We start from the raw sequence: 69,873 nt of genomic DNA on the forward strand, positions 1-69,873 counted from the left end.
GGGGGGAGGTGGTGGTTGTTTGTGTGTGTGCTGGGCGGTGGGAGGTGGTGGTTGTTTGTGTGTGTGCTGGGTGGGGGGAGGTGGTGGGTTGTTGTGTGTGTGTGTGCTGGGCGGGGGGAGGTGGTGGTGGTTGTGGGTGTGTGTGTGCTGGGCGAGGGGAGGTGGTGGTTGTTTGTGTGTGTGCTGGGCGGGGGGAGGTGGTTGTTGTGGGTGTGTGTGTGTGCTGGGTGGGGGGAGGTGGTGGTTGTTTGTGTGTGTGTGCTGGGTAGGGGGAGGTGGTGGTTGTGTGTGTGTGTGCTGGGTAGGGGGAGGTGGTGGTTGTTGTGTGTGTGTGTGTGCTGGGCGGGGGGAGGTGGTGGTTGTTTGTGTGTGTCTGCTGGGTGGGTGGAGGTGGCGGTTGTTTGTGTGTGTGCTGGGCGGGGGGAGGTGGTGGGTTGTTGTGTGTGTGTGTGCTGGGCGGGGGGAGGTGTTGGTTGTTTGTGTGTGTGTGCTGGGCGAGGGGAGGTGTTGGTTGTTGTGTGTGTGTGAGTGCTGGGTGGGGGGAGGTGGTTGTTGTGGGTGTGTGTGTGCTGGGCGGGGGGAGGTGGTGGTTGTTTGTGTGTGTGTGCTGGGCGGGGGGAGGTGGTGGTTGTTTGTGTGTGTGTGCTGGGCGGAGGGAGGTGTTGGTTGTTGTGTGTGTGTGTGTGCTGGGTGGGGGGAGGTGGTTGTTGTGGGTGTGTGTGTGTGCTGGGCGGGGGGAGGTGGTGGTTTGTGTGTCTGCTGGGTGGGTGGAGGTGGCGGTTGTTTGTGTGTGTGCTGGGCGGGGGGAGGTGGTGGTTGTTTGTGTGTGTGTGCTGGGCGGGGGGAGGTGGTGGTTGTGTGTATGTGTGCTGGGCGGGGGGAGGTGTTGGTTGTTGTGGGTGTGTGTGTGCTGGGTGGGGGGAGGTGGTTGTTGTGGGTGTGTGTGTGCTGGGCGGGGGGAGGTGGTGGTTGTTGTGTGTGTGTGTGCTGGGCGGGGGGAGGTGGTGGTTGTTTGTGTGTGTGTGCTGGGCAGGGGGAGGTGGTGGTTGTGGTGTGTGTGCTGGGCGGGGAGAGGTGGTGGGTTGTTGTGTGTGTGTGTGTGTGCTGGGCGGGGGGAGGTGGTGGTTGTGCGTGTGTGTCTGCTGGGCGAGGGGAGGTGGTGGGTAGTTGTGAGTGTGTGTGTGTGTGCTGGGCTGGGGGAGGTGGTGGTTGTTGTGTGTGTGTGTGTGTGTGTGCTGGGCGGGGGAAGGTGGTGGTTGTTTGTGTGTGTGTGCTGGGCGGGGGGAGGTGGTGGTTGTTTGTGTGTGTGTGCTGGGCGGGGGAAGGTGGTGGTTGTTTGTGTGTGTGTGCTGGGCGGGGGGAGGTGGTGGTTGTTTGTGTGTGAGTGTGTGCTGGGCGGGGGGAGGTGGTGGTTGTTGTGGGTGTGTGTGTGCTGGGTGGGGGGAGGTGGTGGGTTGTTGTGTGTGTGTGTGTGCTGGGCGGGGGGAGGTGGTGGTTGTTTGTGTGTGTGTGTGTGCTGGGCGGGGGGAGGTGGTGGTTGTTGTGTGTGTGCGCGCTGGGTGGGGGGAGGTGGTGGGTTGTTGTGTGTGTGCGCGCTGGGTGGGGGGAGGTGGTGGGTTGTTGTGTGTGTGCTGGGCGGGGGGAGGTGGTGGTTGTTGTGTGTGTGCTGGGCGGGGGGAGGTGGTGGTTGTTTGTGTGTGTGCTGGGCGGGGGGAGGTGGTGGTTGTGTGTGTGTGTGCTGGGCGGGGGGAGGTGGTGGTTGTTTGTGTGTGTGCTGGGCGGGGGGAGGTGGTGGTTGTTTGTGTGTGTGCTGGGCGGGGGGGAGGTGGTGGTTGTTGTGTGTGTGTGTGTGCTGGGCGGGGGGAGGTGGTGGTTGTTTGTGTGTGTGCTGGGCGGGGGGAGGTGGTGGTTGTTGTGTGTGTGTGTGTGCTGGGCGGGGGGAGGTGGTGGTTGTTTGTGTGTGTGCTGGGCGGGGGGGAGGTGGTGGTTGTTGTGTGTGTGTGTGTGCTGGGCAGGGGGAGGTGGTGGTTGTTTGTGTGTGTGTGTGCGCTGGGCGGGGGGAGGTGGTGGTTGTTTGTGTGTGTGTGTGCTGGGCAGGGGGAGGTGGTGGGTTGTTGTGTGTGTGTCTGCTGGGCGGGGGGAGGTGGTGGTTATTGTGTGTGTGTCTGCTGGGCGGGGGGAGGTGGTGGTTGTGTGTGTGTGTGCTGGGCAGGGGGAGGTGGTGGTTGTTGTGTGTGTGTGTGCTCCGCGAGGGGAGGTGGTGGTTGTTTGTGTGTGTGCTGGGCGGGGGGAGGTGGTGGTTGTTTGTGTGTGTGTGTGCTGGGCAGGGGGAGGTGGTGGGTTGTTGTGTGTGTGTGTGTGCTGGGCAGGGGGAGGTGGTGGTTGTTGTGTGTGTGTGTGCTGGGCAGGGGGAGGTGGTGGGTTGTTGTGTGTGTGTGCGCTGGGCAGGGGGAGGTGGTGGTTGTTTGTGTGTGTGCTGGGCGAGGGGAGGTGGTGGTTGTTGTGTGTGTGTGTGTGCTGGGCGGGGGGAGGTGGTGGTTGTTTGTGTGTGTGCTGGGCGAGGGGAGGTGGTGGTTGTTTGTGTGTGTGCTGGGCGAGGGGAGGTGGTGGTTGTTTGTGTGTGTGCTGGGCGGAGGGAGGTGGTGGTTGTTGTGTGTGTGTGTGCTGGTTGGGGCGAGGTGGTGGTTGTGTGTGTGTGTGCTGGGCAGGGGGAGGTGGTGGTTGTTTGTCTGTGTGTGTGCGCTGGGCGGGGGGAGGTGGTGGTTGTGTGTGTGTGTGTGTATGCTGGGCGGGGGGAGGTGGTGGTTGTGTGTGTGTGTGCTGGGCGGGGGGAGGTGGTGGTTGTTTGTGTGTGTGCTGGGCAGGGGGAGGTGGTGGTTGTGTGTGTGTGTGCTGGGCAGGGGGAGGTGGTGGGTTGTTGTGTGTGTGTGTGCTGGGCAGGGGGAGGTGGTGGGTGTTGTGTGTGTGTGTGTTGGGCGGGGGGAGGTGGTGGTTGTTGTGTGTGTGTGTGCTGGGCGGTGGGAGGTGGTGGTTGTTGTGTGTGTGTGTGCTGGGCGGGGGGAGGTGGTGGGTTGTTGTGTGTGTCTGCTGGGCGAGGGGAGGTGGTGGGTAGTTGTGTGTGTGTGTGTGTGTGTGTGTGCTGGGCGAGGGGAGGTGGTGGTTGTTGTATGTGTGTGTGCTGGGCAGGGGGAGGTGGTGGTTGTTTGTGTGTGTGTGTGCTGGGCAGGGGGAGGTGGTGGTTGTGTGTGTGTGTGTGCTGGGCAGGGGGAGGTGGTGGTTGTGTGTGTGTGTGTGCTGGGCAGGGGGAGGTGGTGGTTGTTGTGTGTGTGTGTGTGCTGGGCGGGGGGAGGTGGTGTTTGTGTGTGTGTGTGTGCTGGGCGGGGGGAGGTGGTGGTTGTTTGTGTGTGTGTGTGCTGGGCAGGGGGAGGTGGTGATTGTTTCTGTGTGTGTGCTGGGCGGGGGGAGGTGGTGGTTTGTGTTTGTGCTGGGTGGGGCGAGGTGATGGTTTGTTGTGTGTGTGTTTGTGCTGGGCGGGGGGAGGTGGTGTTTGTTGTGAGTGTGTGTGTGCTGGGCGAGGGGAGGTGGTGGTTGTTGTGTGTGTGTGTGTGCTGGGCGGGGGGAGGTGGTGGGTAGTTGTGAGTGTGTGTGTGTGTGCTGGGCGGGGGGAGGTGGTGGTTGTTTCTGTGTGTGTGCTGGGCGGGGGGAGGTGGTGGTTTGTGTTTGTGCTGGGTGGGGCGAGGTGATGGTTTGTTGTGAGTGTGTGTGTGCTGGGCGGGGGGAGGTGGTGGTTGTTGTGAGTGTGTGTGTGCTGGGGGAGGTGGTGGTTGTTGTGTGTGTGTGCTGGGCGGGGGGAGGTGGTGGGTTGTTGGTGTGTGTGTGCTGGGCGGGGGGAGGTGGTGGTTGTGGGTGTGTGTGTGCTGGGTGGGGGGAGGTGGTGGTTGTGGGTGTGTGTGTGCTGGGCGAGGGGAGGTGGTGGTTGTTTGTGTGTGTCTGCTGGGCGGGGGGAGGTGGTGGTTGTTTGTGTGTGTGCTGGGCGGGGGGAGGTGGTGGTTGTTTGTGTGTGTGTGCTGGGCGGGGGGAGGTGGGTTGTTGTGTGTGTGTGTGTGCTGGGCGGGGGGAGGTGGTGGGTTGTTGGTGTGTGTGTGCTGGGCGGGGGGAGGTGGTGGTTGTTTGTGTGTGTGCTGGGCGGGGGGAGGTGGTGGTTGTGGGTGTGTGTGCTGGGCAGGGGGAGGTGGTTGTTTGTGTGTGTGCTGGGCGGGGGGAGGTGGTGGTTGTTTGTGTGTGTGTGCTGGGCGGGGGGAGGTGGTGGTTGTTTGTGTGTGTGCTGGGCGGGGGGAGGTGGTGGTTGTTTGTGTGTGTGCTGGGTAGGGGGAGGTGGTGGTTGTGGGTGTGTGTGTGCTGGGCGAGGGGAGGTGGTGGTTGTTTGTGTGTGTGCTGGGCGGGGGGAGGTGGTGGTTGTGGGTGTGTGTGTGCTGGGTAGGGGGAGGTGGTGGTTGTGTGTGTGTGTGCTGGGCGGGGGGAGGTGGTGGTTGTGTGTGTGTGTGCTGGGCGGGGGGAGGTGGTGGTTGTTTGTGTGTGTGCTGGGCGGGGGGAGGTGGTGGTTGTGGGTGTGTGTGTGCTGGGCGAGGGGAGGTGGTGGTTGTTTGTGTGTGTGCTGGGCGGGGGGAGGTGGTGGTTGTGGGTGTGTGTGTGCTGGGTGGGGGGAGGTGGTGGTTGTTTGTGTGTGTGCTGGGCGGGGGGAGGTGGTGGTTGTTTGTGTGTGTGCTGGGCGGGGGGAGGTGGTGGTAGTTTGTGTGTGTGCTGGGCGGGGGGAGGTGGTGGTTGTTTGTGTGTGTGCTGGGCGGGGGGAGGTGGTGGTAGTTTGTGTTTGTGCTGGGCGAGGGGAGGTGGTGGTTGTGTGTGTGTGTGCTGGGCGGGGGGAGGTGGTGGTTGTTTGTGTGTGCCTGCTGGGCGGGGGGAGGTGGTGGTTGTTTGTGTGTGTGCTGGGCGGTGGGAGGTGGTGGTTGTTTGTGTGTGTGCTGGGTGGGGGGAGGTGGTGGGTTGTTGTGTGTGTGTGTGCTGGGCGGGGGGAGGTGGTGGTGGTTGTGGGTGTGTGTGTGCTGGGCGAGGGGAGGTGGTGGTTGTTTGTGTGTGTGCTGGGCGGGGGGAGGTGGTTGTTGTGGGTGTGTGTGTGTGCTGGGTGGGGGGAGGTGGTGGTTGTTTGTGTGTGTGTGCTGGGTAGGGGGAGGTGGTGGTTGTGTGTGTGTGTGCTGGGTAGGGGGAGGTGGTGGTTGTTTGTGTGTGTGTGCTGGGCGGGGGGAGGTGGTGGTTGTTTGTGTGTGTCTGCTGGGTGGGTGGAGGTGGCGGTTGTTTGTGTGTGTGCTGGGCGGGGGGAGGTGGTGGGTTGTTGTGTGTGTGTGTGCTGGGCGGGGGGAGGTGTTGGTTGTTTGTGTGTGTGTGCTGGGCGGGGGGAAGTGTTGGTTGATGTGTGTGTGTGTGTGCTGGGCGAGGGGAGGTGTTGGTTGTTGTGTGTGTGTGAGTGCTGGGTGGGGGGAGGTGGTTGTTGTGGGTGTGTGTGTGCTGGGCGGGGGGAGGTGGTGGTTGTTTGTGTGTGTGTGCTGGGCGGGGGGAGGTGGTGGTTGTTTCTGTGTGTGTGCTGGGCGGAGGGAGGTGTTGGTTGTTGTGTGTGTGTGTGTGCTGGGTGGGGGGAGGTGGTTGTTGTGGGTGTGTGTGTGTGCTGGGCGGGGGGAGGTGGTGGTTTGTGTGTCTGCTGGGTGGGTGGAGGTGGCGGTTGTTTGTGTGTGTGCTGGGCGGGGGGAGGTGGTGGTTGTTTGTGTGTGTGTGCTGGGCGGGGGGAGGTGGTGGTTGTGTGTATGTGTGCTGGGCGGGGGGAGGTGTTGGTTGTTGTGGGTGTGTGTGTGCTGGGTGGGGGGAGGTGGTTGTTGTGGGTGTGTGTGTGCTGGGCGGGGGGAGGTGGTGGTTGTTTGTGTGTGTGTGCTGGGCAGGGGGAGGTGGTGGTTGTGGTGTGTGTGCTGGGCGGGGAGAGGTGGTGGGTTGTTGTGTGTGTGTGTGTGTGTGTGTGTGCTGGGCGGGGGGAGGTGGTGGTTGTGCGTGTGTGTCTGCTGGGCGAGGGGAGGTGGTGGGTAGTTGTGAGTGTGTGTGTGTGTGCTGGGCTGGGGGAGGTGGTGGTTGTTGTGTGTGTGTGTGTGTGTGCTGGGCGGGGGAAGGTGGTGGTTGTTTGTGTGTGTGTGCTGGGCGGGGGGAGGTGGTGGTTGTTTGTGTGTGTGTGCTGGGCGGGGGAAGGTGGTGGTTGTTTGTGTGTGTGTGCTGGGCGGGGGGAGGTGGTGGTTGTTTGTGTGTGAGTGTGTGCTGGGCGGGGGGAGGTGGTGGTTGTGGGTGTGTGTGTGCTGGGTGGGGGGAGGTGGTGGGTTGTTGTGTGTGTGTGTGTGTGTGCTGGGAGGGGGGAGGTGGTGGTTGTTTGTGTGTGTGTGCGCGCTGGGTGGGGGGAGGTGGTGGGTTGTTGTGTGTGTGCGCGCTGGGTGGGGGGAGGTGGTGGGTTGTTGTGTGTGTGCTGGGCGGGGGGAGGTGGTGGTTGTTGTGTGTGTGCTGGGCGGGGGGAGGTGGTGGTTGTTTGTGTGTGTGCTGGGCGGGGGGAGGTGGTGGTTGTGTGTGTGTGTGCTGGGCGGGGGGAGGTGGTGGTTGTTTGTGTGTGTGCTGGGCGGGGGGAGGTGGTGGTTGTTTGTGTGTGTGCTGGGCGGGGGGGAGGTGGTGGTTGTTGTGTGTGTGTGTGTGCTGGGCGGGGGGAGGTGGTGGTTGTTTGTGTGTGTGCTGGGCGGGGGGAGGTGGTGGTTGTTGTGTGTGTGTGTGTGTGCTGGGCGGGGGGAGGTGGTGGTTGTTTGTGTGTGTGCTGGTTGGGGGGAGGTGGTTGTTGTGGGTGTGTGTGTGCTGGGTGGGGGGAGGTGGTTGTTGTGTGTGTGTGTGCTGGGTGGGGGGAGGTGGTTGTTGTGTGTGAGTGTGTGCTGGGTGGGGGGAGGTGGTGGTAGTTTGTGTGTGTGTGCTGGGCGGGGGGAGGTGGTGGTTGTTTGTGTGTGTGCTGGGTGAGGCGAGGTGGTGGTTGTTGTGTGTGTGTGTGCTCGGTGGGGGGAGGTGGTGTTTGTTGTGTGTGTCGGTGCTGGGTGGGGGGAGGTGGTGGTTGTTGTGTGTGTGGGCGCTGGGTGGGGGGAGGTGGTGTTTGTTGTGTGTGTGGGTGCTGGGTCGGGGGAGGTGGTGGTTGTTTGTGTGTGTGTGCTGGGCGGGGGGAGGTGGTGGTTGTTGTGTGTGTGTGCTGGGCGGGGGGAGGTGGTGGTAGTTTGTGTGTGTGTGCTGGGCGGGGGGAGGTGGTAGTTGTTGTGTGTGTGTGTGCTGGGCGGGGGGAGGTGGTTGTTGTGTGTGTGTGTGTGCTGGGCGGGGGGAGGTGGTGGTAGTTTGTGTGTGTGTGTGCGCTGGGCGGGGGGAGGTGGTGGTTGTTGTGTGTGTGCTGGGCGGGGGGAGGTGGTGGTTGTGTGTGTGTGTGTGCTGGGTGGGGGGAGGTGGTGGTTGTTGTGTGTGTGTGCTGGGTGGGGGGAGGTGGTGGTTGTTGTGTGTGTGTGTGCTGAGCGGGGGGAGGTGGTGGTTGTTGTGTGTGTGTGCTGGGCGGGGGGAGGTTGTGGTTGTTTGTGTGTGTGCTGGGCGGGGGGAGGTGGTGGTTGTTGTGTGTGTGTGCTGGGTGGGGGGAGGTGGTGGTTGTGTGTGTGTGTGCTGGGTGGACGGAGGTGGTGGTTGTTGTGTGTGTGTGTGCTGGGTGGGGGGAGGTGGTGGTTGTTTGTGTGTGTGTGCTGGGTGGGGGGAGGTGGTGGTTGTTTGTGTGTGTGTGCTGGGCGGGGGGAGGTGGTTGTTGTGTGTGTGTGTGTGTGAGCTGGGCGGGGGGAGGTGGTGGGTTGTGTGTGTGTGTGCGTGTGTGCTGGGCGGGGGGAGGTGGTGGTTGTTTGTCTGTGTGTGTCTGCTGGGCGAGGGGAGGTGGTGGTTGTTCTGTGTGTGCTGGGCGAGGGGAGGTGGTGGTTGTTGTGTGTGTGTGTCTGCTGGGCGAGGGGAGGTGGTGGTTGTGTGTGTGTGTGCTGGGCGGAGGGAGGTGGTGGTTGTGTGTATGTTGTGGGCAGGGGGAGGTGGTGGTTGTTTAGTGTGTGTGTGTGTGTGCTGGGCGGGGGAGGTGGTGGTGGTTGTGTGTGTGCGTGTGCTGGGCGGGGGGAGGTGGTGGTTGTTTGTGTGTGTGTGCTGGGCGGGGGGAGGTGGTGGTTGTTTGTGTGTGTGTGCTGGGCAGGGGGAGGTGGTGGTTGTTTTGTGTGTGTGTGCTGGGCAGGGGGAGGTGGTGGTTGTTTTGTGAGTGTGTGCTGGGCGGGGGGAGGTGGTGGTTGTTGTGTGTGTGTGTGCTGGGCGGGGGGAGGTGGTTGTTGTGTGTGTGTGTGTGTGCGCTGGGTGGGTGGAGGTGGTGGTTGTGTCTGTGTGTCTGCTGGGTGGGGGGAGGTGGTGGTTGTTTGTGTGTGCGTGTGTGTGTGCTGGGTGGGGGGAGGTGGTGGGTTGTGTGTGTGTGTGCTGGGTGGGGGGAGGTGGTGGTTGTTTGTGTGTGTGTGCTGGGTGGGGGGAGGTGGTGGGTTGTGTGTGTGTGTGCTGGGCGAGGGGACGTGGTGGGTTGTGTGTGTGTGTGCTGGGCGGGGGGAGGTGATGGGTTGTGTGTGTGCTGGGCGGGGGGAGGTGGTGGGTTGTTGTGTGTGTGTGCTGTGCGAGGGAAGGTGGTGGGTTGTGTGTGTGTGTGCTGGGCGAGGGGAGGTGGTGGTTGTTTGTGTGTGTGCTGGGCGAGGGGAGGTGGTGGTTGTGTGTGTGCTGGGCGGGGGGAGGTGGTGGTTGTTTGTGTGTGTGCTGGGCGGGGGGAGGTGGTTGTTGTTTGTGTGTGTGTGCTGGGCGGGGTGAGGTGGTTGTTTGTGCTGGGCGGGGGGAGGTGGTGGTTGTTTGTGTGTGCTGGGCGGGGGGAGGTGGTTGTTTGTGTTTGTGCTGGGTGGAGCGAGTTGATGGTTTGTTGTGTGTGTGTGTGTGTGCTGGGCGGGGGGATGTGGTTGTTTGTGTTTGTGCTGGGCGGGGGTAGGTGGTGGTTGTGTGTGTGTGTGTTTTGGGCGGGGGGAGGTGGTAGTTTGTTGTGGGTGTGTGTTTGCTGGGCGAGGGGAGGTGGTGGCTGTTGTGGGTGTGTGTGTGCTGGGTGGGGGGAGGTGGTGGTGGATGTGGGTGCGTGTGCTGGGCGGGGGGAGGTGGTGGGTTGTTGTGGGTGTGCCTGCTGGCTGGGGGAGGTGGTGGTTGTTGTTGTGTGTGTGTGTGTGTGTGTGTGTGTGTGTGTGTGTGTGTGTGTGTGTGTGTGTGTGTGTGTGTCGGTCGGGGGGAGGTGGTGGGTTGTGTGTGTGTGTGTGTGTGTGTGTGTGTGTCGGTCGGGGGGAGGTGGTGGGTTGTGTGTGTGTGTGTGTGTGTGTGTGTGTGTGTGTGTCGGTCGGGGGGAGGTGGTGGGTTGTGTGTGTGTGTGTGTGTGTGTGTGTGTGTGTGTGTCGGTCGGGGGGAGGTGGTGGGTTGTTGTGTGTGTGTGTGTGTGTGTGTGTGTGTGTCGGTCGGGGGGAGGTGGTGGGTTGTTGTGTGTGTGTGTGTGTGTGTGTGTGTGTGTCGGTCGGGGGGAGGTGGTGGGTTGTTGTGTGTGTGTGTGTGTGTGTGTGTGTGTGTGTGTCGGTCGGGGGGAGGTGGTGGGTTGTTGTGTGTGTGTGTGTGTGTGTGTGTGTGTGTGTCGGTCGGGGGGAGGTGGTGGGTTGTTGTGTGTGTGTGTGTGTGTGTGTGTGTGTGTGTCGGTCGGGGGGAGGTGGTGGGTTGTTGTGTGTGTGTGTGTGTGTGTGTGTGTGTGTCGGTCGGGGGGAGGTGGTGGGTTGTTGTGTGTGTGTGTGTGTGTGTGTGTGTGTGTCGGTCGGGGGGAGGTGGTGGGTTGTTGTGTGTGTGTGTGTGTGTGTGTGTGTGTGTCGGTCGGGGGGAGGTGGTGGGTTGTTGTGTGTGTGTGTGTGTGTGTGTGTGTGTGTCGGTCGGGGGGAGGTGGTGGGTTGTTGTGTGTGTGTGTGTGTGTGTGTGTGTGTGTCGGTCGGGGGGAGGTGGTGGGTTGTTGTGTGTGTGTGTGTGTGTGTGTGTGTGTGTCGGTCGGGGGGAGGTGGTGGGTTGTTGTGTGTGTGTGTGTGTGTGTGTGTGTGTCGGTCGGGGGGAGGTGGTGGGTTGTTGTGTGTGTGTGTGTGTGTGTGTGTGTCGGTCGGGGGGAGGTGGTGGGTTGTTGTGTGTGTGTGTGTGTGTGTGTGTGTGTGTCGGTCGGGGGGAGGTGGTGGGTTGTTGTGTGTGTGTGTGTGTGTGTGTGTGTGTGTCGGTCGGGGGGAGGTGGTGGGTTGTTGTGTGTGTGTGTGTGTGTGTGTGTGTGTGTCGGTCGGGGGGAGGTGGTGGGTTGTTGTGTGTGTGTGTGTGTGTGTGTGTGTGTGTCGGTCGGGGGGAGGTGGTGGGTTGTTGTGTGTGTGTGTGTGTGTGTGTGTGTGTGTGTCGGTCGGGGGGAGGTGGTGGGTTGTTGTGTGTGTGTGTGTGTGTGTGTGTGTGTGTCGGTCGGGGGGAGGTGGTGGGTTGTTGTGTGTGTGTGTGTGTGTGTGTGTGTGTCGGTCGGGGGGAGGTGGTGGGTTGTTGTGTGTGTGTGTGTGTGTGTGTGTGTGTGTCGGTCGGGGGGAGGTGGTGGGTTGTTGTGTGTGTGTGTGTGTGTGTGTGTGTGTCGGTCGGGGGGAGGTGGTGGGTTGTTGTGTGTGTGTGTGTGTGTGTGTGTGTGTGTCGGTCGGGGGGAGGTGGTGGGTTGTTGTGTGTGTGTGTGTGTGTGTGTGTGTGTGTCGGTCGGGGGGAGGTGGTGGGTTGTTGTGTGTGTGTGTGTGTGTGTGTGTGTGTGTCGGTCGGGGGGAGGTGGTGGGTTGTTGTGTGTGTGTGTGTGTGTGTGTGTGTGTGTGTCGGTCGGGGGGAGGTGGTGGGTTGTTGTGTGTGTGTGTGTGTGTGTGTGTGTGTGTCGGTCGGGGGGAGGTGGTGGGTTGTTGTGTGTGTGTGTGTGTGTGTGTGTGTGTGTCGGTCGGGGGGAGGTGGTGGGTTGTTGTGTGTGTGTGTGTGTGTGTGTGTGTGTGTCGGTCGGGGGGAGGTGGTGGGTTGTGTGTGTGTGTGTGTGTGTGTGTGTGTGTGTGTCGGTCGGGGGGAGGTGGTGGGTTGTTGTGTGTGTGTGTGTGTGTGTGTGTGTGTGTGTCGGTCGGGGGGAGGTGGTGGGTTGTTGTGTGTGTGTGTGTGTGTGTGTGTGTGTGTGTGTCGGTCGGGGGGAGGTGGTGGGTTGTTGTGTGTGTGTGTGTGTGTGTGTGTGTGTGTGTCGGTCGGGGGGAGGTGGTGGGTTGTTGTGTGTGTGTGTGTGTGTGTGTGTGTGTGTGTCGGTCGGGGGGAGGTGGTGGGTTGTTGTGTGTGTGTGTGTGTGTGTGTGTGTGTGTGTCGGTCGGGGGGAGGTGGTGGGTTGTTTGTGTGTGTGTGTGTGTGTGTGTGTGTGTCGGTCGGGGGGAGGTGGTGGGTTGTTGTGTGTGTGTGTGTGTGTGTGTGTGTGTGTGTCGGTCGGGGGGAGGTGGTGGGTTGTTGTGTGTGTGTGTGTGTGTGTGTGTGTGTGTGTCGGTCGGGGGGAGGTGGTGGGTTGTTGTGTGTGTGTGTGTGTGTGTGTGTGTGTGTGTGTCGGTCGGGGGGAGGTGGTGGGTTGTTGTGTGTGTGTGTGTGTGTGTGTGTGTGTGTGTGTCGGTCGGGGGGAGGTGGTGGGTTGTTGTGTGTGTGTGTGTGTGTGTGTGTGTGTGTGTCGGTCGGGGGGAGGTGGTGGGTTGTTGTGTGTGTGTGTGTGTGTGTGTGTGTGTGTGTCGGTCGGGGGGAGGTGGTGGGTTGTTGTGTGTGTGTGTGTGTGTGTGTGTGTGTCGGTCGGGGGGAGGTGGTGGGTTGTTGTGTGTGTGTGTGTGTGTCGGTCGGGGGGAGGTGGTGGGTTGTTGTGTGTGTGTGTGTGTGTGTGTGTGTGTCGGTCGGGGGGAGGTGGTGGGTTGTTGTGTGTGTGTGTGTGTGTGTGTGTGTGTCGGTCGGGGGGAGGTGGTGGGTTGTTGTGTGTGTGTGTGTGTGTGTGTGCCGGGGGGAGGTGGTGGTTGTTGTGTGTGTGTGTGCTCGGTGGGGGGAGGTGGTGTTTGTTGTGTGTGTCGGTGCTGGGTGGGGGGAGGTGGTGGTTGTTGTGTGTGTGGGCGCTGGGTGGGGGGAGGTGGTGTTTGTTGTGTGTGTGGGTGCTGGGTCGGGGGAGGTGGTGGTTGTTTGTGTGTGTGTGCTGGGCGGGGGGAGGTGGTGGTTGTTGTGTGTGTGTGCTGGGCGGGGGGAGGTGGTGGTAGTTTGTGTGTGTGTGCTGGGCGGGGGGAGGTGGTGGTTGTTGTGTGTGTGTGTGCTCGGTGGGGGGAGGTGGTGTTTGTTGTGTGTGTCGGTGCTGGGTGGGGGGAGGTGGTGGTTGTTGTGTGTGTGGGCGCTGGGTGGGGGGAGGTGGTGTTTGTTGTGTGTGTGGGTGCTGGGTCGGGGGAGGTGGTGGTTGTTTGTGTGTGTGTGCTGGGCGGGGGGAGGTGGTGGTTGTTGTGTGTGTGTGCTGGGCGGGGGGAGGTGGTGGTAGTTTGTGTGTGTGTGCTGGGCGGGGGGAGGTGGTAGTTGTTGTGTGTGTGTGTGCTGGGCGGGGGGAGGTGGTTGTTGTGTGTGTGTGTGTGCTGGGCGGGGGGAGGTGGTGGTAGTTTGTGTGTGTGTGTGCGCTGGGCGGGGGGAGGTGGTGGTTGTTGTGTGTGTGCTGGGCGGGGGGAGGTGGTGGTTGTGTGTGTGTGTGTGCTGGGTGGGGGGAGGTGGTGGTTGTTGTGTGTGTGTGCTGGGTGGGGGGAGGTGGTGGTTGTTGTGTGTGTGTGTGCTGAGCGGGGGGAGGTGGTGGTTGTTGTGTGTGTGTGCTGGGCGGGGGGAGGTTGTGGTTGTTTGTGTGTGTGCTGGGCGGGGGGAGGTGGTGGGTTGTTGTGTGTGTGTGTGTGTGTGTGTGTGTGTGTCGGTCGGGGGGAGGTGGTGGGTTGTTGTGTGTGTGTGTGTGTGTGTGTGCCGGGGGGAGGTGGTGGTTGTTGTGTGTGTGTGTGCTCGGTGGGGGGAGGTGGTGTTTGTTGTGTGTGTCGGTGCTGGGTGGGGGGAGGTGGTGGTTGTTGTGTGTGTGGGCGCTGGGTGGGGGGAGGTGGTGTTTGTTGTGTGTGTGGGTGCTGGGTCGGGGGAGGTGGTGGTTGTTTGTGTGTGTGTGCTGGGCGGGGGGAGGTGGTGGTTGTTGTGTGTGTGTGCTGGGCGGGGGGAGGTGGTGGTAGTTTGTGTGTGTGTGCTGGGCGGGGGGAGGTGGTGGTTGTTGTGTGTGTGTGTGCTCGGTGGGGGGAGGTGGTGTTTGTTGTGTGTGTCGGTGCTGGGTGGGGGGAGGTGGTGGTTGTTGTGTGTGTGGGCGCTGGGTGGGGGGAGGTGGTGTTTGTTGTGTGTGTGGGTGCTGGGTCGGGGGAGGTGGTGGTTGTTTGTGTGTGTGTGCTGGGCGGGGGGAGGTGGTGGTTGTTGTGTGTGTGTGCTGGGCGGGGGGAGGTGGTGGTAGTTTGTGTGTGTGTGCTGGGCGGGGGGAGGTGGTAGTTGTTGTGTGTGTGTGTGCTGGGCGGGGGGAGGTGGTTGTTGTGTGTGTGTGTGTGCTGGGCGGGGGGAGGTGGTGGTAGTTTGTGTGTGTGTGTGCGCTGGGCGGGGGGAGGTGGTGGTTGTTGTGTGTGTGCTGGGCGGGGGGAGGTGGTGGTTGTGTGTGTGTGTGTGCTGGGTGGGGGGAGGTGGTGGTTGTTGTGTGTGTGTGCTGGGTGGGGGGAGGTGGTGGTTGTTGTGTGTGTGTGTGCTGAGCGGGGGGAGGTGGTGGTTGTTGTGTGTGTGTGCTGGGCGGGGGGAGGTTGTGGTTGTTTGTGTGTGTGCTGGGCGGGGGGAGGTGGTGGTTGTTGTGTGTGTGTGCTGGGTGGGGGGAGGTGGTGGTTGTTGTGTGTGTGTGTGCTGGGTGGACGGAGGTGGTGGTTGTTGTGTGTGTGTGTGCTGGGTGGGGGGAGGTGGTGGTTGTTTGTGTGTGTGTGCTGGGTGGGGGGAGGTGGTGGTTGTTTGTGTGTGTGTGCTGGGCGGGGGGAGGTGGTTGTTGTGTGTGTGTGTGTGTGAGCTGGGCGGGGGGAGGTGGTGGGTTGTGTGTGTGTGTGCGTGTGTGCTGGGCGGGGGGAGGTGGTGGTTGTTTGTCTGTGTGTGTCTGCTGGGCGAGGGGAGGTGGTGGTTGTTCTGTGTGTGCTGGGCGAGGGGAGGTGGTGGTTGTTGTGTGTGTGTGTCTGCTGGGCGAGGGGAGGTGGTGGTTGTGTGTGTGTGTGCTGGGCGGAGGGAGGTGGTGGTTGTGTGTATGTTGTGGGCAGGGGGAGGTGGTGGTTGTTTAGTGTGTGTGTGTGTGTGCTGGGCGGGGGAGGTGGTGGTGGTTGTGTGTGTGCGTGTGCTGGGCGGGGGGAGGTGGTGGTTGTTTGTGTGTGTGTGCTGGGCAGGGGGAGGTGGTGGTTGTTTTGTGTGTGTGTGCTGGGCAGGGGGAGGTGGTGGTTGTTTTGTGAGTGTGTGCTGGGCGGGGGGAGGTGGTGGTTGTTGTGTGTGTGTGTGCTGGGCGGGGGGAGGTGGTTGTTGTGTGTGTGTGTGTGTGCGCTGGGTGGGTGGAGGTGGTGGTTGTGTCTGTGTGTCTGCTGGGTGGGGGGAGGTGGTGGTTGTTTGTGTGTGCGTGTGTGTGTGCTGGGTGGGGGGAGGTGGTGGGTTGTGTGTGTGTGTGCTGGGTGGGGGGAGGTGGTGGTTGTTTGTGTGTGTGTGCTGGGTGGGGGGAGGTGGTGGGTTGTGTGTGTGTGTGCTGGGCGAGGGGACGTGGTGGGTTGTGTGTGTGTGTGCTGGGCGGGGGGAGGTGATGGGTTGTGTGTGTGCTGGGCGGGGGGAGGTGGTGGGTTGTTGTGTGTGTGTGCTGTGCGAGGGAAGGTGGTGGGTTGTGTGTGTGTGTGCTGGGCGAGGGGAGGTGGTGGTTGTTTGTGTGTGTGCTGGGCGAGGGGAGGTGGTGGTTGTGTGTGTGCTGGGCGGGGGGAGGTGGTGGTTGTTTGTGTGTGTGCTGGGCGGGGGGAGGTGGTTGTTGTTTGTGTGTGTGTGCTGGGCGGGGTGAGGTGGTTGTTTGTGCTGGGCGGGGGGAGGTGGTGGTTGTTTGTGTGTGCTGGGCGGGGGGAGGTGGTTGTTTGTGTTTGTGCTGGGTGGAGCGAGTTGATGGTTTGTTGTGTGTGTGTGTGTGTGCTGGGCGGGGGGATGTGGTTGTTTGTGTTTGTGCTGGGCGGGGGTAGGTGGTGGTTGTGTGTGTGTGTGTTTTGGGCGGGGGGAGGTGGTAGTTTGTTGTGGGTGTGTGTTTGCTGGGCGAGGGGAGGTGGTGGCTGTTGTGGGTGTGTGTGTGCTGGGTGGGGGGAGGTGGTGGTGGATGTGGGTGCGTGTGCTGGGCGGGGGGAGGTGGTGGGTTGTTGTGGGTGTGCCTGCTGGCTGGGGGAGGTGGTGGGTTGTTTTGTGTGTGTGTGTGTGTGTGTGTGTGTGTGTGTGTGTGTGTGTGTGTGTGTGTGTGTGTGTGTGTGTGTGTGTGTGTGTGTGTGTGTGTGTGTGTGTGTGTGTGTGTGTGTGTGTGTGTGTGTGTGTGTGTGTGTGTGTGTGTGTGTGTGTGTGTGTGTGTGTGTGTCGGGGGGAGGTGGTGGGTTGTTGTGTGTGTGTGTGTGTCGGGGGGAGGTGGTGGGTTGTTGTGTGTGTGTGTGTGTCGGGGGGAGGTGGTGGGTTGTTGTGTGTGTGTGTGTGTGTGCCGGGGGGAGGTGGTGGGTTGTTGTGTGTGTGTGTGTGTGTGCCGGGGGGAGGTGGTGGGTTGTTGTGTGTGTGTGTGTGTGTGCCGGGGGGAGGTGGTGGGTTGTTGTGTGTGTGTGCCGGGGGGAGGTGGTGGGTTGTTGTGTGTGTGTGCGCTGGCCGGGGGGAGGTTGTGGGTGTTGTTTGTGTGTGTGCAGGGCGAGGGGAGGTGGTTGTTTGTGTGTGTGTGTGCTGGGCGGGGGGAGGTGGTGGTTGTTTGTGTGTGTGTGTGCTGGGCGGGGGGAGGTGGTGGTTGTTTGTGTGTGTGTGTGCTGGGCGGGGGGAGGTGGTGGTTGTTTGTGTGTGTGTGTGCTGGGCGGGGGGAGGTGGTTGTTTGTGTGTGTGTGTGCTGGGCGGGGGAGGTGGTGGTTGTTTGTGTGTGTGTGTGCTGGGCGGGGGGAGGTGGTGGTTGTTTGTGTGTGTGTGTGCTGGGCGGGGGGAGGTGGTGGTTGTTGTGTGTGTGTGCTGGATGGGGGGAGGTGGTGGTTGTTGTGGGTGTGTGTGTGCTGGGCGGGGGGATGTGGTTGTTTGTGTGTGTGTGTGAGCTGGGCGGGGGGAGGTGGTGGGTTGTGTGTGTGTGTGCGTGTGTGCTGGGCGGGAGGAGGTGGTGGTTGTTTGTCTGTGTGTGTCTGCTGGGCGAGGGGAGGTGGTGGTTGTTGTGTGTGTGCTGGGCGAGGGGAGGTGGTGGTTGTTGTGTGTGTGTGTGTCTGCTGGGCGAGGGGAGGTGGTGGGTTGTGTGTGTGTGTGCTGGGCGGGGGGAGGTGGTGGTTGTTCGTGTGTGTGTGCTGGGCGAGGGGAGGTGGTGGGTTGTGTGTGTGTGTGTGCTGGGCGAGGGGACGTGGTGGGTTGTTTGTGTGTGTCTGCTGGGCGAGGGGAGGTGGTGGTTGTGTGTGTGTGTGCTGGGCGGGGGGAGGTGGTGGTTGTGTGTATGTTGTGGGCAGGGGGAGGTGGTGGTTGTTTAGTGTGTGTGTGTGTGTGCTGGGCGGGGGAGGTGGTGGTGGTTGTGTGTGTGTGTGTGCTGGGCGGGGGGAGGTGGTGGTTGTTTGTGTGTGTGTGCTGGGCAGGGGGAGGTGGTGGTTGTTTTGTGAGTGTGTGCTGGGCGGGGGGAGGTGGTGGTTGTTGTGTGTGTGTGTGCTGGGCGGGGGGAGGTGGTGGTTGTGTGTGTGTGTGCTGGGCGGTGGGAGGTGGTTGTTGTGTGTGTGTGTGCGCTGGGTGGGTGGAGGTGGTGGTTGTGTGTGTGTGTCTGCTGGGTGGGGGGAGGTGGTGGTTGTTTGTGTGTGTGTGTGTGCTGGGCGGGGGGAGGTGGTTGTTTGTGTGTGTGTGCTGGGCGGGGGGAGGTGGTGGGTTGTGTGTGTGTGTGCTGGGCGAGGGGAGGTGGTGGGTTGTGTGTGTGCTGGGCGGGGGGAGGTGGTGGGTTGTGTGTGTGTGTGCTGGGCGGGGGGAGGTGGTGGTTGTTTGTGTGTGTGTGCTGGGCGAGGGGAGGTGGTGGGTTGTGTGTGTGTGTGTGCTGGGCGAGGGGACGTGGTGGGTTGTTTGTGTGTGTGTGCTGGGCGAGGGGAAGTGGTGGGTTGTGTGTGTGTGTGTGCTGGGCGGGGGGAGGTGGTGGGTTTTTGTGGTTGTGTGTGTGCCGGCCGGGGGGAGGTGGTGGGTTGTTGTGTGTGTGTGTGTGTGCGCTGGCAGGGGGGAGGTGGTGGGTTGTTGTGGATTTGTGTGCTGGGTGAGGGGAGGTGGTGGCTGTTGTGGGTGTGTGTGCTGGGCGGGGGGAGGTGGTGGTTGTTGTGGGTGTGTGTGTGCTGGGCGGGGGGAGGTGGTGGTTGTTGTGGGTGTGTGTGTGCTGGGCGGGGTGAGGTGGTGGTTTGTTGTGTGTGGGTGTCTGCTGGGCGAGGGGAGGTGGTGGGTTGTTGTGTGTGTGTGTGCTGGGCGGGGTGAGGTGGTGGTTTGTTGTGTGTGGGTGTCTGCTGGGCGGGGTGAGGTGGTGGTTTGTTGTGTGTGGGTGTCTGCTGGGCGAGGGGAGGAGGTGGGTTGTTGTGTGTGTGTGTGCTGGGCGGGGTGAGGTGGTGGTTTGTTGTGTGTGGGTGTCTGCTGGGCGAGGGGAGGTGGTGGGTTGTTGTGTGTGTGTGTGCTGGGCGGGGGGAGGTGGTGGTTGTTGTGGGTGTGTGTGTGTGCTGGGCGGGGGGTGGTGGTGGTTGTGTGTGTGTGTGCTGGGCGGGGGGAGGTGGTGGTTGTTTGTGTGTGTGTGTGCTGGGCGGGGGGTGGTGGTGGTTGTGTGTGTGTGTGCTGGGCGGGGGGTGGTGGTGGTTGTGTGTGTGTGTGTGCTGGGGGAGGTGGTGGGTTGTGTGTGTGTGTGTCTGCTGGCCGAGGTGAGGTGGTGGGTTGTTGTGGGTGTGTGTCTGCTGGCCGGGGTGAGGTGGTGGGTTGTTGTGGGTGTGTGTCTGCTGGCCGGGGGGAGGTGGTGGTTGTGTGTGTGTGTGTGCTGGCCGGGGGGAGGTGGTGGTTGTTGTGGGTGTGTGTGCTGGGCGGAGGGATGTGGTGGGTTGTTGTGTGTGTGTGTGCTGGGCAGGGGGAGGTGGTGGGTTGTTGTGGGTGTGTGTGCTGGGCGGGGGGATGTGGTGGGTTGTTGTGTGTGTGTGTGCTGGGCGGGGGGATGTGGTGGGTTGTTGTGTGTGTGTGTGCTGGGCGGGGGGAGGTGGTGGTTGTGTGTGTGTGTGCTGGGCGGGGGGTGGTGGTGGTTGTGTGTGTGTGTGCTGGGCGGGGGGAGGTGGTGGGTTTTTGTGGTTGTGTGTGTGCTGGCCGGGGGGAGGTGGTGTGTTGTTGTGTGTGTGTGCTGGGCGGGGGGAGGTGGTGGGTTGTTGTGGGTGTGTCTGCTGGCCGGGGGGAGGTGGTGGTTGTTGTGGGTGTGTATGTGCTGGGCGGGGGGAGGTGGTGGGTTTTTGTGGTTGTGTGTGTGCTGGCCGGGGGGAGGTGGTGGGTTGTTGTGTCTGTGTGTCTGCTGGTTGGGGGGAGGTGGTGGTTGTGTGTGTGTTGGGCGGGTGGAGGTGGAGGTTGTCTGTGTGTGTGCTGGGCGGGGGGAGGTGGTGGGTTGTTGTGTCTGTGTGTCTGCTGGGTGGGGGGAGGTGGTGGTTGTGTGTCTGCTGGGCGAGGGGAGGTGGTGGTTGTTGTGTGTGTGTGTGTGTGTGTGTGCAGGCCGGGGGGAGGTGGTGGGTTGTTGTGGGTGTGTGTGTGCTGGCCGGGGGGAGGTGGTGGGTTGTTGTGTGTGTGTGTGTGTGCTGGGCAGGGGGAGGTGGTGGGTTGTTGTGGGTGGGTGTGTGTGTGCTGGGCGGGGGGAGGTGGTGGTTGTTTGTGTGTGTGTGCTCGGCGGGGGGAGGTGGTGGTTGTTTGTGTGTGTGTGTGCGCTCGGCGGGGGGAGGTGGTGGTTGTTGTGTGTGTGTGTGCGCTGGGCGGGGGGAGGTGGTGGTTGTTGTCTGTGTGTGTGTGCTGGGCGGGGGGAGGTGGTGGTTGTTGTCTGTGTGTGTGTGCTGGGCGGGGGGAGGTGGTGGTTGTTTGTGTGTGTGTGTGTGCTGGGTGGGGGGAGGTGGTGGTTGTTTGTGTGTGTGTGCGCTGGGCGGGGGGAGGTGGTGGTTGTGTGTGTGTGTGTGCGCTGGGCGGGGGGAGGTGGTGGTTGTTGTGTGTGTGTGCGCGCTGGGCGGGGGGAGGTGGTGGTTGTTGTCTGTGTGTGTGCGCTGGGCGGGGGGAGGTGGTGGTTGTGGGTGTGTGTGTGCTGGGCGGGGGGAGGTGGTGGTTGTTTGTGTGTGTGTGCTGGGCGGGGGGAGGTGGTGGTTGTTTGTGTGTGTGTGCTGGGCGGGGGGAGGTGGTGGTTGTTTGTGTGTGTGTGCTGGGCGGGGGGAGGTGGTGGTTGTTTGTGTGTGTGTGTGCTGGGCGGGGGGAGGTGGTGGTTGTTTGTGTGTGTGTGCTGGGCGGGGGGAGGTGGTGGTTGTGTGTGTGTGCTGGGCGGGGGGAGGTGGTGGTTGTGTGTGTGTGTGTGTGCTGGGCGGGGGGAGGTGGGGGTTGTTTTGTGTGTGTGTGTGCTGGGCGGGGGGAGGTGGTGGTTGTTGTGGGTGTGTGTGTGTGCTGGGTGGGTTGTTTGTGTGTGTGTGCTGGGCGGGGGGAGGTGGTGGTTGTGTGTGTGTGTGCTGGGCGGGGGGAGGTGGTGCTTGTTGTGTGTGTGTGTGCTGGGCAGGGGGAGGTGGTGGTTTGTTGTGTGTGTGTGCTGGGCGGGGGGAGGTGGTGCTTGTGTGTGTGTGTGCTGGGCAGGGGGAGGTGGTGGTTGTTGTGTGTGCGTGTGCTGGGTGGGGGGAGGTGGTGGTTGTTGTGTGTGTGCGTGTGTTGGGTGGGGGGAGGTGGTGGTTGTTTGTGTGAGTGTGTGCTGGGTGGGGGGAGGTGGTTGTTTGTGTGTGTGTGTGCTGGGCGGTGGGAGGTGGTGGTTGTTTGTGTGTGTGTGTGTGTGCTGGGCGGGGGGAGGTGGTGGTTGTTTGTGTGTGTGTGTGCTTGGTGGGGGGAGGTGGTGGTTGTTTGTCTGTGTGTGTGTGTGCTGGGCGGGGGGAGGTGGTGGTTGTTGTGTGTGTGTGCTGGGTGGGGGAGGTGGTTGTTTGTGTGTGTGTGCTGGGTGGGGGGAGGTGGTGGTTGTTTGTGTGTGTGTGCTGGGTGGGGGGAGGTGGTGGTTGTTGTGTGTGTGTGTGCTGGGCGAGGGGAAATGGTGGTTGTTTGTGTGTGTGCTGGGTGGGGGGAGGTGGTGGTTATTGTGTGTGTGTGTGTGCTGGGCGGGGGGAGGTGGTGTTGTTTGTGTGTGTGTGTGTGTGTGTGTGTGTGCGCTGGGCGGGGGGAGGTGGTGGTTGTTTGTGTGTGTGTGTGCTGGGTGGGGGGAGGTGGTGGTTGTTTGTGTGTGTGTGTGCTTGGTGGGGGGAGGTGGTGGTTGTTTGTCTGTGTGTGTGTGTGCTGGGCGGGGGGAGGTGGTGGTTGTTGTGTGTGTGTGCTGGGTGGGGCAGGTGGTGGTTGTGTGTGTGTGTGCTGGGCGAGGGGAGATGGTGGTTGTTTGTGTGTCTGCTGGGTGGGGGGAGGTGGTGGTTATTGTGTGTGTGTGTGTGCTGGCCGGGGGGAGGTGGTTGTTGTTTGTGTGTGTCTGCTGGGCGGGGGAGGTGGTTGTTGTGTGTGTGTGTGCTGGGCGGGGGGAGGTGGTGGTTGTTGTGTGTGTGTGTGCTGGGCGAGGGGAGGTGGTGGGTTGTGTGTGTGTGTGTTGGGCGAGGGGAGGTGGTGGGTTGTGTGTGTGTGTGTGCTGGGCGGGGGGAGATGGTGGTTGTTTGTGTGTGTGTGCTGGGCGAGGGGAGGTGGTGGGTTGTGTGTGTGGGTGCTGGGTGGGGGGAGGTGGTGGTTGTTTGTGTGTGTGCTGGGCGAGGGGAGGTGGTGGTTGTTGTGTGTGTGTGTGTGCTGGGCGGGGGGAGGTGGTGGTTGTTGTGTGTGTGTGTGCTGGGCGAGGGGAGGTGGTGGGTTGTGTGTGTGTGTGTTGGGCGAGGGGAGGTGGTGGTTGTTTGTGTGTGTGTGCTGGGCGAGGGGAGGTGGTGGGTTGTGTGTGTGGGTGCTGGGTGGGGGGAGGTGGTGGTTGTTTGTGTGTGTGCTGGGCGGGGGGAGGTGGTGGTTGTTGTGTGTGTCTGATGGGCGGGGGGAGGTGGTTGTGTTTGTGCTGGGTGGAGCGAGGTGATGGTTTGTTGTGTGTGTGTGTGTGTGTGTGTGTGCTGGGCGGGGGGATGTGGTTGTTTGTGTTTGTGCTGGGCGGGGGGAGGTGGTGGTTGTTGTGTTTGTGTGTGTTTTGGGCGGGGGGAGGTGGTGGTTTCTTGTGGGGGTGTGTGTGTGCTGGGTGGGGGGAGGTGGTGGCGGATGTGGGTGCGTGTGCTGGGCGGGGGGAGGTGGTGGGTTGTTGTGGGTGTGCCTGCTGGCTGGGGGAGGTGGTGGTTGTTGTGGGTGTGTGTGTGCTGGGTGAGGGGAGGTGGTGGTTGTTGTGGGTGTGTGTGTGCTGGGTGAGGGGAGGTGGTGGCTGTTGTGGGTGTGTGTGCTGGGCGGGGGGAGGTGGTGGTTGTTGTGGGTGTGTGTGCGCTGGGCCGGGGGAGGTGGTCGTTGTCGTGGGTGTGTGTGTGCTGGGCGGGGGGAGGTGGTGGTTTGTTGTGGGTGTGTGGGCTGGGCGGGGTGAGGTGGTGGTTTGTTGTGTGTGGGTGTCTGCTGGGCGAGGGGAGGTGGTGGGTTGTTGTGGGTGTGTGTGTGCTGGGCGGGGGGAGGTGGTGGTTGTTTGTGTGTGCTGGGCGGGGGGAGGTGGTGGGTTTTTGTGGTTGTGTGTGTGCTGGGTGGGGGGAGGTGGTGGTTGTTGTGTGTGTGCCTGCTGGCCGGGGGGAGGTGGTGGGTTGTTGTGGGTGTGTGTGTGCTGGCCGGGGGGAGGTGGTGGGTTGTTGTGGGTGTGTGTGCTGGCTGGGGGTAGGTGGTGGGTTGTTGTGGGTGTGTGTGTGCTGGCCGGGGGGAGGTGGTGTGTTGTTGTGTGTGTGTGCTGGGCGGAGGGAGGTGTTGGGTTGTTGTGTCTGTGTGTGTGCTGGGCGGGGGGAGGTGGTGGGTTGTTGTGGGTGTGTGTCTGCTGGGCGAGGGGAGGTGGTGGTTGTTGTGTGTGTGTGTGTGTGTGCAGGCCGGGGGGAGGTGGTGGGTTGTTGTGGGTGTGTGTGTGCTGGCCGGGGGGAGGTGGTGGTTGTTGTGTGTGGGTGTGTGTGTGCTGGGCAGGGGGAGGTGGTGGGTTGTTGTGTGTGTGTGTGTGCTGGGCGGGGGGAGGTGGTGGGTTGTTTGTGTGTGTGTGTGCTGGGCGGGGGGAGGTGGAGGTTGTCTGTGTGTGTGCTGGGCGGGGGTAGGTGGTGGGTTGTTGTGGGTGTGTGTCTGCTGGGCGAGGGGAGGTGGTGGTTGTTGTGTGTGTGTGTGTGTGTGTGCTGTGCCGGGGGGGAGGTGGTGGGTTGTTGTGGGTGTGTGTGTGCTGGCCGGGGGCAGGTGGTGGGTTGTTGTGGGTGTGTGTCGGCTGGCCGGCGGGACGTGGTGGGTTGTTGTGGGTGTGTGTGTGCGGGGCCGGGGGGGAGGTGGTGGGTTGTTGTGTGTCTGCTGGGACGTGGGAGGTGGTGGTTGTTGTGTGTGTGTGTCTGCTGGGACGTGGGAGGTGGTGGGTTGTTGTGTCTGTGTGTCTGCTGGCCGGGGGGAGGTGGTGAGTTGTTGTGTGTGTGTGTCTGCTGGGACGTGGGAGGTGGTGGGTTGTTGTGGGTGTGTGTGTGCTGGGCGGGGGGAGGTGGTGGTTGTTGTGTGTGTGTGTCTGCTGGGACGTGGGAGGTGGTGGTTGTTGTGTGTGTGTGTGTCTGCTGGGACGTGGGAGGTGGTGGGTTGTTGTGGGTGTGTGTCTGCTGTGCGGGGGGAGGTGGTGAGTTGTTTGTGTGTGTGTGTGTGTGCTGGGCGAGGGGAGGTGGTGGTTGCTGTGTGTGTGTGTGCTGGGCGGGGGGAGGTGGTGGTTGTTGTGTGTGCGCTGGGCGAGGGGAGGTGGTGGTTGTTGTGTGTGTATCTGTTGGGCGGGGGGAGGTGGTGGTTTTTGTGTGTGTATGTGCTGGCCGGGGGGAGGTGGTGGTTGTTGTGTGTGTGTGTGTCTGCTGGCCGGGGGGAGGTGGTGGTTGTTGTGTGTGTGTGTCTGCTGGCCGGGGGGAGGTGGTGGGTTGTTGTGGGTGTGTGTGTGCTGGGCGGGGGGAGGTGGTGGATTGTTGTGTGTGTGTGTGTGCTGGGCGGGGGCAGGTGGTTGTTGTGTGTGTGTGTGCTGGGCGGAGGGAGGTGGTGGTTGTTGTGTGTGTGTGCTGGGTGGGGGGAGGTGGTGGCTGTTGTGTGTGTGTGTGTGCTGGGCGGGGGGAAGTGGTGGCTGTTGTGTGTGTTTGTGCTGGGTGGGGGGAGGTGGTGGCTGTTGTGTGTGTGTGTGTGTGCTGGGCGGGGGGAGGTGGTGGCTGTTGTGTGTGTGTGTGTGCTGGCCGGGGTGAGGTGGTGGGTTGTTGTGGGTGTGTGTGTGCTTGCCGGGGGGAGGTGGTGGGTTGTTGTGTGTGTGTGTGCTGGGCGGGGGCAGGTGGTTGTTGTGTGTGTGTGTGCTGGGCGGAGGGAGGTGGTGGCTGTTGTGTGTGTGTGTGTGTGCTGGGTGGGGGGAGGTGGTGGCTGTTGTGTGTGTGTGTGTGTGTGTGTTGGGCGGAGGGAGGTGGTGGGTTGTTGTGGGTGTGTCTGCTGGCCGGGGGGAGGTGGTGGGTTGTTGTGGGTGTGTGTGTGCTGGGCGGGGGGAGGTGGTGGGTTGTTTGTGTGTGTGTGCTTGGCGGGGGGAGGTGGCGGGTTGTTGTGGGTGTGTGTGTGCTGGGCGGGGGGTGGTGGTGGGTTGTTGTGTGTGTGTGTGTGTGTGCTGGGCGGGGGGAGGTGGTGGTTGTTGTGTGTGTGTGTCTGCTGGGCGGGGGGAGGTGGTGGTTGTTGTGTGTGTGTGTCTGCTGGGCGGGGGGAGGTGGTGGTTGTTGTGTGTGTGTGTCTGCTGGGCGGGGGGAGGTGGTGGTTGTTGTGTGTGTGTGTCTGCTGGGCGGGGGGAGGTGGTTGTTTTTGTGTGTGTGTGTGCTGGGCGGGGGGAGGTGGTGGCTGTGTGTGTGTGTGTGCTGGGCGGGGGGAGGTGGTGGTTGTGTGTGTGTGTGCTGGGCGGGGGGAGGTGGTGGTTGTTTTGGGTGTGTGTGCTGGTCGGAGGGAGGTGGTGGCGGATGTGGGTGCGTGTGCTGGTCGGAGGGAGGTGGTGGGTTGTTGTGGGTGCGTGTGCTGGGCGGGGGGAGGTGGTGGGTTGTTGTGGGTGTGTGTGTGCTGGGCGGGGGGAGGTGGTGGTTGTGTGTGTGTGTGCTGGGCGGGGGGAGGTGGTGGCGGATGTGGGTGTGTGTGCTGGGCGGGGGGAGGTGGTGGTTGTGTGTGTGTGTGTGCTGGGCGGGTGGAGGTGGAGGTTGTCTGTGTGTGTGTGTGTGTGTGTGTGTGTGTGTGTGTGTGTGTGTGTGTGCAGGCCGCGGGGAGGTGGTGGGTTGTTGTGGGTGTGTGTGTGCTGGCCGGGGGGAGGTGGTGGTTGTTGTGTGTGGGTGTGTGTGTGCTGGGCAGGGGGAGGTGGTGGGTTGTTTGTGTGTGTGTGTGCTGGGCGGGGGCAGGTGGTGGTTGTTGTGTCTGTGTCTCTGCTCGGTGGGGGGAGGTGGTGGTTGTGTGTGTGTGTGTGCTGGGCGGGGGGAGGTGGAGGGTGTGTGTCTGTGTGTCTGTGTGTCTGTGTGTCTGTGTGTCTGTGTGTCTGTGTGTGTGTGTGTGTGTGTGTGTGTCTGTGTGTGTCTGTGTGTGTCTGTGTGTGTCTGTGTGTGTCTGTGTGTGTCTGTGTGTGTCTGTGTGTGTGTCTGTGTGTGTGTCTGTGTGTGTGTCTGTGTGTGTGTCTGTGTGTGTGTCTGTGTGTGTCTGTGTGTGTGTCTGTGTGTGTGTCTGTGTGTGTGTCTGTGTGTGTGTCTGTGTGTGTCGGTGTGTGTGTCGGGGTGTCGGGGTGTCGGCTGGGAGGTGGTGGGTTGTTGTGCGTGTGTGTCTGCTGGGACGTGGGAGGTGGTGGGTTGTTGTGGGTGTGTGTCGGCTGGGACGTGGGAGGTGGTGGGTTGTGTGTGTGTGTCTGCTGGCTGGGGGGAGGTGGTGAGTTGTTGTGTGTGTGTGTCTGCTGGGACGTGGGAGGTGGTGGGTTGTTGTGGGTGTGTGTGTGCTGGGCGGGGGGAGGTGGTGGTTGTTGTGTGTGTGTGTCTGCTGGGACGTGGGAGGTGGTGGTTGTTGTGTGTGTGTGTGTCTGCTGGGACGTGGGAGGTGGTGGGTTGTTGTGTGGGTGTGTGTCTGCTGGGCGAGGGGAGGTGGTGGGTTGTTGTGTGTCTGTGTCTGCTGTGCGGGGGGAGGTGGTGGTTGTTGTGTGTGTGTGTGCTGGGCGGGGGGAGGTGGTGGTTGTTGTGTGTGCGCTGGGCGGGGGGAGGTGGTGGGTTGTTGTGGGTGTGTGTCTGCTGTGCGGGGAGAGGTTGTGGTTGTTGTGTGTGTGTGTCTGCTGGGTGGGGGGAGGTGGTGGTTTTTGTGTGTGTGTGTGCTGGCCGGGGGGAGGTGGTGGTTGTTGTGTGTGTGTGTCTGCTGGCCGGGGGGAGGTGGTGGTTGTTGTGTGTGTGTGTCTGCTGTGCGGGGGGAGGTGGTGGGTTGTTGTGGGTGTGTGTGTGCTCGGCGGGGGGAGGTGGTGGGTTGTTGTGTGTGTGTTTGTGCTGGGCGGGGGCAGGTGGTTGTTGTGTGTGTGTGCTGGGTGGGGGGAGGTGGTGGCTGTTGTGTGTGTGTGTGCTGGGTGGGGGGAGGTGGTGGCTGTTGTGTGTGTGTGTGTGCTGGGCGGAGGGAGGTGGTGGGTTGTTGTGGGTGTGTCTGCTGGCCGGGGGGAGGTGGTGGGTTGTTGTGTGTGTGTGTGTGTGTGCTGGGTGGGGGGAGGTGGTGGTTGTTGTGTGTGTGTGTGCTGGGCGGGGGGAGGTGGTTGTGTGTGTGCTGGGCTGGGGGAGGTGGTGGGTTGTTGTGTGTGTGTGTGTGCTGGGCTGGGGGAGGTGGTTGTTTGTGTTTGTGCTGGGTGGTGGGAGGTGGTGGGTTGTTTGTGTGTGTGTGTGCATGGCGGGGGGAGGTGGTGGGTTGTTGTTGGTGTGTGTCTGCTGGGCCGGGGGAGGTGGTGGGTTGTTGTGGGTGTGTGTGTGCTGGGCCGGGGGGAGGTGGTGGGTTACTATGTGTGTGTGTGTCTGCTGGCCGGGGGGAGGTGGTGAGTTGTTGTGTGTGTGTGTGTGTCTGCTGGGACGTGGGAGGTGGTGGGTTGTTGTGGGTGTGTGTCGGCTGGACGGGAGGTGGTTTTGGGTTGTTGTGGGTGTGTGTGTCTGCTGGCCGGGGGGAGGTGGTGAGTTGTTGTGTGTGTGTGTGTGCTGGGCGAGGGGAGGTGGTGGGTTGTTGTGTGTGTGTGTGTGTGCTGGGCGGGGGGAGGTGGTGGTTGTTGTGGGTGTGTGTGTGCTGGCCGGGGGGAGGTGGTGGTTGTTGTGTGTGTGTGCTGGTCGGGGGGAGGTGGTGGGATGTTGTGGGTGTGTGTGTGCTGGCCGGGGGGAGGTGGTGGTTGTTGTGGGTGTGTGTGTGCTGGCCGGGGGGAGGTGGTGGGTTGTTGTGGGTGTGTGTCTGCTGGGCTGGGGGGAGGTGGTGGGTTGTTGTGGGTGTGTGTGTGCTGGCTGGCGGGAGGTGGTGGGTTGTTGTGGGTGTGTGTGTGCTGGGCCGGGGGAGGTGGTGGGTTTTTGTGGGTGTGTGTCGGCTGGGCCGGGGGAATGTGGTGGGTTGTTGTGGGTGTGTGTCTGCTGGGCGGGGGGAGGTGGTGGTTGTTGTGGGTGTGTGTCTGCTGGGCGGGGGGAGGTGGTGGTTGTTGTGTGTGTGTGTCTGCTGGGCGGAGGGAGGTGGTGGGTTGTTTGTGTGTGTGTGTGTGCTGGGCGGGGGCAGGTGGTGGTTGTGTCTGTGTGTGTGCTGGGCGGGGGGAGGTGAAGGTTGTTTGTGTGTGTGCTGGGCGGGGGGAGGTGGTGGTTTGTTGTGGGTGTGTGTCTGCTGGGCCGGGGGAGGTGGTGGGTTGTTGTGGGTGTGTGTCGGCTGGCCGGGAGGTGGTGGTGGGTTGTTGTGGGTGTGTGTGTCTGCTGGGAGGTGGGAGGTGGTGGTTGTTGTGTGTGTGTGTCTGCTGGCCGGGGGGAGGTGGTGGTTGTTGTGTGTGTGTGTCTGCTGGCCGGGGGGAGGTGGTGGTGGTTGTGTGTCTGTGTGTGCTGGGCGGGGGCAGGTGTTTGTTGTCTGTGTGTGTTTGCTGGGTGGGGGGAGGTGGTGGGTTGTTGTTGGTGTGTGTGTGCTGGGCGGGGGCAGGTGGTGGTTGTTGTGTGTGTGTGTGTGCTGGGCGGGGGCAGGTGTTTGTTGTCTGTGTGTGTTTGCTGGGTGGGGGGAGGTGGTGGGTTGTTGTGGGTGTGTGTGTGTGTGTGTGCTGGGCGGGGGTGGGTGGTGGTTGTTGGTGTGTGGCTGCAGGGCGGGGGGTGGTGGTGGGTTGTTATGGGTGTGTGTGTGCTGGGCAGGGGGAGGTGGGTTGTTGTGTGTGTGTGTGTGCTGGGCGGGGGGTGGTGGTGGGTTGTTTGTGTGTGTGTGTGCTGGGCGGGGGGAGGTGGTGGGTTGTTGTGTGTGTGTGGCTGTTGGGCGGGGGGTGGTGGTGGGTTGTTGTGGGTGTGTGTGTGTGTGCTGGGCGGGGGGAGGTGGTGGTTGTGTGTGTGTGTGCTGGGCGGAGGGAGGTGGTGGGTTGTTGTGGGTGTGTGTGTGTGTGCTGGGCGGGGGGAGGTGGTGGTTGTGTGTGTGTGTGCTGGGCGGGGGGAGGTGGTGGTTGTGTGTGTGTGTGCTGGGCGGAGGGAGGTGGTGGGTTGTTTGTGTGTTGTGTGTGTGTGTGCTGGGCGGAGGGAGGTGGTGGGTTGTTTGTGTGTGTGTGTGTGTGGCTGTTGGGCGGGGGGTGGTGGTGGGTTGTTGTGGGTGTGTGTGTGTGTGCTGGGAGGGGGCAGGTGGTGGGTTGTTGTGTGTGTGTTGCTTCTGGGCGGGGGGTGGTGGTGGGTTGTTTTGGGTGTGTGTGCGCTGGTCGGGGGGAGGTGGTGGTTGTTTGTGTGTGTGCTGGGCGGGGGGAGTTGGTGGGTTGTTGTGGGTGTGTGTCTGCTGGGCCGGTGGGGGAGGTGGTGGGTTGTTGTTGGTGTGTATCTGTTGTGCCGGTGGGGGAGGTGGTGGGTTGTTGTGGGTGTGTGTGTGCTGGCCGGGGGGAGGTGGTGGGTTGTTGTGGGTGTGTGTGCTGGGACGGGGGAGGTGGTGGGTTGTTGTGGGTGTGTGTCTGCTGGCCGGGGGGAGGTGGTGGTTATTGTGGGTGTGTGTCTGCTGGCCGGGGGGAGTTGGTGGTTGTTGTGGGTGTGTGTCTGCTGGCCGGGGGGAGGTGGTGGGTTGTTGTGGGTGTGTGTCTGCTGGCCGGCGGGATGTGGTGGGTTGTTGTGGGTGTGTGTGTGCTGGGACGGGGGAGGTGGTGTGTTGTTGTGGGTGTGTGTCTGCTGGGACGGGGGAGGTGGTGTGTTGTTGTGGGTGTGTGTCTGCTGGGACGGGGGAGGTGGTGTGTTGTTGTGGGTGTGTGTCTGCTGGGCGGGGGGAGGTGGTGGTTGTTGTGAGTGTGTGACTGCTGGGACGGGGGAGGTGGTTGTTGGTGTGTGTGTGTCTGCTGGCCGGGGGGAGGTGGTGGTTGGTGTGTGTGTGTCTGCTGGCCGGGGGGAGATGGTGGTGGTTGTTGGTGTGTGTGTGTGCTGGGAGGGGGCAGGTGGTTGTTGTTGTGTGTGTGTGTCTGCTGGGTGGGGGATGGTGGTGGTTGTTGTGTGTGTGTGTGCTGGGTGGGGGGAGGTGGTGGGTTGTTGTGTGTGTGTGTCTGCTGGGTGGGGGATGGTGGTTGTTGTAGTGTGTGCGCTGGGCGGGTGGAGGTGGTGGCTGTTGTGGGTCTGGGTGCGCTGGGCGGGGGGAGGTGGTGTTTGTTGTGTGTGTGTGTCTGCTGGTCGGGGGGAGGTGGTGGCTTGTTGTGTGTTGCTGGAGCAGTTACAATTGATGCAGAAATATGGTTGAAATGTTCCAACAAAAAAGTTGAAGTAACCCGAAAACAGAGACAAGAGATAGGGCGAGCTTTCCAGTTTCCCCGAGAGGTGGAGATGGGCCATTTTCTTGAACCATTGCTGTCCCCCTGGTGAAGCACTCTTACAAACCAGTTAGGTGGGGTGTTTCAGAATTTTAAACTAGTGAGATGCAACAAATGTGAAAGTTTAATATTTCTGAATGTTACAAACATTTTTAGTTTGGTCACTAACTTACCTATCTAAAATATTCAGAAATACCCATTGCTAAAATCATGTCACAATATTCATTATTCATCAAAAATTAATTGATAAACAATTGGATCAGCGTTTCAAGGATTTATTAATGATGGTCTCTGTCTTACTTAAAGAGAATCACAGTGAAAGAAGTGGTGACACTTAATGAACAATTTAACTCAGGTTTGTCCAATTTTTTAGCGATGGGGCCTCATGCTCATTTCATCTCATCTTGCATAGGCAGCCGGTGAGAGATAATTTCAGAAAGATAAAGGCATGAAATATTTATTAGAATTAGAATTAGAACATTACAGCGCAGTACAGGCCCTTCGGCCCTCGATGTTGCGCCGACCTGTGAAACCATCTGACCTACACGATTCCATTTTCATCCACATGTCTATCCAATGACCACTTAAATGCCCTTAAAGTTGGCGAGTCTACTTCTGCTGCAGGCAGGGCGTTCCACGCCCTTACTACTCTCTGAGTAAAGAAACTACCTCTGACATCTGTCCTATATCTATCACCCCTCAACTTGAAGCTATGTCCCCACGTGTTTGCCATCACCATCCGAGGAAAAAGACTCTCACTATCCACCCTATCTAACCCTCAGATTATCTTATATGTCTCTATTAAGTCACCTCTCCTCCTCCTTCTCTCCAACGAAAACAACCTCAAGTCCCTCAGCCTTTCCTCGTAAGACCTTCCCTCCGTACCAGGCAACATCCTAGTAAATCTCGTCTGCACCCTTTCCATAGCTTCCACATCCTTCCAATAATGCGGTGACCAGAACTGCACGCAATACTCCAGGTGCGGTCTCACCAGAGTTTTGTACAGCTGCAGCATGACCTCGTGGCTCCGAAACTCGATCCCCCTACTAATAAAAGCTAACACACCATATGCCTTCTTAACAGCCCTATTAACCTGGGTAGCAACCTTCAGGGATTTATGCACCTGGACACCAAGATCTCTCTGTTCATCTACACTACCAAAAATCTTCCCATTAGCCCAGTACTCTGCATTCCTGTTACTCCTTCCAAAGTGAATCACCTCACACTTTTCCGCATTAAACTCCATTTGCCATCTCTCAGCCCAGCTCTGCAGCCTATCTATGTCACTCTGTACCCTACAACATCCTTCGGCACTATCCACAACTCCACCGACCTTAGTGTCATCTGCAAATTTACTAACCCACCCTTCTACACCCTCTTCCAGGTCATTTATAAAAATGACAAACAGCAGTGGCCCCAAAACAGATCCTTGCGGTACACCACTAGTAACTAAACTCCAGGATGAACATTTGCCATCAACCACCACCCTCTGTCTTCTTTCAGCGAGCCAATTTCTGATCCAAAGCTCTAAATCACCTTCAACCCCATACTTCCGTATTTTCTGCAATAGCCTACCGTGGGGAACCTTATCAAACGCCTTACTGAAATCCATATACACCACATCCACTGCTTTAACCTCATCTACCTGTTTGGTCACCTTCTCGAAAAACTCAATAAGGTTTGTGAGGCACGACCTACCCGTCACAAAACCGTGCTGACTATCTCTAATGAACTTATTCTTTTCAAGATGATTATAAATCCTGTCTCATAACCTTTTCCAACATTTTACCCACAACCGAAGTAAGGCTCACAGGTCTATAATTACCAGGGCTGTCTCTACTCCCCTTCTTGAACAAGGGGACAACATTTGCTATCCTCCAGTCTTCCGGCACTATTCCTGTCGACAATGACGACATAAAGATCAAGGACAAAGGCTCTGCAATCTCCTCCCTAGCTTCCCAGAGAATCCTAGGATAAATCCCATCTGGCCCAGGGGACTTATCTATTTTCACACTTTCCAAAATTGATAACACCTCCTCCTTGTGAACCTCAATCCCATCTAGCCTAGTAGCCTGAATCTTAGTATTCTCCTCAACAACATTTTCTTTCTCTACTGTAAATACTGACGCAAAATATTCATTTAACACTTCCCCTATCTCCTCTGATTCCACACACAACTTCCCACTACTATCCTTGATTGGCCCTAATCTAACTCTAGTCATTCTTTTATTCCTGATATACCTATAGAAAGCCTTAGGGTTTTCCTTGATCCTATCCGCCAATGACTTCTCGTGTCCTCTCCTTGCTCTTCTTAGCTCTCCCTTTAGATCCTTCCTGGCTAGCTTGTAGCTCTCAAGCGCCCAAACTGAGCCTTCCCGTCTCATCCTAACATAAGCCGCCTTCTTCCTCTTGACAAGCGCTTCAACTTCTTTAGTAAACCACGGCTCCCTCGCTCGACAACTTCCTCCCTGCCTCACAGGTACATACTTATCAAGGACACACAGTAGCTGCTCCTTGAATAAGCTCCACATTTCGATTGTTCCCATCCCCTGCAGTTTCCTTCCCCATCCTACGCATCCTAAATCTTGCCTAATTGCATCATAATTTCCTTTCCCCCAGCTATAATTTTTGCCCTGCGGTATATACCTGTCCCTGCCCATCGCTAAGGTAAACCTAACCGAATTGTGATCACTATCACCAAAGTGCTCACCTACATCTAAATCTAACACCTGGCTGGGTTCATTTTCCAGTACCAAATCCAATGTGGCATCGCCCCTGGTTGGCCTGTCTACATACTGTGTCAGAAAACCCTCCTGCACACACTGGACAAAAACTGACCCATCTAAAGTACTCGAACTATAGTATTTCCAGTCGATATTTGGAAAGTTAAAGTCCCCCATAACAACTACCCTGTTACTCTCGCCCCTGTCGAGAATCATCTTCGCTATCCTTTCCTCTACATCTCTGGAACTATTCGATATGAATCCCTCATCTCTGAAATACATCCGCAGGCCGGATCCTGGCCCGCGGGCCGATGTTGGATAACACCTATTTATCTACTTATAAAACAATTACAGTCCTTTCTGCTGGCAGCTGTTTGCAAGTGTCAGGGCCCAAAGCAAAGCAAAGAATGTCCATCGTTCACAGAATACAACCACCAATGTCGCCAGTTAAGTATAAAAATCTAATTGCAACTGTGTGTTAATGCCTATCTGTTCACAGCTCTGGATTCCTTCAGCCTCAGGGTTTACAGCCCATACAATGTACAGGATATAAACATCTCAATGTGTTTTACAACTGACTGTAGAATTATCATACACTTTTGTGACGATAGATCTGAACTTGAATTAGTGCAGTATAGAAGCATTGAATATGATGCATTTCCAGTGTGGTTTCAGGATACCATTGACAATGCAACAATGTTACCAGCGACATCAACACAGGGATCCTTTAATTTTCCAGAAATTCCATGGAAAATAACACTGGTAAATTTCACTCACACTGTGTTAATTAGGGCCTTCACCTTCTATCCGCAGATAGTTACTTTGGCTTCCCAGCACACCTTGTAAAACAATTAAATGTGAATTTGCACACAACAAGGTCCCACAATATAATAATCCATTGTCATGATGTCGGTTTGGAACACTTTGATCAAAACAGTTCCATCGGAAAGACATCACATTCAGCAGTGCAATTGACTGGTCAACACATAAATGCTGGCCAAGCCAGCGACGCCCACATCCCATGAACGAACATAATAAAATATATACTGATTTGGAAGCTACAGAGTTTGTGAATTTGAGGATTGCAAAGATTTTCTGTAATCCAGTTGTGCAGCATAGCACCAGTACTTCACTGAACAATCAACCTACACTTCCAAAGGCTGCTGAAACCATATCCTCCTGACTCAGAGGGGAGAGTGGAACCACTGAACCATGGCTGCTGCAGTGAAGGGTGAGGAAGATAAAGTGACCAGAGAATGTTCACAGGAGAACATTCACCAAAGGCCCCTGTCGCTGCTGCAGATTAACTGGAACTACTACATAATCTGAGAATATCCCATTGTGTGAATGGTGTTCACATTGTTCAATAAAACCGCAACAGTCTATCAATGTAAAAAAACCATTGGAGGTTTAGTTGGAATTCGAAAGAACATTATCCTATCAACAAACATCCCACAAAAGGAAGAGGGAGGAAAGGTAATGCATGATATTCTCGCAATTTCTGTTTTAGACCTGAAATCAGCGAAATAATGACTTTAGGACGAAGAGAGCAAATGAACAGAGGCACAGGGAGAGCAGTCATAGAGAGACACACAGATTTATACCATCAGTAACAAGTTACAAAGACTGACGGGAACTCAAAGGGTCCAAGAATAACGTCAGAAACCAGTTGTCCCAATAGTTACACTGAACCTGGACATGTGATTAATGCAAGTCTCATTTCCGAAGAGATGATGATCTCCTGGTCATTGATGCAGAGGAATATAGGAACACAGGAGGAAGTCGATCAGCACAATAAGTCTTTTCCATCATTCAATTAGAGTCATAGGGTCATTGAGTTGTAGAGTTATACAGCACAAAAACAGGCCCTTCGGCCCATCCTGTCTGTGCGGGCCATCAAGCACCTATCTATTCTAATCCCATTTTCCAGCACTCGGCCTGTAGCCTTGTCTGCTTTGACGTTTCAAGTGCTCATCTAAATACTGATTAAATATTGTGAGGGTCCTGTCTCTACCACCACTTCAGGCAGTGTGTTCCAGATTCCAACCATCCTCTGGGTGAATATTTTTTTACACTCAAATCCCCTCTAAACATCCTGCCCCTTTCCTTAAATCTATGCCCCTGGGTTATTCACCCCTCAGATAAAGGAAAAAGTTTCTTCCTATCTATCCTATCTAAGCCCCTCATAATTTTGTATACATCAGTCAGGTCCCACCTCATCCTTCTCTGCTCTTAGGAAAACTTGAGAAAACTTAAGAAGACTTGCAGGTTGATAGGTAAATTGGCCATTATAAATTGTCACTTGTATAGGTAGGTGGGAGGGAAATATATGGACAGGTGGGGATGTTTGTTGGGAATATGGGATTAGTGTAGGATTAGTATAAAATGGGTGGTTGATGTTCGGCAGAGACTCGGTGGGCCGAAGGGCCTGTTTCAGTGCTGTATGTCTAATCTAATCTAATCTAAACTAAACTAAAACAACACCAGCCTATCCAATCTCGCTTCATAGCTAAAATGCTCCAGCTCAGGCAACATCCTGGTGAATCTCCTCTGCACCCTCTCCAGTGCAATCACATCCTTCCTAAAGTGTGGCAACCTGAACTATACACAGTACTCCAGCTGTGGCTTAACTAGCATTTTATACACCTTATCTACCTGCGCTGCTGCCTTCCCTCTGACCCTCTGTACTTCCTAGGGTCCTACCATCCATTGCATATTCCCTTCCCTTGTTAGTCTGCTCAAAATGCATCACCTCACACTTCTCAGGATTAACTTCCATTTGCCACTGCTCCGCCCATTTTACCAGCCTATCGATATCGTCCTCTAATTTAAGCCTTTCCTCCTCACTGTTTACGACACCACCAATTTTCATGTCATCTGTAAACTTACTGATCATACCTCCTATATTCACGTCAAATTCATTAATGTACACTACAAACAGCACAAACAGCACGATCCATGTGGTACACCACTGGTCACAGGCTGCCACTCGCAAAATCAACCCTCGACCATTACCGTCTGCCTCCTGCCACGAAGCCAATTTCAGATCCAATTTGCCAAATTGCCCTGGATCCCATGGGCTCTGACCTTCTTAACCAATCTCCTATGCAGGACCTTATCAACAGCAATTAGGTCCTGGTAAATCTGCTCTTTATCTCCACTCGGCCGTCTTCGTTCCATATGTTTTGACATTCTTACTTTAAAAGTTCTATTGTTTTCAGTCCTGAAAACATTAATTGAGCAAGCAGTACTAGACTTCAAAGAGAAGGTGTTCTGGATTTCCGCTAACCCCTGTATGAAAAATTGCTTCCTGCTTTTTCTGCTAAATGGCATAACTCGAATTTTAATAGCATTTCCCCTTGTTTTCGATTGCACGGCGCCAAGAAACAGTTTCCTTCCTGTACCATTCTTTTATCAATTTAAATACTTCAGTCATATCACACATAACTTTCTAAAAGCGAGGGAACATAAGCCAAATTTATGAAACAGGCTTCTGGATTTGACCGTTTGAGTCCTGACATCATTCTATTGAATCTACACAGACCCTGGATCCCCTCCCCCCCCTGTCCCACCACCTGTGACCCCCGGTCCACTCCCCACCCTCCCCAAATCCAATACATAGTCCCAGTAGTGCAGTGCTTAAAACTGAAAGCATGAATGCAGCAGGGGTCTGACCAAGGCTCTGTACAACTGAAATAAAAACAAGAAATGCTGGAACCACTCAACAGGTCTGGCAGCATCTGTGGAAAGAGAAGCAGAGTTAACGTTTCAGGTCAGTGACCCTTCTTCATAGCTATGTGGCCTTGTCCAATCTACACTTTCTCCTTTGTTATCTCTTGCCCCACCCCCGCCTCACTTGCTTATAACCTTTGACATTTGTAATATTTGTCAGTTCCCAAGAAGGGTCACTGACCTGAAACGTTAACTCTGCTTCTCTTTCCACAGATGCTGCCAGACCTGCTGAGTGGTTCCAGCATTTCTTGTTTTTATTTCAGATTTCCAGCATCCGCAGTATTTTGCTTTTATTTTATCTGTCCAACTGAAGCAGCTCTTGCTCACTTTGTCATTCAAACACCAGTGAGATAAAGAAAAACACTACATTATCATGGTTCCCCCAAACTCTGTATCATAGCTTGCAAACAATTACCTCCAATTCTGTATCTTTTCATTGTTGGTAATAATCTCTGTGTGAACGCTTAACAAGATACTGGACAGAAACGCTTTTGGAATACGATTTGAGAATATAGGAACGGAAAACCATTGAATCATGAACTGAAGATAGTTGAAATTAAATTTACACCAGATGATAGGACATTGCATGAAGCTAACAATTGGGAGCTTTCAGCAACAAGAACTATTTATATCGCGTCTTCGAGGTAATTAAACGTCCGAAGGTGCTTCACAGGAGTACTATAAAGCAACGATGATACAGAAACACAGACAGAGATAGTAAGTCAGATGACAAAAAGGCTTGGGAAAAGCTGTAGGCTTTAAAGAGTTTCTGAAAGGAGAACAGCGGGGGAGAGAGGCAGAAAGTGTATTTTAACTACACTATGATCTCAATGAACATATCACAGGTAAAGTGGCGGAATGGGATAATGTAATACGCAATTAAACTCTGACCTTGAATGAGAAACAGCAAAATAAACACGTCAGAAGAAACAAAACTACATTAGAACACGGACCAAGAGCGCTAAGACAATTAAATCATTAAATAGGCTCAGCAGAATGTCAAGAATAAAACCTCGAACTGTATCGTTGATATTTTCATTTGCTGTCAATGTGAAACTGTAATTGACATGACAATTGTGAAACGGAAGGGTTGTGAAGAAACTCATGACAGTATTGAAGGAAACTGATCTCCCTTGCAATGTTTGTATTTTTTGCTGTTTGAAACTGTTTGACAATGTAATTTTTGCAGATTTTTATGAATAAAGTATATTTTGGAAATTAAAAAAAAAATTCAAGAATAAAAGCCGGAGCATTGGAGTTTAATGTCGGTCGTATTTCTTCAAAAATAAATCTGGAAGGGTTCAGTGTCCTCTGGAGGTGGGGACTCGTTCCACTGATTGTGAGATTTTACTTTCACAACTCAAGTGGGGAATTTGAGTCCGTGGTACAGTAAGGGTTAAACTGCATCATTTTCACACACTGGGATCTGTCACATTAAACTGTAAATGTGAGGGAGAAGAAAGTAACAGCGACATAGATTACAGGGCGATATAATGGAAGTGTTTAAAGTTATGGAAGAGTGGGAGAAGGTGGATGGAAGAACATTGTTTCGAAAACAATGAGACGGTGAAGAAGGAGGCAGCAGAGTTGAAAGATTAAATGGAAGATATTTGGAACAGAAAACAGGAGAAATGTCTTCACAAAGAGAGTTGGGAAACGGTGCAGTTCAGTTCCAGGAGAGTTGAGGCAGAAACTATATCCAGATACAGAGTAGATTGAACAGGTGGATGGAGGAAGAGGTGGTGAAGGTTTAGGGGGACAGGGTGTGTAAATCTGATTAGGATATCTTCGATGTACAAGAATCTGGAGTTAAATTACATGGTATTTGAGAGGACCAGTGATTTGACTGGGTGGACGGACATGCTCAGAGTGCAGCGTTTTTGTATCAACCTGAAGCGTGAGATTGGTAAAATCCGGATGGTGAAAGCTGAAACGAGTTTCTCAACTGGGGCAACGCAGGACAGTTTCACAGAGTCCCGCTGCAGTGTTTAAATCACTCTTTCACTGCATTGAATTCCCTGCCCCACCTGCAGGAAGGTCTGGGACAGAAACCACTGCCTCCCACCGGCTGAAGGGATCAGAATACCCGCTCGGTGGGAGAAGAGGTAACTGAGAACAGGCTGGTAACCGGCCAGGAGAGAAGATCAGAGGGAGAGTCTGTGTTCCTTCACGGAGCACAAATCCACACTTGGAGTGGATTGTGATCATCAGGAATAAGATCCAACACATTGTGGAAACAGACCGAGAACAGTGAGAATATCTGAATAATGGGACTGAACAAATCCCGGTGCTGACTGTCCGTACTCACATGTATATATCTGTCAGCAGATCTGTCCTCAGCAGAAATCAGAGGGGGAGAAACTGGGGCATTTTATAAAACAGTGAAGGAAGAGTAAAAGTTATTGCTTGTCAGATATTACTGATTGTTACTGGAATGAAGGAGAGGAGAGTGAGTCTGTTGGGCAATGGAAAAATTAAACTGAAATAGTCCGTTTTATCACACACTGCACTGATTCTCAGTTCAGACGGAACCAGTTTGAAGATGTTAAATGAAGAAAATAAGCTGCAGGCTTTGATAGAGATTTAAAAGAACATTTTAACGTCAACAAATAATCTGTCAATGAGTAGAGGGAGTGGAAAATACAAAGAATGTGGTTCTGCTTTTGGATTGGCGTGAGAGAAAAAAAGTGAAAAGGAACAGTTCCCGAGATAAGAGCAGGAATACAGTTAACCTCTACTTTATACATTTAGTGACTGAATATAATCACTTACCTGGGATTCCAACTGCTGCTATAATCGGATAGTAAATCATTACTGTCTGTAACATTGGTGGTAACATTTTAAATGGATAAAAGCTCAATGGAACTCTCATTCTGTCTGAGAAGTGATGGTGACTCTTGCGGCTGGACACGGAACTCCAACTAACTGTGGGATGAGAGATTGAGAGAAATCCCATATTTATTATTGAGAGACACCTCCCGTGAGATCCTGAAGCAGCGGGAGCATTGACATTATTTCCAGTCATTTGAACAAGCAGCCAACACCCTTCAATGTAATAAAAGCAAAATACTGCGGATTTGGGCTGCTCTCGTTATACTGGCAAATAGACATTGTAATTGTTTTTGTTTAAAGAAACAGGCCAGAATCGGAATTACATTTTCTTCACATTTCTATCTAACAACATACTGAATGCCTGGCCCTGACTGCATCACTTCTGCGCGTTAAACAAAAGCAGCTTTGGTTTCTGTTGTTATGTGAATCGGTTCATCTTTGTCGATGCACCCACCATGTGAATTCTCAAACTGATTTTAAGGTTTTACACCAGCTCGGCGATGGAAACTTATCCGGTTTTTCAAGCGGGTAGAGGAGCCGTAACTGAATTAGAAAGTTATGTGTTCTGACTGTGAACAGTTCTGGCTTTGCACTAACTCATGAAATACAATAAATCTAAAATATCAGATAGAAATAGATCATCATGAACACTGGCTTGGGAAATCCAGTTTCACTGATATTTACATTCTGTGAAGGTTGCAGCTGATGTTAAAAGAGATCCCGTTCCGTTCGAAGAAGCTATAGGGAGTTGTACAATACTGAAATAGGGTCTGACACATTTGAAGGAAAATCTCTTTGAAAATCTACATCCCCCCGGATTCTCTTTCCGGTGGTGGGGATTCGACTTTCTGCTCAGTTTATTAGTTTCTATTGTTGTCCAATCCAGTTAGTTTTACTTTGAACTTTCTGGTGAAGTAATAGAAGATGAAGACTTGTAACATGAGCACATTAAGACCATTAGCAGGCCATTCAGCCTCTCAGTCCTGCTCCGCCATTCAGCCTCTCAGTCCTGCTCCGCCATTCTATTAGATCATTGTGATCTGCAGTTCAGCTCCATTCCCCTCTGCCCCCTCCCCGCCCCCACCTTTGCTCCATATCGTTTGCTACCAACAGCTTAAAAAATCACTGCCCTGAAAAGCTACAAATGAACCCGCAGCATTCACAGCTTTTTGACAAGAGGGTTTTAAATTTTAGCTCCCTTCGTGTCAAAAAGTGCTTCCTGATATCACTTTTGAAGGACGTCACTCGCATTGAACATTCATTGTACAGAATTATATAGAATTTCCAGCACAGAAGCAGACCACTCGGCCCATCTGGTCTCTGTTTATCCTCAACAGGAGCTTCCTCTCACCTCTCTTTATCTAACACTATCACTATGACCTTCGATTACTATTACACGCATTTCATCTGAAAAAATGAGCTTTCTTTTAAATACATCGATGATATTTGCCTCAACTGCTCCTTGTGATGTGAAATCCACAATATGTTCCATTGTGCTTTATTCTTCCAGCAGAGGAAAGAGTTCTCTGTATCTACCCTATAGAAACATTTAACATTTGTATTCACTTCTCAATGAGCAGCCCTCAATCTCTTCCACTGAAGGAAATATAAACCATATGTTTTCCACCTGTTCTCATAATCTAACCCGTTTTAACCCGGTATCATTCTGTTGAATCTGTGCTTCATCCACGACAAGGTTATTATATCCTTCCTGAACATTGATTCCCAGAACTGTAAGCAGTGTTCCTGATTGGTTCTGAACAAGTCTGTCCATAAATGAAGAACTGAATAATTGCATTTGTATTCCAGCCAGCATTCTGTTGGCCATTTTGATAACCTTTTTATACTTGTTTTTAATGATTTTTGCATTTGGACACCCAAATCTTTCTGTTGTCTGCAGCCTGAGGCTGACCCAGATTTTTATTTCTTTGTGCATGGGGTGTAGGCGTTACAGACAAGGACAGCATTTGTTCCCATCCCTAATTGCCCTGAACAATCTGAAGTCCATCCATTTTAGCTATAGGACTGTTAGGAAGGCATTTGACCCAACGGTAGTGAAGGAACAGCGATATATTTCTAAGTCTGGATGGTGTGTGACTTGAAAGGGGAAAGCAGGTGGTGTTCCCATGTATTGGGGTGAACGCTGTGGGTTTGGAATGTGCTGTTGAAGGAACCTTCATGAGTTTCTACAGTGTATCCGGTAGATAGTATACACTGCAGCCACTGTGCACCAGTGGTGGAAGGAGTGAATGATAAAGTTTGTGGATGGAGTGTTGATCAAGCGGGCTGCTTTGTATTGGATGGTGTTGTAGGTAGATTTGGGGAGTCAGATTTGAGCTTAACTTGACCATTTTTATATTGTATCCATTGTAATGAATAACAAGGTCAAGGAAGCCGTTTTAATACTAACAAGTGACCAAAGTGACGAAATACAGAGCGAGTATGTACCAATGAGAGAAAGAAGCTCCACTTCACAGAAAAAACGGCCATGGACAACTAAAGAGATTTGGGATAGCATAAAGCAAAAAGAAATGGCTTACAGAAATGCAAAACGCAGCACAGATCCGGCCGAATAGGATCGACACAAAGACCAGTAAAGGGTCACAAAGCAGCTTATAAGAGCTACTAAAAGAAATTATGAAAGGAAACTTACAAGGAACATCAAAATCAATAAGAAGAAATGTTATAGTTACATAAAGGGAAAACGGGTGGGCAAGAGCAATGTAGACCCACTAAAAGCTGAAACTGGACATATTGTCATTAATAATGGGGAAATGGCAGACATGGTGAACAACTACTTTGCCTCAGTATTTACAGTTGAAAAGGAGGATAACTTGCTGGAAGTCCCGAAAAAATTAATAGCCGCTAGGGGACAGGGACTTAATACAATTAATGTAAGTTAATCATCAGTAACAAGGAAATTAATGGAACTAAAGAGTGAGAAATCCTCAGGACCTGATGGTTTCCATCCGAGGGTGTTAAAGTAAGTAGGCGTGCACATTGTAGATGCCCTAACTATAGTCTTTCAGAGTTCCCTAGATTCAGGAGTGGGCCCTCTGGATTGGAAAGTTGCACATGTCACTCCACTTTTAAAGAAGGGTGAAAGGGGGATCCAAGGAAATTACAGACCAGTTAGCCTGACATCTGTGGTGGGCAAGTTTCTGGAGTCTATAATCAAGGTTAGGGTGACTGAACACCTCGAAAAATGTCTGTTAATTAGGGACAGCCAGCATGGATTCATGACGGGAAGGTCATGCCTGACAAATGTCATTGTATTTTTTTGAAGAGGTGACAGGGGAGTGTCCATGGATGTTATTTATATGGACTTCCAGAAGACATTTGATAAAGTCTCACATAAGAGACTGTTAACTAAGGTAGAAGCCAATGGAGTTGAGGGCAAATTATTGACATGGTTAGAAAGTTGGTTGAGTGGTAGGCAACAGAGAGTGGGGATAATGGGTAAGTACTCCGATTGGCAGGATGTAACTAGTGGTGTCCCACAGGGATCTGTGTTGGGGCCTCAATTATTCACATTATTTATTAACGACTTGGATAATGGCATAGCAAGTCATATATCCAAATTTGCTGATGATACAAAGTTAGGCGGCATTGTAGACAGTCGAGATGATAGCATAAAATTGCAGAGAGATATTGACAGACTAGGTGAGTGGGCAAAACTGTGGCAGATGGATTTCAATGCGGGCAAGTGTGAGGTTATCCATTTTGGACCAAAATAGGATAGAGCAGGGTACTTTCTAAATGGGAAGAGGTTAAGTACAGTGGATATCCAAAGAGACTTGGGGGTTCAGGTGCATAGATCTTTAAAATGCCACGAACAAGTGCAGAAAATAATCAAAAAGGCTAATGGAATGCTAGCCTTTATATCCAGAAGATTGGAGTATAAAGACACAGAGGTTATGCTGCAGCTGTACAAAACCCTGCTTAGACCCCACTTGGAGTACTGAGAGCAGTTCTGGGCACCACACCTTAGGAAGGATATATTGGCCTTGGAGGGAGTGCAACGTAGGTTTAGAACATAGAACATAGAAAATAGAACAGTACAGCACAGTACAGGCCCTTCGGCCCACGATGTTGTGCCAAACCTTTAACCTATTCTAAGATCAAACTAACTACCTACCCTTCATTCTTCTATCATCCATGTACCTATCCAAGAGTCGCTTAAATGCCCCTAATGTATCTGCTTCTACTACCACCGCTGGCAGCGCATTCCACGCACCCACCACTCTCTGTGTAAAGAACCTACCTCTGACATCTCCACGGAAACTTCCTCCAATCACCTTAAAATTATGCCCCCTGGTGATAGCCCTTTCCACCCTGGGAAAAAGTCTCTGACTATCTACTCTATCTATGCCTCTCATCATCTTGTACCTCTCTATCAAGTCACCTCTCATCCTTCTTCGCTCCAATGAGAAAAGCCCTAGCTCCCTCAATCTTTCTTCGTAGGACATGCCCTCCAGTCCAGGCAGAATCCTGGTAAATCTCTTCTGCACCCTCTCTAAAGCTTTCACATCCTTCCTATAATGAGGAGACCAGAACTGAACACAATATTCCAAGTCTGGTCGAACCAGGGCCTTATAGAGCTGCAGCATAACCTCACAGCTCTTAAAATCAATCCCCCTGTTAATGAAAGCCAACACACCATACGCCTTCTTAACAACACTATCAACTTGGGTGGCAACTTTGAGTGATCTATGGACATGGACCCCAAGATCTCTCTGTTCCTCCACACTACCAAGAATCCTGTCTTTAAGCCTGTATTCCGCATTCAATTTCGACCTTCCAAAATGAATCACTTCACACCTTTCCAGGTTAAACTCCATCTGCCACTTCTCAGCCCAGCTCTGCATCCTGTCAATGTCCCGTTGCAACCTACAACAGCCTTCCACACTATCCACAACTCCAGCAACCTTCGTGTCATCGGCAAACTTGCTAACCCAGCCTTCCACTTCCTCATCCAAGTCATTTATAAAAATCACAAAGAGCAGAGGTCCCAGAACAGATCCTTGTGGAACACCACTAGTCACCGAGCTCCATGCTGAATACTTTCCATCTACTACCACCCTCTGACTTCTATGGGCCAGCCAATGTTGTATCCAGACAGCCAAATTTCCCTGAATCCCATGCCTCCTCACTTTCTGAATGAGCCTACCATGGGGAACCTTATCAAATGCCTTGCTAAAATCCATATACACCACATCCACTGCTCTTCCTTCATCAATGTGTTTTGTCACATCTTCAAAGAATTCAATAAGGCTTGTGAGGCATGACCTGCCCCTCACAAAGCCATGCTGACTGTCTCTAATCAAACCATGCTTTTCCAAATAATCATAAATCCTGTCTCTCAGAATCCTCTCCAATAATTTTCCCACTACCAACGTAAGACTGACTGGTCTATAATTCCCAGGGTTATCCCTATTCCCTTTCTTGAACAAGGGAACAACATTTGCCACCCTCCAATCATCCGATACTATTCCAGTGGACAGTGAAGATGCAAAGATCATCGCCAAAGGTGCAGCAATCTCTTCCCTCGCTTCCCGTAATATCCTTGGGTATATCCCATCTGGCCCCGGGGACCTATCTGTCCTCATATCATTCAAAATTTCCAGCACATCCTCCCTCATAACCTCAACCTATTCGAGCATATCAGCCTGTTCCACACTGTCCTCACAAACGACCAGGTCCCTCTCACGAGTGAATACTAAAGCAAAGTATTCATTTCGGACCTCCACTACCTTCTCCGACTCCAGGCACAAGATCTCTCCACTATCCCTGATCGGCCCTACCCTCACTCTGGCCATCCTCTTCTTCCTCACATAAGTGTAGAACGCCTTGGGATTTTCCTTAATCCTACCCGCCAAGACTTTTTCATGTCCCCTTCTAGCTGATACCTGGACTACAGGGGTTAAGTTACAAGGCGAAATTACACATATTACACCTGTTTTTGCTAGAATTTAGAAGGTTAAGGGGTGATCTGATTAAAGTCTTCAAGATATTAACAGGAAAAGACAGGCTCGATAAAGATAAACTATTTTCACTGGTTCGAGATTCGAAAACTAGGGGGCATAGTCTAAAAATTAGGACCAGACCATTCAGCAGAGATATTAGGAAGCACTTCTTCATGCAAAGGGTGGTAGAGGTTTGGAACTCACTCCCACAAACAGCAGTTGAAGCGAGAACAGTTGTTAATTTTAAATCTGAGATAGATAGATTTTTGTTAAGAAAAAATATTAAGGGATATGGGCCAAAGGCAGTTATATGGAGTTAGGCCATGGATCAGCCAAGATCTCATTGAATGGCGGGACAGGATCGAGGGGCTGAATGGCCTACTCCTATTCCTATCTTCCTATGTTCCGATGTTGCTAAGAAGCTATTTTGTATTGTGTGTTAACTGATGACGAGTTACCCATCAGGAAAAAAGATGATTGTAAAAGTAATGAACTTCGATTTAGTTATAATTAATGAATCAATAATCATTTTAGATAGAATGGGTTTTCATTTAAAGCTTATTAAATTTACTTACTGTAATTTTCTATTTCTGTGTCAGTGCAGTTTCAGCCAAAAGTGATTAAACATTGGACTTTTCTAGGATCCTGATCAAGCCCAAGAGATGGTACATCGTGACTTTCAAAAGTCTGGCTTTAATGAATAAGATCAGATTTGGAGACAGTTTGAAACCAGTCCATTGTACTCGAACGAACACAGGATGCCGTTAGTGGAAGACATCATGAAAAAACAATTAAGTTTACCCAGCAACAACTAGAACCAAATATTGTTTTACAAGAGCCTGACTGAGATGGTGTGATGGTCATTCAGGGGTTAAAAACAGGGGTCTACAAGGGACACTGGAAGAGCTCGGAGGTAAAGGCACAGACCATCAGCCACGTTCTCCACCTGAGGAGAGATCTGGATCAAAGAAAGAGAACCTCCTCACTCTGTAACCAAGTTCACCTGCTTGAGCTGGAAAGTTATATTCCCAAGTCTGTTAAATATAATTTTACTTTCAATTGTTAAATATTGTTTTACTCTCAATATAAACATTCTGGATTTATTAATCAAATATCCACTTGTCTGAATTGGTTAATTTCGTGCCTGAAGTGATTGTCCGCAACAGAGATTTCAGACTTTCAGGGGCGACCATGGCAGGACTAGAATAAACAGGAGAACTCTATTAATAAAGAATAATGCTGTCTCATCAAGGAGAGTACTACAGAAGGAAGGAAGAGGGTGTCTTTTAGGGAAGTGATCACCTTTATTGAAGGACGATTGGAAAATAAGAAGTTGAGGGCAGGAAGACTCCGGGCCTTCAGGCATTTGGAACGTACTTTGGTGCCGCGGAAGATGACAAGATTATCAGGAGAAAGAATCGAAAGATCCAGGAGTTACAGCAGCTGCTGGAAAAACAGAGAGAGCAAAATGGTCAGGTGTTAGAGGCCTGAAGTATCCAAATGGATCAGCAGATGTTAAGTCTGTAGACCCGTGTTCTCAACCGAGAAAGAGATCCCGACAGAACGGCTGATATGCTACAACAGCAGAGCTATTCAATTGTGACTGCTGGGGCAGTGGATGTTGAAGCACAACATCTAAGACAGGGACTTGCCGAGTGCAAGGCAGACAATGAAAAGCTTCAGTTAGACCCAGGGGACGCTGGAGGTGTCCTTAGGAAATACATTAACCAGTGAGAGCTGGAGGTAGATTATATTCAGTGTCAGTTATGGATTTGTGAACTAGATTGACAGTTAGGTAGACAGCGGGCTGTGGTCACTACCGTTACCAGGGGAAGTGAGATACCTGATATATGACAGTATGACCCAGAGCGTGTGTGTCTGACTGGGAATGGCCAGATCCGTCACCACCCGCAGGGAAGACCTGTACACCACTGATAGGAAGAAGGAGAAATCCTGTGGTACCTTTATTTGCAGCTCCCGTGGAATATACTTTTGTCAAATACTGCGTTAAGAGCATCTGAATGTCGAGGTTGCAGGACTTGTCCAACCACTCCTCATACTGAGAGACTGGTGAAGTCATTTTAATCCCCCCAGTTACCAAGGTTCACCATTTCTGTTGTACCCTCCTAACCTGGTAGTTCATCAGACAACACACAGTAACATCCTTCTTTATTAACTGAGTAGTCCCGTGTCCCGCTTCCCCTTCCCAGTGAAGAGAAAGTAGAATCAGTTCTGTCGCTGTAGTATCAAAGAAGACAGTGAAATATCCAAACGGTGATGTGGGACATGAGGAGGAGCAATCCGTTCCGCTCATCACCTCTGAGATACAAGCGTGAGAGAGAGCAAATGTCATGGTACAAATGTGAGAGAGAGCAAATGTCATGGTACAAGCGTGAGAGAGAGCAAATGTCATGGTGCAAGTGTAAGAGAGAGCGCAAATGTCATGGTACAAGCGTGAGAGAGAGCAAATGTCATGGTGCAAGCCTGAGAGAGCGCAAATCTCATGGTGCAAGCGTGAGAGAGAGCAAATGTCATGGTACAAGTGTAAGAGAGTTGGGAACAGTACAAGATGGAGATGATCCCTTGAGGTAAATAGGCGCTGGGCAGATTTTAGACGGGGTGATTCAGAATTCGAGGATTTGGACCTTAGGCGAATTCCTTTATCTGCCTGTACAAGGGCTCTAAAGGATAATGCAGGCCCAGATGTTTATAATTCATGGTCCATTGCGGAAATGGTAGATCACATTTTATGCGTCCTCGGGATTATGGGGGTAAATATAACTGAAAAGATACATCAGACTCAGCAACGCCCAGATGAGTCAGCTCGCACCTTCTCCAACTGATTCTATTCTTTGAATAAACGTTCCCAACATTGTCGCCCCTCGAACCATCCACGGAGAGAAAAATCAGATCAGTTTCAAAAATATGTTTTTGAAGCAACTCCATCCAATGGTTCGGAGCACTCTGGCAATTTTGACCAAAGCGACCGATCCATGACACCAAGGCGCAGCCAATACCATCAAGGTATGGGTATCCATTAAAGATTCCCTGGCTGCACAATCAAAGGAGCCCCCTAAGGCCAAGAAACCCGCTGCTGCAGTGGAGGCTCTGAAGCAGGTTCCCCACTCACACTTTCCAAACGTCCCAGCAGCGGAAGGGTCAAAGTAACCCGAACACCCACGTGCTCCAAGAGGGGTTAATGGATCCTGTTTCCATTCTGGAAGAACGGGACACATGGCACGAGTCTGTAAAAATCCATGTAAATTTCCCGCAAAGGAGCAAAAGGGACATTCTCCCAATTTAGATCAGGAGATAAAACAGATGTTAGGGAAAAGAGCTATCACAGATGATGTTCTTTATTGGAGACCAATATTCCATTCTGCAGTCGGCAAATACTGTCTGACCAAGTGCACCTGTTGTGAAGAGACACCAATGAAGCGGGTTTGCCCCCTGGTTGGATGTGGGGTTACAGTATGACTGTGATGGGGGAACGATCATTTCTGTTGTTTTTGAGGGGGACCAGTAACAGACTGTGTTAATTGATACGAGCTCCGTCATCACGATCATCCACACCCCACACCCTGAATACTATACAGCAGTGGGAAAGGGTCCACATCACTGACAGGTTTTACCGGGAATGATACTCTGGTGTGTACTGGAAAGGCTTCTGAACTCCGGTTGGGAGGCTTTACCTGCACTTTGCCATCACCAGTATATCTGACCATACCGGCAGGAAAGGGGAATAGTGGGAACTGATGTGTTAAATCAGTACGGAGCAATTATTGATTATAACCGTAATTGTATGTGTCACGGATCAGGAAGTAAAAATGTCATGGTAATCTCAGATGTTCAATATGTCTATGCAGTCAAAAAGGCGTGTGTGTACGAACCTCCTAGGCTTGATAATATTCAGATAGATCAGCTGATTCAAAGACATCTCGTTACTTTTGCAACCAACAAACATGATTGAAGGAGAGGAGTCCATCAACAGACCTCCTCACCCATTAATCAAACAATACCAGATCTCCATAGAAAGTCACTCCTGTATCAGAGAAATGATTCAGTCCCTCATTAATCAGGTCATTGTGAGACCAGGTATTTTCACAGCGACCTCACCAATTTGACCCGTAAAGAAAACTGATGGCAGTTGGAGATTAACTATCGACTATTGTAAACTCAAATCCGTAATCCCAGCCTGTTCCCCTGTTGTGTGAGAAATCCCACTCTTCCATAGAAAATACCAGTTGGTTCGAAGTATTTCTGCACATCTGCATTCCACAATGGCCACACAATTGTTCAGAAACGATTGACAGCAGCCCTGAATGATTTTTCCAGACCAGAGTTCTTGTTGAAGTATGTAGACGATGTGCTGCTAGTAACCAAGACTGCAGACGGGCCTTTGTCATCGCTGGACCAACTGTTCACAATTTTGACGAAGGCGAGTCTCAAAGTAAATCTGCTTCAGCTCAGTTATTTCAAGAACGAGTTACATTATTTGGAGTTTGAATCTGTCTGGAGGGAATTGGCCGACATGCCAACAAATTAGAAATCATCCCGAGACTGCCGCTCCCTCAATCTAAAACCGTCCTTCAATCGTTTTGAGGTTTGGTTCGCTATCAGTGAAACTATATCCCTAACTTTCCCGAGATTGCAAAGCCGCTGTATGAACTTCTGATATCCAGTCTGACTGAACAGAGTGTCACATTGAAGACAAAACAAAACTTCAAATGGTCTTTATGCAAGCTCTGAGTTAAATCATGCCTGACCCTCCTCAGCCATTCCAAATAGAGGTCACATCTACAGAACAAAGTCCATCCGTTGTGCTTTATCAGAAATATGTGGGAAGACTGCAGCAAATTGCATTTGCGGCAGGGATCCTGAAAGGGATTAAAACTCGGTATTCTGCACGTGAACGTCACCTGCTGGACACGTTTTGGGTCATCCACCACGTTACATACATCACAGTTTTGCAGCAGATCATTTTACACTCACCACACACACCACTAAAGTAACTTATGACGCCAGGAGACTCAGTAGTTTCATCTCAACGATTAAGAAAGTGGACTTTCAAATTACTGAACTGAGATTTTAAGACAGCAAAAAAGACATTATTACCACAGTTATTGACTTATGAGGGCGACCCTCATTAGTGTCAACTGCCTCTTATTCATTTTGATTCCCATCCTGTCATGAAGGACCCCATCGAGAGTGCCCTGGATATACATGTGTGAATGATTCCTCCAACCACTTGCAAGACTGACCACATAATGGCTGAACTTGTTAAAGACGCGAGTTCAGCCTCACGTGTAGTGTTGCAGCCAGTTAGGGTGCCGCACTAGAGGAAGGATGTGAAAGCAGTGGCGAGAGTACAGAAAAGATTCAAGAGAATGTTTCAGGGGATGAGGAACTTCAATTATGAAAGTAAATTGGAGAAGATATTTTTCTTTGTTCATGGGATGTGGGCGGTGCTGGCTAGGCCAGCATTTATTACCTATCTCTAATTGCCATTGAGCAGGTGGTGGAGAACTGCCTTCTTAAACCATTGGAGTCATTGGGTGGACGTACACTAACAGTGTTGTTAGGAAGGGAGTTCCAGGATTTTGACCTAACGACAATGAAGGAACGTCGACATAGTTCCAAGTCAGGATGGTATGTGTCTTGGAGGGGAACTTGCAGGTGGTGGTGTTCTTGTGCATCTGTTGCCCTTGCTTTTCTAGCTGGTAAAAGTCGCAGTTTTGGAAGGTGCTGCCGAAGGAAACATGGCAAGTTGCTGCAGTGCATCTTGTGGATGGTACACACTGCTGCCACTGTGCGTTAGTGGCGAAGGGAGTGAATGTTGAAGGTGGTGGATAAGTTGCCAATCAAGCAGGCTATTTTGTCCTGGATGGCTTCGAGCTTCTTAAGTGTCATTGGAGCTGCACCCATCTAGGAAAGTGGAGAGTATTCCATCACACTCCTGACTTGTGCCTTGTAGATGGAGGACAGGCATTGGGGAGAGAAGAGGTGAGTTACTCACCACAGAACTTCCAGCCTCAAACCTGCTATTGTAGCGATAGTATTTATATGATTGATCCAGTGAAATTTATGGTCAAAGGTAACCCCCAGGATGTTGATTGTGGGGGATTCAGCGATGGCAATGACCCGAAACATTAACTCTGCTTCTCTTTCCACAGATGCTGCCAGACCTGCTGATTGGTTCCAGCAATTTTTGTTTTTATTTAACCTTATAGTTATCTCACTGTTCACTGAATTTACTACTGAGACCCGGGGACATGTCAGTCTCTCCTGCTCGAATAAACCATTGGACATTGCCGCTAATGGAGAGTCACTTGGACATTACTCCAAAACACACCACTCTGTAACCTCAAATGATGCAGTATGAGGGAGAGCCGCATGAAAACCCGCTCCCTCTCCTTAACTTCACGGTATATCCAGTCCGGAAGTCTGCAATCAAAAACACTTCCTGATATTTACATCCATAGCTCATCATTCCATATGAACGGGATGTCCATGACTGGGTTTTCTGTTATTCTCCACAACCATGTTCTTCAGTATCGATTTATCCTCCATTCCACACAATATACTGAGATGGCAACCCGAGTCATGACATTAATCTAAACTACCGAACAATATGTGAATATTTGATCTGATAGTGCCCATGATATTCACACTCTGCTATACACCACCTGGGGAACCGTCAGCATTACAGGATTGTCTACTCATTATCGACACATTTAACAAATGGATGGAGGCATTCCCCTGTAAAACCAGCATAACTATGGCAACAAACCAAGTCTGATGGTGTGAGGTGTTGTGCGGGTAGGAAATACATTTTCAAATGGATCGTGAACCGAGGCCCCATTTTACAGAGCAAATCTTTGCTGAATTATTGAAATTGATGGAAGTCACTCAAAAGCGAGTCGTGAGTTATCACTCACTATCCTTCGGGGTAGTTGAATGAGGCAATCGGAACTTGAAAATGAATGTTGGAAAAGTTTTGTGTCTGTGTGCCTGATGACGGTCTGGTCAACATTTCACTCCACCACAGGAATATCCCCTTAACAGGAGCTGATGTGTAAAATAATGCGAGTAAAAGCAAAATACTGCAGATGCTGGAAATCTGAAATAAAAACAGAAAGTGCTGGAAATTCGCAACAGATCTGGCGGCATCTGTGGAGAGAGAAACAGAGTTGACTTTTCAGGTCTGTGACCTTTCAGCAGAACTGATAAAGGTTAGAAATGTAATAGGCTTTGAGCGAGTGAAAGGGGAATGGGGGTAGAACAAACGGGAAGGTGTGTGATAGGGCAGAGGGCAGGAGAGAGTAAATGACAAAGATGTCAGGGAACAAAGGCAAAGGGAGCGATAATAGTTGTGTTAAAAATCAAAGCATTAGTCCAGAGAAAGCGGAAATATCATAACTCAGAGCCTTCCTTCTCTCTTATACCCCTTTGTTAGACTCTGGACGGAGCATCATCATTTACAATGCTTTTCATTTCCTGCAGGGGTGGTAGAGGCAGGGACCCTCACAACATTGAAGAAGTATTTAGATCAGCACTTGAAACGTCATAGCATGCAAGGCTATGGGCCAAGTGCCGGAAAATGGGATTACAATAGTTAGGTGTTTGATGGCCATCACAGACACGATGGGTCGAAGGGCCTGTTTCTGTGCAGTATAACTCCATGACTATATGACTCTAACATGCACAATCTTTAGTGTAAATGGCTGTAACATCAAATTCCAGGGAAACAACATGGGGATCTTTGTTCTGAACTCCTTGTCGAAACACAAATGGGTTGTGGTCTGTATAAACTAGTACTTCCTCCGACTATTGGTATATATACCTCAAACTGTTGAAGAGCCAGTGCAAGACTAAAGCCTCTTTCTTGATGTTTGAGAACTTTCTTTTATGCTTATCATGCTTCCTAGAAAAGTCGCTAATGGGCTGTTCCATACCAGCTTTATCATCTTGGAGCAGCATCACTCCTCCCCCTATATCACTGGTGTCGATAGCCCCCTTAAATGTTTTACTGACATCTAGAGCTGCAAGAACTGACTCTTTATCAAAATGGCCTTGGACTTCTCAAATGTTGTTTGGTATGAATCTGACTATTCAGACTTCACCTTTTCCTTTAACAAATTTGTCAATGGGGTGATAACTATGTCGGAATCAGGGACAAAATTCTTGTAGAACACACATATACCCAGAAATAGTAACACTTCTTTCTTTACCTTGGGTACAGGAAAATCTATTGTTGCCTGAACTTTGGTCTCTTGCAGTAACACTTGACCTTGACACATGATATGTCTTAAATAAGTGATCTTGGCCTTAGAAAACTTGCTCTTTGCCAGGTTTATGACAATGTTAGCTTTGGCCAACCTGTCAAACGGAGAGCTCAAATGTCTGATATGATCGCTCCAAGTCTCGCTGTACACCAAAAGGTCATCGATGTACACAACACAATTACACAACCCAGCAATCACTTGATTGGTTAAGCTTTGAAAGTTAGCTGGTGCATTTTTCATACTAAATGACATGGCATTATATTGGAACAGACCATTTGCTGTCACAAAGAAGAAATTTCTTTGTCTTGGTTGGTCAAGGGAACTTGCCAATATCCTTTAAGCAAATTGTTCTTGCGAACAAAGGCCCTACACCACCAGTACAATCCTCTAGCCTCTGTATCGGATAGGAGACCATTTTAGTTAACAGATTAACCTTTCAGCAATTAATGCAGAATTTTAAAGAAACATCTGGTTCTGTTTAAAGAACCACAGGAGAACTCCAACTACCTTGACAGGATTCAATTATATCATTATTTAACATGCATGAGGCAGTGACCCCATTCACTGGCTGAGAAGTCAGGGGCAAGCCCACCTCTGCTGGTCCTGGAAGCCACGCTGTAATGTTGCGTGGCCCAGGTCTTTAATTAGCTTTGGTCGGTGTTTCCGCCCCTTAGAGGCAGGATGTCCCACCTCCAGGAGCTGCCGGGTAATCAGAGGGCCAGCAGCTCTTCAGTACCAGGAGAAGTGGCCACTGCTGGATGTGCACCCAGCAAGAAGAGGAATGATGGATGTCGCCCTTCCAATAGGTAAGTTAGGGGGAGAGTCAGGAATTGTTGGGGACAATTGGATAGGCCCCAGCAAGGACAGCGTGGGTTAGAGAACAGGGCAGGCACTTAGTTTTATTGGGGAGGCCCGTGCTGCTGTGGGACCCTCCATGGGGCACAGATGGACTGATCAGGAGGACCTTCCACAGGCTGCAAGGAGGTCACCAGATATTACCAGGTAGCCTGCTCAGGTGCTGAAGTCCCGTCTGCCACTGGTAAATTACAGGCGGTAATGGGAAGAGGCCCTGGAATGAGACGCAATGAATCGGTCACTTAAGGGCCTCAATTGACCTAGGGTGCGTGGGCTGTTAGCCACCTCCCCTGAAACTGGTAGAATATAACTGGGATGGGTAGACTACAGGCACTCCCCCCTCCCACCCTCACATGTGATTGTGCCCCTAACTCCTGTCCCAGCCTGCAAAATTAAATTCCAGCCAAAATTTGAGTAGCTGGTGGGTGGGAACAGAGGCTGAGGCTGGTCTGTGTCATTCCGTGATTCTGTGATTCTATGTGGGAGCAGAACGCAACATTCCTTCTCTTTATTATCCTGCAGAATATTCAATATAGTTTTCAACAGCTTATATTACCATTAATTATCAGAAGCTTTAGATTATTGCAATAATCACTGCGACTCTTTTCAATTTGAGGAGCTTGCAGCAAATTGAATATCACAAAAGCAGCTGAAGTTTCATTATCAAGATGAAACATACAGTGGAGTGTAGTGATATGAGAACTTAGCTTATAATGTAAGATCATCGACATGAAACATTAACTTTGTATCTGTCCTACAGATGCTGCTTCCTGTGCGGAATATTTGCAATATCCACAGTACTTTGCTTTCAAATGAGAATTTAACTCGTTGAAAGCTGCAATTGTGAAGACGTGATAGCTGACTGGTTAAGAGTTTGGGACATTCGTTTTAATGTCCCTTATCCACGCAGTTTCAAACCCTGCTTGCAAAACACCTGTTTCATACTAAATGTGATAATTCAAAGTGCTTATTTTTACTTTTCATAGCACAAGAAATTGAAATTAACTTTCTGAAGAAATTTCAAAGAAGTAAAATGTTATTTTGTTTGCCATGCCCTCTACTGAATTAATGTTGCACCCAAATCCTTGTGGTAAAAGCAATTCATTAAATTAGTTTGTTCAGTGGAATGTAACTAATATCCTGCTCATAGTCCCCAGGTAACTGCCTCCATGGAGACTCCTTTGTGATATTAATAAGGGTGCCTCTGATTAAATCTTGAAATTCGCTTGGTCAGGATCTTATGCTTGGCACAAGTGAAATTGATGTTGCACATGATAAATGGGCTATCCTGTGATTTACCAAATAGAGCTAATTTACTACCCTGTTCTTGCAGCCACCGGTATTCCTGGTAAGACAGTGAAACAGATAGTATAATGTGAAAAGCTATATGTGACCATTCATCTTATTTGTTCTCTACTCATTGCTAACAGTTAAGTATAAAGTAATTCCTGTGTTTTCTCAATGTGAATTCTTAATTGAAATAAAAAAGTTGCTTCAATTTTAACCACAGACAATGTTGAAGCAACAGCCCCTTCAATGTTTGCAGAAGAAACTCCTCCACAGGATTGGAACAGACAATACGCAATTTTTATTGTCGAAGGCTGTTAAGTGGGTTACCAGTGTAATGTGAGGATTTTAATAGTTTTTGCTTTTAAGCAGTATTTCATGCTTGACTTCAGGACAAGAAGGCCCAGAACAGGATGGAGTCATCCCAGACTGGTGGAGGTATCCCAGATCTTTGACATTTCTTGACAGCAGAGGAAGAATCATTAGGGCGGCACAGTGGCGCAGTGGTTAGCACCGCAGCCTCACAGCTCCAGGGACCCGGGTTCGATTCTGGGTACTGCCTGTGCGGAGTTTGCAAGTTCTCCCTGTGTCTGCGTGGGTTTCCTCCGGGTGCTCCGGTTTCCTCCCACATGCCAAAGACTTGCAGGTTGATAGGTTAATTGGCCATTATAAATTGCCCCTAGTATAGGTAGGTGGTAGGGAAATATATAGGGACAGGTGGGGATGTGATAGGAATATGGGATTAGTGTAGGATTAGTATAAATGGGTGGTTGATGGTCGGCACAGACTCGGTGGGCCGAAGGGCCTGTTTCAGTGCTGTCTCTCTAAACTAAAAATAATTAGTATGGACCCAAGGAGGCAGCTCCAGATCAGATAAAGAGACTGGAGTCTCTATGCAAGAGTGAGGATTGGCTTCCAATGACATACTGTTCACTTCTGGAAATCCACATTGTGTATAATTGGCATGACGAGATCTGCACAGCTTAACCCACTCATGTTTCTGTTCTTTCATACAAATCGACATCAACAGAAGACTCAACCTGAAGTGGGACAGCCAACAACCACTGAGGAGGAGGAGCACTCAGAGGATGCACTGTTCCATGATGCTCCAGCATCTTCCACCAGCGCAGATACTTACACCTCAATGGGTTGGCTGCAGAATCAGGGTCACAATCTGATGATAGTGCTGCACACATGCTCGAGCAGCTGGCTGAGGCTGAGACAGCTGAAGCCTCAGAAAGTCAGAGGACCTTGGATGGCCAGGTCCTTGCTGAGTCCCAGGATGACACACAGACAGCTGGGAAAGTATGTTGCGAAGAGGACATGAGCTTGCAGACCGATATAGATAGGTTAAGTGAGCAGGCAAAATTGTGGCAGATGGAGTATAATGTGGGAAAATGTGAAGTTCTTCACTTTGGCAGGAAAAATGAAAAAAGCAAAGTATTATTTAAACAGGTTTTGCCTGCAGAATTCTGAGGTGCAGAGGGATCTAGATATTCTCATGCATGAGTCACAAAAGGTTAGTATGCAGGGACAGCAAGTAATAAAGAAGGCTAATGGAATGCTATCCTTTATTACGAGAGGAATTGAGACTAAAAATAAGGATGTCATACGTCAGTTATGCAGGGCATTGGTGAGACCATATCTCAAATACTGTGTGTAGTTTTGGTCTCCTTATTGAAGGAAGAATGTGAATGTGTTGGAGGTGGTTCAGTGGAGGTTTATTAGATTGAGACCTGCAAAGAGCATGTTGTCTTCTGAGGAAATATTAGACAGACTGGGCTTATTAGCACAGGAGCTTAGAAGAGTGAGCGGAGACTTGATTGAAGCATATAAGATCCTGAATGGTCCTGACAAGGTGGATGTGAAAAGGATGTTTCCTCTAGTGGGGGCGTCCAGAACTAGAGGGCACTGTTTTAAAATTTTAGGGCAGCGATCCAGAGCAGTTTTTCTCTCTCAGAGGGTTGTGCGACTTTGGAACTCTCTGCCTCAGAAGGTGGGGGAGACGGGGTCTTGAATAATTTTAAGGCTGGGTCGACAGATTCTTGTTAGGCAAGAGAATCACAGGTTATCTGGGGTAAATGGGATTGTGGAAGTCGACACACAAACAGTTCAGCCATGATTTTATCGAATGGCGGAGCAGTTTAGAGGGGCCGAATGGACTACTTCTGCTCCTAATTCGTCTATTCACCTAAAGACGAGCCTCTGGTATCAACAGCAAAGAGCATGTTGGAGCTGCAGAATGAGTCAAGGTAACATCTGACAGAGCTGCAAGAGGCAGTGTGCAGCTATGAGTGGAGGATGGAGGAGTCCATCCATACCATGAGTGCTGCCATGTCTCCAGAATGTGAACATATTGCTTCCTCCATTGGGAGGTTGGTAACACTCATGGAGAGCCAGGTACTGTAGGTGCACAGAGACATACACACCATCGCCTTGGCCATTAGCTCTATGCAGCAGTGACAAGGTGAGAGAAGGACCAGGTGCCAGGAGCCTTCTCCAACTCCTCGTTCAATTCTGGTCAGCAGGGAGGTTCAAGTGAGCCTTGAAAGGGAGAAGGAGAGGCTCACGTCCACAGCAAGGGGCTCCCCTCAGGGCACTGTGAGTGTGGACACGGGCTCCTATGTCCCTCTGCCAGTGATGCCAGTTCCAGTAGCCATGATGCCTGAAGAGAGTCCTGTACTGGAGACCTCCAGGCCTCAGACAGTTGGAGGACGGCCACCATTGTCATCACAGGTCAAGTGACAGTCTGATCAGCAGCCTGCCTCCAGCCCAGCTGCTGGCAATGGGTTCACACCTTGTTCAAGCACTCATAAACATATAGAGAAAACCACCTAGAGACACTGGGAGTTTCAGTGGCGATTGAAATTAGACATGTGTGGAATCAAATAAATTGTTTTGTTCAAGAAATTAACCTTCTTTAAGCAAATGTGATTATTCCATCATACATTAATTGTGAGCTGCTGTCTTCACCCTTCCCCTCACTGGAATGCCAATGTAGGCACAGCCCTCATTTGAATATTTTAAAAATTTAATCATGGGATTTTTTTGGCATCGCTGGCTAGGCCAGCATTTATTGCCCATCCCAAATTGCCCTTGAGAAGTTGATGCTGAGCTGCCTTCTTGAACTGCTGCAGTCCATGTGGTGCAGGTACACCCACAGTGCTGTTAGGAAGGGAGTTCCAGCATTTTGACACAATGACAGTGAATGAACGGTGATATAGTTCCAGGTCAGGATGGTGTGTGGCTTGGAGAGGAACTTTCAGGTGGCGGTGTTCCCATGCATCTGCTGCCCTTGTTCTTCTAGATGGTGGAGGTCGTGGGTTTCAGGTGCTGTCCGAGGAGACTTGATGCATTACTGCAGTGCAGCTTGTAGATGATACACACTGCTGCCACTGTGTGTCGGTGGTGGACGGAGTGAATGTTTGTAGATGGGATGCCAGTCAAGTGGGCTGGTTTGTCCTGGATGGTGTCAAGCTTCTTGAGTGTTGTTGGGCTGCACCCATCCAGGCAAGTGGAGAGTATTCCATCACACTCCTGACTTGTGCCTTGTAGACATCCCTTGGGGAGTCAGGAGGTGAGTTATTTGCTGCAGGACTCTTGACCTCTGACCTGCTCTTGTAGCCAGGTTATTTAGTGGCTACTCCAGTTCAATGGTCAATGGTAACCCCCAGGATGTTGATAGTGGGGGATTCAGCGATGGAAATTCCATTAAATGTGAGATGGTTAGATTTTCTCTTGTTGGAAATGGTCATCGGCTGATACTTGTGTGGCGTGAATGTAACTTGCCACTTCTCAGCCCAAGCCTGGATACTTTCTACACGGACTGCTTCAGTATCTGAGGAGTTGCAAATGGTGCTGAGCATTGTGTAATCATCAGTGAACCTCCCCATTCTAACCTTATGATTGAAGGAAGGTCACTGATGAAGCAGCTGAAGACGATTGGGCCTTGGGCACTATCCTGAGGAACAGCTACAGTGATGTCCTGGAGCTGAGATGATTGACCTCCAACAACATCAACCATCATCCTTTGTGATAGGTCTGACCCAAACCAACGGAGAGTTTTCCATCTGATTCCCATTGGCTCCAGTTTCACTAGGGATCCTTGATGCCATCCTCAGTCAAGTGCTGCCTTGATGTCAAGGGTAGTCACTCTCATCTCTTGAGTTCAGCTCTTTTGTCCATGTTAGAACCAAGGCTGTAATTAGGTCAGGAGCTGAGTGGCCATGGCGGAACCCAAACTGAGCATCAGTGAGCAGGTTATTGCTAAGCAAGTGCCAATTGATGGCACTATTGATGACACCTTCCATCACTTTACTGATGATTGAGAGTCAACCAACTGGGCGGTAATTATCCAGGTTGAACTTGTCCTTCTTTTTGTGTAAAATACATACTTGGGCATATTTCCATGTTGCCGGGTAGATGTCGCTGTGGCAGCTTGGCTCAGGCATAGCAATTTCTGCAGCACAGATCTTCAGTCCTATGGCCACAATGTTGTCAGGGCCGATAGCATTTGCAAGATTCAGTCCCTTCAATCATTTATTGATATCACATTGAGTGAATCAATTTGGCTGAAGACTTGCATCTGTGATATGAGGGACTTCAGATGGAGGCTGAGATGAATCGTCCACATAAAAATTCTGGCCGAAGATTGGTGCAAATGCATCAGCCTTATCTTTTGTACTGATGTGTTGGACTACCCATCATTGAAGGTGGGGATATTTGTGGAGTCACCTCCTCCAGTTAGTTGTTTAATTATCCACCACCATTGACAACTGGATGTGGCAGGACTGCAGAGTTTTGATCTGATCCATTGGTTATGGGATCGCTTAGCTCTGTCTATTGCATGCTGCTTACGCTGTTGTCACGCAAGTAGTCCTGATTTCTAGCTTCACCAGGTTGACTCCTCATTTTGAGATATGCCTGGTGCTGCTCCTAGCATGCCCTCCTGCATTGAACCAGGGTTGCTGTCTCGGCTTGATGGTAATGGTAGAGTGGGGGATATGCCAGGCCATGAGGTTACAGATTGTGGTGGAATACAATGCTGCTGCTGCTGCTGCTCATATCCATTGTGCCTCATGGATGCCCAGTTTTGCATTGCTAGATCTGTTCGAAATCTATCCCATTTTGCACACTGGTCGTGCCACACAACATGATGTATAGTACCCTCAATGTGAAGACAGGACCTTGTCTCCACAAGGACTGTACAGTGGTCACTCCTATCAATGCTGTCATGGACAGATGCATCTGTGGCAGGCAGATTGGTGAGGACGAGGTCAAGTACATTTTTCCTCCTGTTGGTTCCCTCACCAACTGCTACAGGACAAGTCAAGCTCGGCCAACTCTGTCAGTAGTAGTGCTCCTGAGCTACCCTTGAAGTTCCCCACCCAGTGTACATTCTGCGCTCTTGCCACCCTCAGTGCTTCCTCCAAGTGCTGTTCAACATGGAGGAGTACTGATTTATCAACTGAGGGAGGGCAGCAGGTGGTAACCAGCAGGCGGTTTCCTTGCCCATGTTTGACCTGATGCCATGAGACTTCATGGGGTCTGGAGTCTTTGTTGAGGACTCTTAGGGAAACTCTTTCCCGACTGTGTACCACTGTGCCACCACTTTGACTGGGTCTGCCCTGGCGGTGAGACAGGACAGACCCAGGGATGGTGATGGCACTGTGTGGGATATTGTCTGTAAGGTATGATTCGGTGAGTATGACTATGTCAGGCTGTTACTTGATCGGTCTGTGGGACAGCTCTCCCAACTTTGGCACAAGCATCCAGATGTTAGTAAGGATGACTTTGCAGGGTCGACAAGACTGGGTTTGCCGTTGTGGTTTCTGGTGCCTAGGTCAATGCTGGGTGGTCCGTCTGGTTTCATTCCTTATCTCAGTTTGTAGGCATCATGGCTGTTTCCTGGGAAGCGGGTACAAACCTGCACAAATGCTTTCGCTGGTTGCAGACCAGTTGTACGTTGATGGAATGGAAGCCCTTCTTGTTGATGAAGGCGGCTGGCTGCTCTGGTGGAGCCTCAATGGCCACATGCAGCCAATCTATCACACCTTATACCTGGGGGAAATCCAGTGATGACCATCTCTGCCTGAATGTCAGGGTCGGTCCACTAGCGGACATAGTCAGTGGCCCTCTTGAACAGGACATGTGTTACCTCCTTGATGGTGGGCTGCTGCCTGGGAAACCACACACGTGTGCCCAGTGGATCCTTGGAAAGATCACGATGCATAGAAGTTTGCTACCACTCTCATCTTCAGGGCCACTGGTATGGGCTGACCCCCTCAAATCCCTTGTCCATGAAACAGCTCGTCCTGCAGCTGGGTAGATAGGTCAGTGACGGGCTGCAGTCTTCACTGACAATGCCTCTTGGACATTTGGCAGTAGCTGATTCAAGTCCAGCACACTCTCTGATGCAGGTGGGCCCTTCTTGGCATATCTGGCTGCTGTTGGTCTCATCATGGAGCTTCACAGGCAGGTGCAGCTGCCTCTTGGCCACACCCTCCATCGGAGGCACCGCAGTGCCTCATAGGGATCCTAAAATACAGTGTGTATGAGGCCCATGCCAAGGAATCAGTGGGCCTACAAAGCAGTGTCAATGCTGAGAGAACCCTGCCTTGTCAGCCTGGCTTTTACCACTTCTCCTGGCAGAATCCCTGATGGCCCTCAGTGCCCACACTTTCTGACAGTCGACCCTCTCAACCAGCAGTATGAGCAGACAAACATCTGACCCAACAACTTGGTCATCGCATACACCCAGCCCTCCCCCCACTCCCAACCTTACAGGGCACTGGAAACCCTGCTCATCCAGCACTTCGATCAGTGACACTGACCCCCTCCCCCCCGCCCCCTTGCAGAGCACCCGAGATACACATTTGCCGCAGAATTCTCGGCTCATCAGTAAACAGTTTTTAAGTAACGATTATATTTAATTCAGAACTAGAAAATAGATCTTTCAATACTTCCTTAATCCACTTTCGATAATCCTTTGAAAACCTGGTTTGAGACAGTATTGAGGTAAATCTTATGTTTTTTCTCTTTCTCACAGTTAACATTGTGACAATTCTGGTTCTGTCCTGTGGAAAGTGCGGTCTCTCCAAATGAATCACTCACTACCGGGTGGCTATGGCAGTGGCAGATCTGATGGTGGTTATCATCGAAGTCTTTGTTAGAGTCGCTCTGAACAGGATCCAGAAGCTGGCCAAGTGCATCTACCCTGTGGCACAGTATGGCTTTCGTGCAGAGAGATCGACCGTTGACATGCTGTTCTCCCTTCGTCAGATACAGGAGAAATGCCGTGAGCAACAGATGTCCCTCTACATTGCTTTCATTGATCTCACCAAAGCCTTTGACCTCGTCAGCAGACGTGGTCTCTTCAGACTACTAGAAAAGATTGGATGCCCACCAAAGCTACTAAGTATCATCACCTCATTCCATGACAATATGAAAGGCACTTTTCAACATGGTGGCTCCTCATCAGAGCCCTTTCCTATCCTGAGTGGCATGAAACAGGGCTGTGTTCTCGCACCCACACTTTTTGGGATTTTCTTCTCCCTGCTGCTTTCACATGCATTCAAGTCCTCTGAAGAAGGAATTTTCCTCCACACAAGATCAGGGGGCAGGTTGTTCAACCTTGCCTGTCTAAGAGCGAAGTCCAAAGTACGGAAAGTCCTCATCAGGGGACTCCTCTTTGCTGACAATGCTGCTTTAAATCTCACACTGAAGAGTGCCTGCAGAGTCTCATCGACAGGTTTGCGGCTGCCTGCAATGAATTTGGCCTAACCATCAGCCTCAAGAAAATGAACATCATGGGGCAGGACGTCAGAAATGCACCATCCATCAATATTGGTGACCACACTCTGGAATTGGTTCAAGAGTTCACCTACCTAGGCTCAACTATCACCAGTAACCTGTCTCGAGATGCAGAAATCAACAAGCGCATGGGAAAGGCTCCCACTGCTATGTCCAGACTGGCCAAGAGAGTGTGGGAAGATGGCGCACTGACACGGAACACAAAAGTCCGAGTGTATCAGGCCTGTGTCCTCAGTACCTTGCTCTATGGCAGCGAGGCCTGGACAACGTATGTCAGCCAAGAGCGACGTCTCAATTCATTCCATCCTCGCTGCCTCCGGAGAATCCTTCGCATCAGGTGGCAGGACCGTATCTCCAACACAGAAGTCCTCGAGGTGGCCAACATCCCCAGCTTGTACACACTACTGAGTCAGCGGCGCTTGAGATGGCTTGGCCACGTGAGCCGCATGGAAGATGGCGGGATCCCCAAAGACACATTGTACAGCGAGCTCGCCACTGGTATCAGACCCACCGGCTGTCCATGTCTCCGCTTTAAAGACGTCTGCAAACTCGACATGAAATCCTGTGACATTGATCACAAGTCGTGGGGGTCAGTTGCCAGCGTTCGCCAGAGCTGGCGGGCAGCCATAAAGACGGGGCTAAAATGTGGCGAGTCGAAGAGACTTAGTAGTTGGCAGGAAAAAAGACAGAGGCGCGAGGGGAGAGCCAACTGTGCAACAGCCCCGACAAACAAATTTCTCTGCAGCACCTGTGGAAGAGCCTGTCACTCTAGAATTGGCATTTATAGCCACTCCAGGCGTTGCTTCACAAACCACTGACCACCTCCAGGCGCTTACCCATTGTCTTTTGAGATAAGGAGGCCAAAGAGATATTACGCAGGATTAATAACATGTATTTTCCAATTAGTTTCCTGTTTCTGACTCCGGTGTGTACTGTCATGGGTGTCATATACATTGTAACTGTAGACTGTTCTGTCTGGTTTACTGTCACCTTCACTTTTGATTGTTATGTAGCAATCAGCTATCAGAATCAACAATCAAAATACAGTACTGAGAAAACAGTGACAGTGGTTATCGTCACTGTGTTTGTGGTGAGCTGTGTGAGAACCATCCCCTTTTACTACATTACTGCACCAGCCTTTATAATTGACAATGTGGCATGACATTTTACTCCATCAGCTGATTATTTCACTTCTCCTTTGTGGAAGGTATATGAGTGGATTGACAGCATCATAACCCCTCTATTCCCAATCCTTTTAATTATATTGTTCAATGCTCTAACTGTCAGACACATTATAGTCGCAAATAGAGACCGCAGGGAACTCCGAAGTAACAGTGAGAATCAAAATGATCCAGAGATGAAGATTCGGCGGAAATCCATGATTTTGCTTTTCACTATTTCTGCCAATTTCATACTATTGTGGATGACGTATGTTGTGTATTTGGTAAACTGGCCAGTGATGAACTTTAATTATACTGACAAATATTTCACTGACCCCATATATATTACACAACAAGTTGGGTTTATGCTGCAGCTTCTCAGTTCCTGCACAAACACTTGTATCTATGGACTGACACAGAGGAAATTCAGAGAGGAGCTGAAGAATGGGGTGAAATACTTATTAATAGTGAATGGGAAATTATATCAACTACATGTTCAACATCACTAACTTGAAGCAGGTCTGATAGTTTTACAGGTCTTCATGCTTTTATATGCTTGATATTTTGGGGCAGGACAACAGCAAATAAAAGATTTTGTATAATTATGCAGACTGGCTAAAATATTAAAGTTGAATTTTACTGTCGCAAATGAAAGGTAAAGTCTGTGGAATGGAGTCACATGAAATATTCCAGTGTTAATTTTGTTACAGGATTTGTGGAGTTGCAGCAACCGCACACCACCAGAAATCATCAGATTCATTCCCCATAAAGGAGAGAGGAAGCTAAAAATAAAAAAAACATGTTCCAACATGCATTACAATTCACGATTGGATCAGCACATGTAAACTTTTCTTATTCCACAACAAACTCATATAGTTTAAAAGGTAACATTGCAGAAAAAGAATTCTCATATAAAGGTCAAAATGGGATTTAATATTAGGGAAGCATCTGTTCATTGCCGGTATTCCCGACAGTCATTCACGGTTTGATCTCATATTTGTTACCCAAGTCCCAGTGAAACGTACTTGAACGTATCTGCTGGACAACTGGATCATGCTGGATTACATTTAACTAGCCTCACTTTCCTCGAAACGTCCCTTTCTCCAATGTCATCCTGGAATGCAGAGTAAACCCCCCACATCTCTCCACCAATAACCAAGTCTTCTTAATCTCCACTGCCCACAATCTCCTCCTCCATCACCTTTAGCAGCAAGTGTGTGAAGTTATTTTCCACTAAACTCGAGAACATCCGTCATCTGCTTCTGTTGAAAGCCACCTTCACTTCCCCACCTCACCAAACCTATTCCAGGATCCCCCTGTACTGGCCGTGAACAGAATGCTTTTACCAATTTCTCTTGTATCTCCCCTCAAAGACTATTTGAATCCATCTTGTCCATGAAACCCACCTCCTGCTACATTGAGCTTATTTCCACTCACTAATAAACCATTCATCTTCTGTTCCTTGTCCCAATATTATTTGTTACTAAATGACTCCCTTCTCACATGTGTCCATTCCCTTTCGAAACAGCTATTGTCAGCACTTCCCCAACAGCCAATCCTCAACTCCTCTGTTCTTCCAAACTACATGGTGAACCAACCTTTTCTCTTCAAATCCCTTCAACATGTTGTTGCCTCCCAAATCCGTGCATGTTTCCAACAATAATATTATGATCACTATTTGATACATACAAACGTATCGGTGGTTGTTAACTAAGTCTGGATCATTACTCATTATGAAATCTAATATGGCATGGCCCTCTGTTGATTCTAGGACATAATGCTGCAGAAAACTATCCCGGGCATACACCAGAAATTTGCTACATTTCCGGCTTAGGCTGGTCTGCAAGTCACATTTTGTATGAAAGTTAAAATCCCAAAATAAAATCTCTCTGACTTGGTTACATGTGTGTCCAATCTCTGCATTTATACAACTAGCACTTCCCAGCTGCTACCCCCACTACAGTGTTAAATCATTTTTTATTTTTTTAATTCCACCCAAAAAGTCTCCAATACACTCTCAACATTAGTTATATCCTTTTATCATTGAAGTGATTTCATCCTTAATTAGTGAGGCTACATCATCACTCTACCATTTTCCCCATCTTTCTTGTCGACCTGAAAACCTGGTACATTTAAGTTTCCAGTGCTGACCGTCTTGCATCCAGGTCTCAGTAATGATGACTATGTCATCCAAGTCAAGTTGCAATGGGGATAAATTCCCTCATTACTGGAACCATTCTGGTAAATCTCCTCTGCACCCTCTCAAGGACCATCACATCCTTCCGAAAGTGTAATGATGAGAACTGGAAGCAATACTTCAGTTGTGGACTAACCAGAGCTTTATAAAGCGTCAGCATAACTTTCCAGACTTTTCTTTATACTTAAGATGGGATACACCCACAATGCTCTTCGGAAGGGAGTTCCAGGATTTTGATCCAGCGACAGTGAAGGAACAATGATATCGTTCCAAGTCAGGATGGTGTGTGGCATGGAGCGGAACTTGCAGGTGGCGGTGATTCCATGCATCTGCTGTCCTTGTCCTTCTAGTTGGTAGAGGTCATGGGTTTGGAACGTACCTTGGTGAGTTGCTGCAGTGTATCTTGTAGATGGTACAAACTGCTGCCACTGTGCATCAGTGGATGGAGCGCTGATCAAGCAGGTTGCTTTGACCTGGATGGTGCCGAGCTTCTTGTATGTTCTTGGAGTTGCACTCAGCCAGGTAAGTGGAGAGTATTCCATCACACTCCTGACTCTGTCTTGTACAGGCTCTGAGGAGTCAGTGAGTAATTCTGCAGTGAGTAACCCACCTCCTGACTCGTCAAAGCCTGTACAAGACAGAGTCAGGAGGTGGGTTACTCACTGCAGAACTCACAGCCTATGATCTGCTCTTGCAGCCACAGTACCTATGGCTTTTCCAGTTCTGTTTCTGGTCAATGGTAACCCCCCCAAGATGTTGAAAGTGGGGGATTCAGCAATGGTAATGCCATTGAATGTCAAGGGGACATGATTAACTTCTCTCTTGTTGGAGTTTGTCATTGCCTGACACTTGTGTGGCGTGAATGTTACTTGCCACTTATCAACCCAAGCCTATACGTTGTCTAGGTCTTGCTGCATATGAACACGGACATCTTCAGTATTTGAGGAGTTGCAAATGGTGTTGGACATCGTGCAATCATCAGCGAATATCCCCACTTCTGACGTCATGATGGAGGGAAGGTCATTGATGAAGCAGCTGAAGATGGCTGAGCCTTGGACACTACCCTGAGGAACACAGCAGCAACGTACTGAGACTTAGATGATTGACCTCCAACAATCACAACCATCTTCCATTGTGTTTTGTATGACTCCAACCAGCGGAGTGTTTTCCCCGATTCCCATTGGCTCCAACTTTACTATGGCTCATTGGCACTCGGTCAAATGCTGTCTTGCTGTCAAGGGCAGTCACTCTCACCTCACGTCTTGAGTTCAGCTCTTTTGTCCATGCATGAACCAAGACTGTAATGAGGTCAGGAACTGAGTGGCCCTGGTGGTACCCAAACTGAGCATCACTGAGCAGGATATTGCTGAGTAAGTGCCACTTGATAGTACTGTCCACGATCCCTTCTATCACTTTGCTGATGATCGAGTGTAGACTGGTAATTGGCCAGGTTGTACTTGTCCTGCTTTTTGTGTACAAGACACACCTGGGCAATTTCCCACATTGCCGGGTAGGTGTCAGTGTTGTAGCTGTACTGGAACAAGCTGGCTAGCAGCATGGCAAGTTCTGGAGAACCACTCTTCAGTACTATTGTCGGAATGTTGTCAGGGCCCATAGCCTTTGCAGTATCCTGTGCCTTCAGCCTTTCTGGATATCATATGGAATGAATCAAATTGGCTGAAGACTGGCATCTGTAATGCTGAGGACCTCAGGAAGAGACCGCGATGGATCATTCACTCAGCACTTCTGGCTGAAGATGATTACAAATGCTTCAGCCTTGTCTTTTACACTGATGTGCTGGGCTCCCCCATCATGGAGGGTGGGTATATTTGTTGAGCCTCTTCCTCCTGTTAGTTGTTTAATAGTCCACCACCATTCACAATTGGATGTGGTAGGACTGCAGAGCTTAGATCTGCACTTGCTGCTGTTCAATATTCAGTGTATTTACACCTAATCTGTACTAATGCTTTGTCTTTCAACACACCATTAACATATTGTTTGTCTTTGCTCCATGACCTTTTGGTCAGCTATGTGGCCTGGTCCAATCTGCACCTTCTCCTTTGTTATCTCTTGCCCCACCCCCACCTCACTTGCTTATAATCTGTGACTTTTCTAATATTTGTCAGTTCCGAAGAAGGGTCACTGACCCGAAACGTTAACTCTGCTTCTCTTTCCACAGATGCTGCCAGACCTGCTGAGTGATTCCAGCATTTCTTGTTTTTGTTTTAGATCTGATCTGTTGGTTGTGCGATTGCTGAGTCCGGTCTATTGCATGCTGCTTTTGATGTTTTGCATGCAAGTAGTCCTGTTTTGTAGTTTCACCCGGTTGACAACTCATTTGGAGGTATGTCTGGTGCTGCTTCTGACATGCCCTCCTGCTCTCTTCATTAAACCAGGGCTGGTCCCCCGGCTTGATAGTAATGATAGAGTGGGGGATATGAGGTTACAGATTGTAGTGGAATACAATTCTGCTGCTGCTGATGGCCCACAGCGCCGCATCGATTCCCAGTTTTTAGTTGTCGAGATCTGTTTGAAATCTATCCCATTCAGCATGGTGATAGTTTAGTTTAGTTTAGAGATACAGCACTGAAACAGGCCCTTTGGCCCACCGAGTCTGTGCCGACCATCAACCACCCATTTATACTAATCCTACACTAATTCCATATTCCTACCACATCCCCACCTACCTATACTAGGGGCAATTTATAATGGCCAATTAACCTATCAACCAGCAGGTCTTTGGCATGTGGGAGGAAACCGGAGCACCCGGAGGAAACCCACGCAGACCCAGGGAGAACTTGCAAACTCCACACAGGCAGTACCCAGAATTGAACCCGGGTCGCTGGAGCTGTGAGGCTGTGGTGCTAACCACTGCGCCACTGTGCCGCCCTTTGTCGCTGAGTTTGAATTTCCATTGATTGATTGCTTCCATTGTAACTGATTAAATTTAGGTAATTCTATTTCCACCTCTTTGATTCAAAAAAAGAATCCTATTAAACATAAAGCTCTGGAACATCAACCAATCACTTGTCTATCAAGGTGAGGTGTGTACTCTTCCAACTACATAAATGTGCTTTTTGCTAAGCATTAAGATCCAGGAGAGATTTTTTCTGAGGTGAATTTATCTCTTTAAGGAATCCATATTGTCTTCCCTTATATTCATCAAAGATTTTCAC

Source organism: Heterodontus francisci, chromosome 29 (assembly GCF_036365525.1).
Source record: "Heterodontus francisci isolate sHetFra1 chromosome 29, sHetFra1.hap1, whole genome shotgun sequence".
NCBI classification, from domain to species: domain Eukaryota; kingdom Metazoa; phylum Chordata; class Chondrichthyes; order Heterodontiformes; family Heterodontidae; genus Heterodontus; species Heterodontus francisci.